Source organism: Trichosurus vulpecula, chromosome 7 (assembly GCF_011100635.1).
Source record: "Trichosurus vulpecula isolate mTriVul1 chromosome 7, mTriVul1.pri, whole genome shotgun sequence".
NCBI classification, from domain to species: Eukaryota; Metazoa; Chordata; class Mammalia; order Diprotodontia; family Phalangeridae; genus Trichosurus; species Trichosurus vulpecula.
Genome location: NC_050579.1, coordinates 83,400,415 through 83,472,503, shown reverse-complemented (window position 1 = coordinate 83,472,503; position 72,089 = coordinate 83,400,415). Strand labels below are relative to the sequence as shown.

General features: G+C 37.3%; 1 protein-coding gene across 1 annotated transcript; it reads right to left on the bottom strand.

Moving 5' to 3' along the window:
- Positions 1-22,817: 22,817 nt before the first annotated feature.
- THBS2 (thrombospondin 2) lies at positions 22,818-70,129 on the bottom strand. The gene is made up of 22 exons (XM_036767570.1): positions 69,936-70,129; positions 66,306-66,380; positions 65,050-65,606; positions 63,460-63,544; positions 53,653-53,822; positions 50,900-51,040; positions 49,500-49,596; positions 47,433-47,603; positions 46,822-46,998; positions 44,703-44,876; positions 44,321-44,448; positions 44,045-44,197; positions 42,766-42,984; positions 39,080-39,187; positions 36,992-37,151; positions 33,942-34,060; positions 33,154-33,388; positions 30,591-30,818; positions 28,728-28,999; positions 28,309-28,406; positions 25,920-26,059; positions 22,818-24,997 (listed from the first exon to the last, which is right to left on the bottom strand). Exons 2-22 carry the CDS (start codon positions 66,373-66,375, stop codon positions 24,990-24,992), a joined length of 3,510 nt encoding a protein of 1,169 aa, XP_036623465.1. The 5' UTR covers positions 66,376-66,380; positions 69,936-70,129; the 3' UTR covers positions 22,818-24,989.
- Positions 70,130-72,089: the final 1,960 nt, after the last annotated feature.

Here is a 72,089-nt window from a genome sequence, read left to right as displayed (position 1 = left end):
GCATACAGCTGAAAAAGCTAGAAAAAGAGCAAATTGAAAACCCCCAATTAAATACCAAATTAGAAATACTGAAAATCAAAGGAGAGGTTAATAAAATTGAAACCAAGAAAACTATTGAATTAATAAATAAAACAAAGAGCTGGTTTTATGAAAAAACCAATAAAATTGATAAACCTTTGGCCAATTTGATTAAAAAAAAGAAAGAAGAAAATCAAATTACTAGTATCAAAAATGAAAAGGGTGAGGTCACCTCTAATGAAGAGGAAATCAAAACAATAATTAGGAATTATTTTGCCCAACTGTATGCCCATAAATTTGACAACCTTAGAGATATGGATGAATATCTACAAAAACATAAACTGCCCAGGCTAACAGAAAAGGAAGTGAAATTTCTTAATGACCCCATATCAGAAAAAGAAATTGAGCAGGCCATCAATGAAATCCCTAGGAAAAAATCTCCAGGGCCAGATGGTTTTACATGTGAATTCTATCATTAAAGAAAAACTAATTCCAATACTTTGTAGACTATTTGGGAAAATAAGTGAAGAAGGAGTCCTACCAAATTCTTTTTATGACACAAATATGGTACTAATACCCAAACCAGGTAGAGTCAAAACAGAGAAAGAAAATTATAGACCAATTTCTCTAATGAATATTGATGCAAAAATTTTAAATAAAATATTAGCAAAAAGATTGCAGCAACTCATCATGAGAATAATACACTATGACCAGGTAGGATTTATTCCGGGAATGCAAGGCTGGTTCAATATTAGGAAAACTATTAGCATAATTGACCATATCAACAACAAAACTAGCAGAAACCATATGATCATCTCAATAGATGCAGAAAAAGCCTTTGACAAAGTACAACACCCATTCCTATTAAAAACACTAGAAAGCATAGGAATAAGTGGAACCTTCCTTAAAATTATAAATAGCATCTAACTAAAACCATCAACAAGCATTATTTGTAATGGGGATAAGCTAGATGCATTCCCAATAAGATCAGGGGTGAAACAAGGATGTCCATTATCACCCCTATTATTCAATTTGGTACTAGAAACATTAGCTGTAGCAATAAGAGAAGAAAAAGAAATTGAAGGAATTAGAATAGGAAAAGAAGAAACTAAATTATCACTTTTTGCAGATGATATGAGGATTTAGAGAATCCTAGAGAATCAAGTAAAAAACTACTTGAAATAATAAACAACTTTAGCAAAGTTGCAGGATATAAAATAAACCCACATAAATCCTCAGCATTCCTATACATTACTGACAAAGCCCAACAGCAAGAGATAGAAAGAGAAATTCCATTCAAAGTTACTGAAGGCACTATAAAATATTTGGGAGTCTATTTGCCAAGACAAACCCAGGGCCTATATGAACATAACTATGAAACACTTTTCACGCGAATAAAATCAGATCTAAATAAATGGAGAAATATCACTTGCTCATGGTTAGGCTGAGCTAATATAATAAAAATGACAATTATACCTAAATTAATCTATCTATTCAGTGCCATACCAATCGAACTACCAAAAAATTTTTTTACTGAGCTGGACAAAATAATAACAAAATTCATTTGGAAAAACAAGAGGTCTAGAGTATCTAGGGTATTAATGAAAAGACATGCTAGAGATGGTGGCTTAGCCACACCAGATATTAAACTGTACTACACAGCAGCAGTCATCAAAACTGCCTGGTACTGGTTAAGAAACAGGGGTGTGGATCAGTGGAATAGGATAGGTACACAAGTAGGTGAAATCAACAAGTTTAGCAATCTACTCTTTGATAAACCCAAAGAGGCCAGCTTCTGGGCTAATAATTCACTATTTCACAAAAACTGTTGGGAAAATTGGAAAATGGTAGGGCAGTAACTGGGCATAGACCAATATCTTATACCATATACCAAAATAAAGTCAAAATGGGTTCATGATTTAGGAGAAAAAGTTGATACTCTAAGTAATTTGGGAAAGCAAGGAATAGTTTACTTATCAGATTTGTGGAAAAGTAAAGAATTCATGACCCAACAAGAGATAGAGAACATCACAAAATGCAAAATGGATAATTTTGATTATGTCAAATTGAAATGTTTTTGTACAAAAAAAGCCAATGCAACAAGAATTAGGAGGGAAGCAGAAAATTGGGAGAAAATCTTTGCAACTAGTATCTCTGATAAAGGCCTCATCTCTAAAATATACAGGGAGCTGAGCCAAATATATAGGAATACAAGCCATTCCCCAATTGAGAAATGGTCAAAGGATATGAACAGGCAGTTTTCAGAGGAAGAAATTAAAGCTATCTACAGGCATATGAAAAAATGCTCTGGATCACTACTGATTAGAGAAATGCAAATCAAAACAACTCTTAGATACCACATCTCTCCTGTCAGATTGGCTAAAATAACAAAACAGGAAAATGATAAATGCTGGAAAGGATGTGGGGAAATTGGAACATTGTTGGATTGCTGGTGGAGTTGTTCACTGATCCAGCCATTTTGGAGAGCAGTTTGGAACTATGCCCAAAGGGCTATAGAAATGTTCATACCCTTTGACCCAGCAATACCACTTCTAGGGTTGTATCCCAAAGAAATCACACAAGAGCAAAAGGGACCCATATGTACAAAGATATTTATAGCAGCTCTTTTTGTGGTAGCTAAGAATTGGAAATCAAAGGGATGCCCATCAATTGGGGAATGGCTGAACAAGCTGTGGTATATGAAGGTGATGGAATACTATTGTGCCATAAGAAATGGGGATGATGCAGACTTCATAACAACCTGGAAAAACCTACACGGCATAATGCTGAGTGAGCGGAGCAGAGCCAGGAGAACGTTGTGCACAGCCACAGATATATGGATTCCATGAGGACCAACCCTGACATACTGTGCTTTTCTCAGCAACCTAAGGGGCAAGGACAACTCCAGGGGACTCACGATGGAAAATGCTATCTTCATCCAGAGAAAGAACTGCGAAGTTTGAATACAGATCGAGGCGCACTACATGCTCGCCTTTTTTGCTTCTTTTTTTGTTTTTGTTTTTGGGGTTTTTTTTTTGGTTCTGTTTCTTCTTTCTCATGATTCATTCCATTGGTCAAAATTCTCCACAACTTGACTAGTGCATAAATTAATTCAATGTGAAGTTATACATGACAGTTATACGAGATTCCATGCTGTCTTGGGGAGGGAGGGAGGAGGGAGGGGAGAAAAACTGGAACTCAAAACCATGTAGAACCGTGTGTGGTAAACTAAAAATAAATAAAGAAATTCAAAAAAAAATAATACTGGACCATTGAAAAGAAGTATGGCACAGTGGGTAGAGTGCTAAGCTTAAGAGTTGGGAATATGGGGGGTTCCAGTTCTTTCTCAGATACTTACCAGCAGTGACCCTGGGCAAGTGATTTTTATTTCTATAAGCCTCAGTTTTCTCATCTGTAAAATGGGGATAATAATAGCAATTATTAAGTACCTCCTCTGGCAAACTGCTCCAGTATGTTGCCAAGAAACCCACATGGACCATATTGGTGTGCTAGGGTCCACAGGGTGATGACAAGTCATGACTGAATGACTGAACAAAACACGCTAAATCAATGGGTTGCAAAAATAAAAATGAAATGATCCCTGCCCTTGAGGAACTCACACTGTGAAAACTTTAAAACTCTAGGTAAATATGAGCTACCATTATTATTGCTGAATTGTTCATGTAATCATGATCAAGCTGGTGAGTTCCCCAAGCAATCTGGGTCTACTTGGTTAACTCCTCTAGGTTTCTCAAGATGAAATCTTATTCTATGTTATATACTTCATGGTTGAAATATTTTGGTAAAATAGGATCTTCCGGATGAAGAAGCTTGGGTCTATAGGGTGTCCCTAAAGTCTGGACATAGGTAAAAATGAAATTTTCAACATTTTATTTAATTGAAACATTAACAGACCTTAAGCCCCCTTGACTTCTTTTTTGGGGGTATGCTAAAGGAGAAGGTGTACTCAATGAAAATCACAGACAGAGCACACTTGATTGAACCCATAAGGAGTGAATGTGCTAAAATTGATGGCAATGTGGAGTTATTGCATCAAGTTAACATGAATCTTGCAAAGTGCATCAATCTTTGCATCGCAAATGAAGGAAATCATATTGAAGATGTTATTTGTTAATATTCCAATTAAATAAAATGTCAAAAATTTCATTCATTTCATTTCTTGAAAATAGGCATTTTTGCCTATGTGTCCAGACATTAGGAACACCCTGTACTTTGGGGAATTGAATCTTCCCTTCATTCTGGGAGGGAGATTCCACCAAAATCCTTTGGTTTCTCTTTTCCCAGAGCCCTGCTTTCCCCTGGAGACTTGATTGCAATTCTAACAGGGAAAGACCTGGCCCAAGCTTTGATGCCTTGTCTGCACAGAATTAGCCAAACTTTTCACAGGGACCAACATACTGCCCCTTCTGTGTCCTAGATCCCATATGTGATGTTCCTAAATCCTGAGGGATTTTGCTGTCATAGTAACAGAGATCTGCAAAGATTTTAATTGTAGTTTTTTCACCATCAAGGATAGTAGTGCTAAGACACTTGGGCTCCAACATCACAACCCTGGAGTATTTGGAAAGAAGGAAGAAATGGCATTAAGGAGGACAAAGAAGGAAAAAAATAGTGAGATTATACCACGTGGATATACCTCTGTTGGAGGAAACATGATAACGAGGACATTTTGGATCAATTCATAGACTATCCAGAGAAGTGGAAGATACCAAAAACTAGAGTATCATATTTGGGATTTCCCTTTTCCAATGAAATTACAGGTATACTGCATATCCCTCTCCTAAGATCATAATAGTGAGATCCAAAGGCCTTCCTAAAACTAAGTGGACTATTTCATAAGGATATATTTAAAAGTAATTTCTGAAATAATTAAACAGAAGCTTCAACTTGTATATTTGGTGGGGAAAGGGAAGACAATAACTTGTGTATAGAAATAAGATTCAAAGGACTTTTCTTATATACATACATGTATCTCAAAAAAAAAATAGTTCCCTCTTCCCCAGGTGTTTTCCACAGTAATCAAAGTCCTAGCTAGCAATAGTCCATACATGCCTTTTAGCATGGAACTTAGTTGTTTGTTTCTTTGTTTGTTTGTTTGTTTTTAACCTTCTAGAAAGATTTTTTTTTGTCCAAACTTGTGATTACATTGGGTGGAAAAATCACTCCACTAGTGCAGATTGGCAACGCCTTTCATTTCAGAAAGTTTCCTGGGGCTCTAAGAAAGTAAGTCACTTGCCTATAGTCAAACAGCTAGCGCATCTATCTGATATAGCATTTGAACCTTGAACTTTCTGAGTTCTAGACTGGCACCGTAGACATAATGCTCTGCTCCCTTTTTCTCAGGAAAATGAATCTATTTCAAAACTTCCCAAAAAAAGACATTTTTTTTCTTTGGCATACTCGTAACTTAACTCCCATTTTATTGGACTGAGGAAGCCTTCCAAAGGTTCAGAGAAAAATGAACATGTATCTTTGTGTCAGAAAAGGCACCCTTAGAACCTATCCCAAATAGCAGATCAACAAGTCCTGAAGAAACAAAGAGAACAAAACAGCTTTAATGTAATTGTGTCATTAGTTGAATGTCTTTCACCAAGAGATTTCTAAGGGTTTGGCACACCTTGGCTAAAGCCCTTAGGAATATATGTCAATATCTGTTCCTTTGACATCTCCATTTTAAAGTGCCCTGGTAGAGAAAGAGAGACTTTATATGATTTGCCTTACAACAGCTTCCAAGTCAATGTTTCTGCCAGGCCTCACACCACACGCCTGTCGGTGTTTCTGTAATGAATAAGAGTTGTATTTTTGCTCAGTACTCAAAAAAGCTTATTATTTCCTCTTGCATGCCCAGTTTAAGGGTAAGCTGCTTTCCAAATAAGATTAAGTTGTTGGTCCATTGTCTAAACAAGTTATTTACTTTATTTTTGTATTTAGAATACTAGTGAGATTTTTCCACACAATAACCATTTCAGCTAGGTGACTCAGAGGATAGAGAACCAAGTCTGGAGTAAAGAAGACCTATGTTCAAATTTGGCCTCAGACACTTACTATCTGTGTGACCCTGAGCAACTTATTCACCCTGTTTGCCTCTGTTTCCTCATCTGTAAAATGAGTTGGAGAGGGAAGTGGCAAACCCTTCAAGTACTTTTGCCAAGAAAACCCTAAAATGGGGTTGTGGAGCATTGGACATGATGAAAGAAACACAAAAGTCCATTTTGAAGAAATGGAAATAGAGCAATATTAAATAATATTCTAAATGACACCACACAAAATATTGGAAATTGAGGGGATGTCCTTCAATTGGGGAATGGCTGAACAAGCTGCAGGATACGAATGTAATAGAATACTATTGTATAGTAAGACATGATGAACAGGCAGATTTCACAAAAACCTGGAAAAACTAGTACAAACTGATGCTAAGTGAAATGAGCAGAATGAAGAAAACCTTGTACACAGTATCAGCAACATTATGCGATGATCAACTATGAATGACTCAGCTCTTCTCAGCAACTCAGTGATCCAAGACAAGGACAAGGGACTCATGAAGAAAAATGCTTCCACATCCAGATAAAAAACTGATGGTCGCTGAATGCAGATGAAAGCGTACTTTTTTCACTTTATTCTTCTTCCTTTTTTTCTTTTGTTTCTTCTTGCACAACTGTGACTAATAGGGAAATATTTTTCCATGATAGTAGATGTATAACCTATATCAAATTGCCTACCATTTTTGGAAGAAGTGAGGGAGGGGAGGGAGAGAGGGAGAAAAATTTGGAACTTAAAATCTTGTAAAAATGAATGCTAAAAATTGTTTTGACATGTAATTGGGAAAAAATAAATTAAAAAAACAAAAGTAAATTTAAAAATGCCAAAAATTTAGCATAAGATTTAAAGGTATTACTATCTTTCTCAGTATCCTTATCTGTTATAAATTTTCACCTTCGCCCTCTTTTCCCTTTCCAGTTTCAAATATAGGAACACATTGCTTTTTTCTCACCTAATTGATTCAATATTTAATCTCTGAACTTGCTTATAGCTTAGTTTTGTGTTTCCACTCAGACTTAAAATCTATTTCTTTAGAAATGTGGTCCCAACTTATATAACAGTACCTTCCTCCTTCTCACAGAAGAAAATCTGCAGCAATGGAGAAACATATAACCTCTCTTCCCTTACACTTTTTTCAGATCTGCTCCCAGATTTGCTCCATATGGCAAAGAGAGAGGGGGTGATTATAGTTACATAGTGTATGGCTGTTCCAATAATGGGGCACAATATACCATAGTGGTAAAAATCACTTGGATTTATAGCCAGAAAACTGTAATCCACTACTGTTAACTACCTTTGTTGGCTTTTGGCAATTGACTTAACCTCAATTTCCCCAGCCATAAAACAAGGGAATTATGCTAGGAGATCGAAAAGTTCCCTTCTTAAGAACCTGTATGACTGTTTTCCCCAATTAGCAGTTTCTTTTTTATAGTTTCCATTTTAAACTATTAAAGCTATCTCTCCTCCCTTAATCTTTGGATTGGACTTACTTGGTGTGAAGCTGCTAGTTACATCTTGTGTCAACTGACAGTTGGCAGTCAGTAGTTCCCTTAGCAAGATCTCAAAAACAAGATAAAAAGTCATAGAATTTTAGAACTAGAAAAAGGCTTTAGAAGTCATATAGTAAGCTGGAAATGGTGGTCCTTTGCCACCAAGGAACTGAAGCTGGTGGATTTCTTGAGTTTGAGAGTTCTGAGCTGCAGTGTGCTGAACCAATCAAGCGTCTACACCATTGGGAACCTTAGAAGGCAAGGGCTACCACACTACTTAAGGAGGAGGGGAGGAAAGGGTAAGTGTGGAGAACTTGCCAAGACTGGAAAAGGATCAAAATTCAAAATTCTCCTTCCAATTAATTGGTAAGGGAATTGGATTGGGCTTGTGCATGTCTGCTGCACTTCTAGCCTTAGCAAGATAAGGAGATCTAGTCTAAAAAACAAATAAACAAAAAAGTCATGCAATGCTTCTTCCTTATTTTATGGATAAAGAAACTGAGCCCTAGAGAGGTCAGATGACTTGGACTAGAATTTACTGTCTGGTAAAAATTTACTTCTAATAACAAAGCTTGATGTTTTTGTTTTTGCTTTAAAAAAAAATCTAAGCTTATTCCAGAAATCTTTTTTTAAAGGATATTCATTGGAAAAGTCAAGACTGTATTCTCACTCATAGCTTATGCTAGAAACTCATTTCTATTGTGAAACAACACAATTTAAAACCTGGAAACAGAAAAACTCATATTATTTTAAAACAGATTTAAAGTGGTTTAATAACGGTCTCCAAATCTGCAATTAGTAATAAAACATTTTCTAAGCTTATTTTGTTATCAACAATGAAAAATAAAAGTGGCCAATCCAAAATGAAACAAAAAAAAATTTTAAATGCAGTGGAAGTATCTTATACGGTCTACCATATTGCATGTAGCCCACGGAATGTTCCTTCTTACTCCCTGAAACACACCTCATATTTCCTTCCAGATCTTGATCTAGAAAAGGGGTTCTTAACCTGAGGTCTATAAACTTTCTTTCTTCATATCTCAATAAATGTATTCCATTCTAATCTTCATAATCTTGTGCATTTTATTTTCTGCATTTTATTTTAAAACATCATTCTGAGAAGGGAATCTGTAAGCTTCACCAGACTGCAAAAGGGGTCCATGACACAAACAAAATAGATTAAAAACCCCTACTCTAGAGATAATGCTGCTGAGCTATTCTGGATAGTTAATTTTTAAATAGCTTTGTGGATCAGTTATTTCCACATAGCAATTTCTCTTTCCTTTGATGAACCGGTAGCCACTGGTTCATGACATAATAAATATTCCATTGCTGATATCAGTCAAGAATTACAACTATGATTTCCTTTTCAGAAGATTAGGGGAATAGGGGAGAGGGCAGGAATGTTTGTAGTCTCTTCTTCCTCACAACCAAAAAAAAAAAAACCAGCCGATGCTGTGATTGTAACCTGAGCCCTTATTTTTTTCAGAAATATCACTCTCTCTAGATATAATTAACTGATTTCCTTCTCCCCTGCTTTGTATTTATGTCTTCTTTAGGATCTTCCACTTCACTTAAGCACTGAATCCTATCCCTCTCTCTCATTCTTAGCTTTTTCTTGCATTTAACTGAGAAGATAGAAGCTATCAGGTTTGAATTCCTTCGTCTTCCTATGTTTAATTATGTCTCTCTAGGCCCATTCTCTCTTCCTCTCTATATCAAAGGGAAAGGTACCCTATCTCTTTTCCAAGACAAATCCTCCATTTGTGCCTTTAATCTCATTCTAGAATCTTTAATCAGCTAGGTGGCACAATGGCTAGACTGCTGGGCCTGGAGTCAGAAAATATGAGTTCAAATTATGCACCAGACACTGACTAGCTGTGCAACCCTGGGCAAGTCACTTAACCTTTTGCCTCAGTTTCTTTAATCATAAAATGTGGACAATAGCAGCACCTACCTGGAAGGATTTTTGTGAGGATCAGATGAGATAACATTTGTAAAACCCCATTACTAAATAGTAGATGTTATATAAATGTTTACTGCTTTTCCTCCTTCAGTCTCTCCCTTTCCATTGGTCCCTCCTAGGACATTTCTGAATACATACACAGATTTCTACTAATTTGAAAAAAAAAAGGTTCATTTGTTCTTTCTGCTCCTTCTTCTAGTTATCATCCTATTTTACTCCTTGTATAGCCAAACTTTTCTAATGACTAGAACTGCTTTTTCCACTTCTTAATGACTGTCATCTAAATGTAGCTTATATCTCCATTGCTCTATTGAAACTGCATTCTCAACACTAGACAGTGGTTCCCTAATCAAAAAATCTTATTAATCTTTTTTATCTTTTTGTCCACTCTGTCAGGTATTACTGACCATGCCCTCCCTGAGGCTCTCTTTTGTCTTGGAGTCTATGTAATTACACTATCCCTGGCTTACCTAACTCTGTCCTTTTTTGCATCCTTCCTTACCTCAATATTGGCGGTTTCCAAAGTCCTGTCTTTGGCCATGTCTCTATATAGAGTCTTCTCTTTGGAATCTTATTCATTCTCATAGCCTCAACTCTCTCCTCTATGAGGATGACTAATGTATATGTATATGCATATGCCTATCCAGCCTTGATCTTCTGACCAACCCACTGCCAAGTATCTGGCACAATTTCTAATTCTTTTTCTATTTCAGCTTTTCAATTCCATTTGGAAATCTCAGGTACCTCAGAAAAGTATAAATCCAAACTTCAATATTCTTTTCCCTTCCCTACTTCTCTCCCACATCAATTCTCCCAAAAGTCTCCTTGTCCTTATTTCCATATTTCTGGCAATGGTACCATCATTCTGTCAGTCACATGGCCTTTTAAATCATTGAGTCCTATTTGTCTCCTCCCTCTTTCTTGACCTTTTAATTAATCTGGTACTATTTCCTGTCTGTTCTTCTTTAAAAACATGTCATGCTCATCCTTTCCTTCCTATCTCACAGTCACTGACCTAGTTTCAGGACCTTATCATCTCTTCTGTTTATTTCTACTGGATTGGATCCAATGACCATATTTTACATAACTATAACTTCCAATACTGTAAATTTGAATACATGCATCATCTTCAGGGAAATTAATTATTCTCCTTAATCTAGACCTAGCCGAATATTATGGGGAAGCACAAACATTATTTCCTATTGTTAAGAGGGGCAGCTTGTCAAGATGGCAGCTTGAAAACAAGAATGTGCAGAAGCACTAGTTTTCAAGCAGAAATACATATTTGCATTATTCTCTGCATTGAATTTTTTCTGTAAATCAGTGATAGTGTCTGCCTGTTTCTACCTATGATAGAAAGAACCTACATAGGTTTAGGAACTTTTTGTTTTTTGTCTATTGTTAAGATTTATTCTTTGCTTCTTTTAAAGTGGCCTAGCCTAAAGAATAAGACAAGCCTATAAATTCCCCTTGCCCTGAAGCATAGTTTACCAGAAATTATTAAAGTAGATAAATACATTCCCAGCTAAGGATTGTACTAATGAATTTAATGCTTGCTATTCTCTTTGTTTATGTATAACATTTTACTCTATATATAATATCTATTAGTAATCAATTTGCATTAGAATAAGAAACCATATACCTCAATGGTCTTTTATCATTTAACCCCTTTTCCCTATTCACAAAATAGATAGAACATCCATCTAAAGAATCTTTTCTGCTATAGTGGGCCAGTAGTCAATTATCAATGTTTCCTCAAAAGACTAGGGCCAAAAGAAAACCAGGAAATAATTATTTTAAAGCTACATTTAAATTTAGCCTCTGATTACCGGGAGTTTCATGTAGTATTGGAAGAGAGGAAAACTGATGAAAAAAAATCATAGGCTAAGTAAAGAAATGACATTGCTTCTGTATGTAACAAAGGGCCAGAAGCTGTAATCCATGTGCTGTTGCTTTCTTTGTGGAGCTAACTCTAAGTTACTGGAACTTAAACCAGTAGGATCAGCAGTAGGACCAAAGCCAGAAACCCTGATCTAAATTGCTATAGCGCATACGGAAACAATATCTAGCCCTCAACAGCCATGTCTCTGTACTTTATCATGAGACAAAAAGCAAAATCCACACCCAAAATATCCTTCCAATAAATTTGGTTTCAGATACATAAGCTTTTGGAATGAACATGCGCACGTGTGCACGCGTACGTGCATGTGTGCGTGCGTGCGTGTGTGTGTGTGTGTGTGTGTGTGTGTGTGTGTCCTGGTGTTACTGCTAGTTTAACAGGTATCTATTTGGAAAGCATTTACTACTAAATAAAGGGAAAATTGGAGAGGAGAGACTGATGAGCTCCACAGTCACTTGAATTCCCTATTGCAACTACAAAATAAAGTTTAAACTCCATAGCCAGGATTTGAAATCTCCCATAATCCTGGCATTCATTTCTACTTTTATCTGTCACAATTCCCCTTTACAAACTCTGTGTTATACCTAGATTAATCTATTCATTATACCATCCATATCCATTATTCTTGTATTTATCCTTATTTTGGTTCACATAAATTCTTTTGTCCTTGCTTCAGCTTATATAAATTGGTTAGAATAAGTATTTTTGATTCAATTTAGTTTTTACTTCCTCTTCTCTCTAAATAAATATAAATGAATAGGAGAAATGAAAAGAGATGATACAAATTCTTCAGTTTTGTGAATCAGTATTTGTGGAAGAATCAGAAAATATTACTACATAAGTTTTGTTGATAATGTTTGGATTTCATTCACATTTCTCATTTCCTCTGAATAATATATCTTAAACTGTTTCTTTTCTGTTATATCAAGAAGCTACTATATGCAAAGGCCTCCACTGAAGCTCTCTTTGGCTACAATGCTGGTATATACAATTAAATCTGGCATTTCATAGGCTATGCCAGGAAAGTAAAAAGTTCTGTCAGATCCAGTCACACTGGGGAAATTTAGAGGATAGGACATATAAGGTATTACTATCTATCTATTGTCCAAGCACCAACTTTGCAAGTTCCTAGGGGCCCACCACCAGATTGGCAAAAAGATGATTTATTTTCCCTCACAGCAATGCTCAAAGGCTGATCACTACATCATAGAAGGCTCAGCATTCACACTGATAGAAGAAGTTATTGCACAGTATATCATAGATCGCTAAAGGATCAAATTAGCCTTTTGTTTGGATTGCTGCTCTTTTTATAGCTGAAGGACATTGTTTTCACTATAGTCATATGATTCTTCCCCAACCATTAACTTTGAAAATTAGAAGGAATAAATACAAATATACTTAAAATGCTACCATCCAGAATATCTTTACATGTCTTGGTCACTTGTTGTTGAACAATATTTTCTTACCGCAGGGAACAGCAAAGCAGTCTTAGCCTCCTTTATGGAAGCCAAAGAGACTACAATTCCCTCTCCTACCTTTCTAGTATTTTTGTACCCTTACTCCCCAACAAATATGCTTTGATCCAGTGACACTGACCTCTTGGCTTTTCCATGAGCAACACTCCATCTCTTGGCTCCAGGCACTCTCTCTCTGGCTGTTCCCCATTCCTGGAACACTTTCCCTCCTCTGTCCTGACTACTGACCTCCCTACCTTCAGTTAAGTCCCAGCTAAAATCTTCCCCTCTATAGGAAGCCTTCCCCAACTCCTCTTAGTTCCAGTGCTTTTCCTCTGTTAAGTATCTTTTATTTATCCTGTACATAGCTTTATTTGTAAAAATATGTTTTCACATTGTCTCTTCCATTAAATTGTAAGTTCCTCAATATAGCAAAACATGTTCTTCAGGCTTCTCTGATGAGGCATATTTGCTGCCTTACAACTCAGTTGGTCAAAAGTCTTTCTTATCAGTGGCAAACAGGGATAAGGTCCTACACTCCAACTTCTGTGAACTTATGAAGACCTACCTGCTTTACATGGTCACCATCCATTCTGTAATGTATTCCCCTAAGTTGGACAGAGCCATTGTCTATACCAGAATAGTTTGATTTTCCAAAGATAAATGGTAATAATATTTATTTAGCCTCTTATACTTAAAAGGGTCTTGTATACAAGTTACACATAATCATGTCATAAGAGAAATGCAACAAGATCTCAGTAATGAGCTGACCATCCATGAAGACAACTAGAGGCCATTTTCCTATAAAATGTGTAATAATTTACAAAAACCACAATCACATGTCTGCTTACATCAAAACAAGGCCTTCGGTGGAAAACAGTGTGACCTTTATTTTTCTCTTCAAGGAAAATAGATAGTTTGACTATTGTGGAGCTTTATTCTTATTGTTAGGAAAACATTTCATGTAGGATATAAAATGTTTTTAAAATAATTTTTCAACTGTAAGAACACTATTCCCATGTGTGCCTCAATTTTTTTTTCTTACACTTGTATTTTAAAACAGTACTGGCATACATGATATTCCTGAACCTTGAGGTGGTTATTGAGCAGATTAAAGGAAAATTACAACGTTATTTGGGAATTGTCAACACATTCCATGTATAGCTGTTTTTGTAATTATGTATGTGTTGATTAGTTTTGTTACTGATTTAATTCAAAATGCAATGTCAGCAAACCGAAATACTAATTTTCAATAGCAATACTTGTACACCACTGTTCTGTCACTGTAAACATGTCAGTCATTGGGTCTAAGGATTATGTCTAAAATAACTCAAATTATTTTGTGATACTACTGTACACTGGGTAGTTTTTTTGTTCTTTTGTTTTTAATCCAATGTATAGGTTTAGAGATAGTATAAACATTATATAAAATGCAAAGAAACTCAGCCCTTGGGACATGTCAAACTGTTATCCCTATAAGTGTGCCTTTTGGAATTGGTGGAGGTTTGACTAGTAAAATTTTACTAAGAATAAGACTCAACTATAAATAAAACAAAGCTGAATTTGATTCCTGTAAAAAAAATTGTAAGTTCCTTGAGGGCAAGGACATCTTTTGCTTCATTTTGTATCCCCAGAACTTAGCATAGTGCCTGGAAGATTTAATAAATGTTTCTTGATTGGTTGTATCTATAATTAAAAGCAGGTAAGTTACATGAAAACAATTTTTATTATAAAATAATTATTGACTTTACAAAGTAATTTCCTGCAGGACTCTTTTTTTACAGTTGGCAAGGGATACTCAGGGAATCAGCTTTCATTTTCCATTGGTATCTCTAAAATGTCAAAAAAAAGGTAGATGAAAGGACCCAGAATGTTGGGTGAACCCCTGTGGAAGATTTATGGCAGGATATGGACAGGAGTTATACAAAGTGAGAATGCATGGATTGGCTGCTTTGACATCACTGTAGGTAGTACCTACATCAGTGAGCACTCAGATACACTGAAGTATTGGGGTATTAAAATATGGGATTAACCTTTTTAAAAGGGATCCACTTCACTTCTGATATAATACAGTTGAATTTCTCTCTAACTATAGCCACTTGTTTTGCCATTTGGTCATGTAGTATTTTATATTGTCATTGACTCTTACATGTGCAGATGTTTTAATTGGTCCCGCAAATATCCTAATCAGTATAACATTTTCACCCAGTGGCAGTTGTAGCAATTGTTTTGATAATTCCTTGGAGAAATCGATGACACTCTAAAATAAGTTATGCAATAAAAAGCAATAAAAAAGCTCATTAAGTGACAGAATGCCAATTAGATTGAAAACTCCCCCAAAATGGCAATGTTTTATACTTCTGCGTAGTACATAGTATTTGTTGAATTGAATTTTTCAAGAACTAATTCATTGCATGAAGTAAGGTGTACTTGTCCATAAATAGCCCAGAATTACAGGTTTAAGAAAAAGTATATTCTTCCTAGGTGTCAGGTTAAAGATGGGCATATATTGTGCTCCTGTGAAATAATGATCCTGGGAGAATGAAAAAAAATACAATGAAGACAGATGGTTAAACCATCAAACAGTTAGCTTTTACAGAGTCCAGAAACTTTAATCCAGCAATGCTATAAATCCCAAAGGCAAATTTGAAAGTTATCATCCCCTCCTCTCCCATCAAGGAAAGGCATGATTATTTTGGCAGGAGTTAGTTGCTTCCCACAAGTCCAAACTGGCAGAAATCTTGAATTCTTTATAAGGAATTTTCAGATGACCCTCCTGCTCTCTTGCCATTATTTTCTCTATCTCTCTATTTTTCTCTATCTGTCTCTGTCTCTCTGTTACTCTCTATCTCTTTATCTCTCTCTCTGTTTCCATCTCTCCCTCTCTGTTTCCCTTTCTATCTGTCTCTGTGTCTGCCTCTTTATTTCTGTCTTTCTCTCTGTCTTTTTTGTTGTTAACATGACTCTCCTCTAAAGTGATGACTTAAAGCTGTAACTCAGACTCATATCCAACTACAAGCTGATGCAAAATATTTTTTGTGCCCAGAATATCGTGGCCCTCCCCCCACATCTTCTCTCTTTGTTATGGGGAATTCTGTCAAATGGTTTGCTAGATAAAGATTGTTTCTGTCTATGGTATCTTTCCAATCTACCAATGGTAGACTATCAAACTATCAAAACCTATCACTAACCTATTAAAAAAAGAAATCAGATTAAATGATAAAGGGCCTGTGCTTAGGGAACCCATATTGACCCTGGGATTGCTAAATTATTTTTCCTAAGAAGTTTATGTCACCCTTCTTCCTTCTTTATACAAATGTTTATTGAGCCCCTACTGTGTGCAGAGTACTGTGATAAACATTGGGAAAAATAAAGAAAATGCATCCCCTCATGGAGCTTACAATTTAGTAAGATGAAAAGATGCAGATAAATATACTCACATTGTTGTATATTGACTATACTAGAGAGTTGCAAAACAAAACTGGTGCATGAATCCTAGTTCATTCTGTACAAAATGGTTAAGAGGAGGAAGGGTCAAAAAAGTCTTCATGGAGGAGGTGGAATTTTAACTGGGCCGTAAAGGTTGGGTAGAATTTAACAGGTAAAGAAGAGAACTAAAACTACAAGACGTAAGATACAGCATAAGCAAACTCACAGAAGTAGAAAAGCCCAAGACTGCAAGGTTAATGGGGAATAAGATCTTCCCTCCCATCCATAGGCCTCACGTGGAGCCCATTAAGGGAAGCTTGCTTGCTTGTAGGAAGGCTTACACACCTTTTGTTAATTTCTAATTAGGCACTGAGTCAGGAGCCATTGTGATGACTTCTGGCTGTGAGTCTATTAGCTGAAAGAGTATATATTGTGAGAGGTGAACTTTTGCTTTGGGGGCTGGCTTATGAAAAAGATGTTGTGATTCCCTGGTTGAGACTCTTAGTGGCAGTATGTTCAGAGCTCTCTGACTCCTCAGAGGTAAAGGTTCTCTCAATTCAGTGATGGATGTAAAGCTTTGATTCAGGCAGTAGAGCCCTGTCTGTCTTTATTTCTCTTCTCCATATTTTTTCTGTTTAATTAAAGAAAATTATTGACCCCTTTTAAGTTGCTTTCCTAGTAAAGCAGATAAAAGAACCTGCACTAGCAGACATCCTGGGTGTGCTGGTATAGTTGCCATTACAAAGACATATTTAGGGTACAGGCTAGGCCAGTTTGGCTGGAATAGACTTTGCATGGAGGGAAGCATATGAGATAATACTGGGAAAGTAGGGTGATACAAGATTGTGGGGGCCCTTAATTCCAGGCAAAGAAGTCCAAATTTTACTTGATGGGAAATAGAGTACCACTGAAGATTTTTGGTAGAAAAGTGATACGGCCCTATCTGTACATATGGATGATTATTCCAGCGGTAGTATAAAGAATAGAGGAGAGAATAGGAAGTTTGAGAAGACCCATTAGGAAATAAATGCAATAATCTAGGCAGATGCTTAAAAGCCCCATCTTATCATAATGGTAGTTAGAAAGGACAGGAAGTGATAAATGAGAAATGTATATCAGAATTTTACAATTCATTCCATGTAAGAAATGAGAAAGATGGAAGAGTAACAGATAACACCAAGGATCTGAAATGACGAACAAGGAGAATGGTTGTTCCACAGTCAAAAACCTTGAAGTTAGAAGGAGGAACAGGCATGGGAAATAAGGATTAAAAAAAAGGAAGAAAGGAAACAAGCATGTATTCAGCACCTACTATGTGTTGGGCATTGTAATAAGTGTTTTACAAATATTTCATTTAATCCTTCCATGAGAGGTATGTATTATTCCCACTTCATTTCAGGAAATTGAGGCAGAGAGAGGTTAAATGACTTGCCTAGGGTCACACAGCTAGTATATGTCTGAAGCTGGATTTTAACTCATGTGTTGCTGACTCTAGGCTTAGAGCTCTATCCACTGTGCCAACTATTTGCTTCAATGAACCCAATATTTTGAATACTGAGTTTGAGGATCCATGCTGCAGCCATTCTACAGACAAAACTGTGGATACAGAATTCAGAATAGAAATCATGGCTGAAGGTATATGTCCAAAAGTTAACCACATAGAGAAATGATAAACATGAATTACATCGCCAAGACAAAGAGTATGATAATGATAATGTAGGTAACACCTACATTAAGAATGTTGGAAAGAGGGTGGAGGGAGAGCAGAAGAAACAGAGGATAACCTGTTGCAATTTTTGGCACTGTTGACTACATCTCCTTGCAGACATGCCCTCTTCCCTTGGCTCCCATGACACTTTTGCTTGGTTCTGTAGCTAGCTGTTTATTTACTCTATCTTCTCGCTGCATATAGAAGGAAGTACACTAAAGAACAAAAAAAGGGCCAGGAACACTAATTTAGGTCAAAGGATCACAGGTCATGATAATGGTGAAGATGAGGTTCAGTGGGGTTTAGAAAATGGAAGATAGGCAGTCAGAAGGAGAGTGGAATTTCAAAGTTACAAACCTTAGAGATGATGCAAGTCCAAGACAAGGTGTGGTAAAAGACACGACCTACTATTGTGTGACTGGAGTGAAGTAGAGAAAGAGCCCTTTTATAGTGGTAAAAATGAAGAACTATGTTCAGATAGAAGGGTAACCTCTGGTTCAGTCCAAATCTATTTTCTTACCTTTGTTCACTTATAACAGAAATCCACCCCAAAGAGCTGACCTTACTAATTTCTCCTCTGAATCTACTCTATAATAATACCTATTTAGTTGCATTTTCATTCAACTCTAGAGAAGAATAGTCAAAGACTTGAAATCTTGGGACAACTTGACATACTCCCTTCTGATGTTCCTCCTCTCCTTCCATCCTGGAATAGTGCCCTCTGGACTAAAGGACATGCCTCCTTCTCTGGGTGAGTTAATATCTTCAGATTGAAGCTCTTTCTTAGGGCTGAGTTTGATTAGACCATGAGGAGATGCAAATTCACCTATATTGACTATATCTGGTTAGCCCTAGACTGTGCTTCATATCCATCCACCCTGGATGATTTGATATATCTGCCATTTGCCTCACTGTTGCATTTGCCTCTTTCTCCCCCAACTCAACCATACACACACACACACACACACACACACACACACACACACACACACACACCTAGAACAGTGCCATCTGAACCAAATCCTTGACTAGTCTCAGACTAGGCTTCACATCCATCTGCCTTAGACACCTTAGGACATCCTGCCATCGTCAATGCTGGACCACATACCCTCATTCCTAGAGTCACCCCTCACTGTTTCCTTTTGCTTTGGAAGTAGTAATAAATTAATATTACCACTGCTTCTGGAGATATGACAATCAACTGCCATATGGCTATATTTGCCATGCATAACTCCCCAAAAGAAAACCAAAAAAACAAAAACAACTCTTTTCTCCGACCATCAACACCACTACCACCATCATATGTTCTCTCCCAAATAGAATGTAAGATCCTTGAAGGCAGGCACTATCTCGTTTTGTCTTGGTATCTTCAATGGTTAGTAGCACCTAGTAAGTGCTAGATAAATACATTTTCATTTATTCGATTAAAAAAGAAACCACCTATAAAATTCCACTGAATTTACCTACTGAAGAAATAGATTTCAGTCATATCAATTAGTTTCAACAGTAGCAAGTCACTGGCAGGATTCCAGAGGCAAAATATGCCATTTGAATGCTCCTCAGGGAATTTCACAGGCAGTCAGAGCAAAAGTCACTAGGCCATTTGGTGCATCCTGTGGTCCATATCCCTAGACTGAAAGTCAGTCTAGGGTGTCCTCAAGTGACCTGACACAATCTGGAGCTGGTCCGGGGTTCTCCAGAACTGAATAGAACCTTCCCAACCAGACCCACAGCAGGAACTACCTTATTTTCCCAGTGGCTGGCTGCCTACAGTTTTAACCAGCAACAGCTGCCTGAGGGACCGCTGATGGACATCTCCAAACATTGAATCTTTTGAGAATTTGTTTAATCTCTTATATCCCTTGGGAGGTAGCCTTCTAATTTTATTTTGGCTCACAAACCTAATTGAAATCATTAGCATTTTTGTTTATAAAAAAGCCTTGTATATCTATGAATGTGTTCTTTCTGCCCCTTCTATAAATAACAGAGCATATTTGATGAGCCTCAAGCAAGAACAGTATTATTTCTCGAAACAGTTGTCTGCCAGTGACTTTCACTCAAAGTTTCCCTGAGGAGAAATTGTTTATAGTTATGACTGGGAAAGCCCCAATGAAACCATAACTCACCCTTGACATTTGAGAGAGAGAGAGAGAGAGAGAGAGAGAGAGAGAGAGAGAGAGAGAGAGAGATTTGGAGCCATTATGTTTAGACCTCGCCACCTACATCCTTCATGTATAGCTAAATGATTTCCCTAAAACTACTGTTTATTTTAGTACATTTGTGTTAAGTACCATCCAAACTCCTCCTGGCAGGGCCCCATGAGCCTTGTAGAGTCATATCAAAGGATCACTGAGATCAATCCTGCCTCAGCAAATGTCTTTTGAAAATTTTCTAATATGCTATAGGCTTCTCATACTCATCATATCCAAGAACAGAACTCATCATCTTTTCCCCAAAACCCACACCTATTCTGAATTTCTTTATCTCTATGAAGGAGATCACTGACCTTCTAATCACTCAGATTTGCAAACTCTGAGTCATCCTGAATTCCTGTTTCCCCACCACATATCTAATTTGCTGCCCAATTTTGTCAATTCTACCTCCATAACATCCCTCACTATCTGTTTGTTTAGCTATGCTCACTTGGCCATCACCCTAGTTCGGGATGCTTCACTTCTCACTTAGACTATTACAATCACCTCCTAACTGCTCTCTCTGCTTGCAGTTTCTCTCCTTTCCAATCCATCACAGCTCAAGTGATACTCCTAAAACACAGGCCTAAGTATGCCATTGCCCTATTCAAAAAGCTTCAGGAGCTTTTATTGCCCCCCTAACCACCTCCTCCCCCAGATCAAAAACAAACACTTCTGTTTGACAAAACCTTTTACAAAGTGGTTCCAACCTACTTTCTTGGCTTGTTAATATATTCATCCTCTTCATGAATTTGGTGGTCCCACTGAACTAGCTTTTTTGCTGATCCGTAGACATGACACTCCTCCCATCTCCACGCATTCACACAGGTTGCTCTGCATGCCTGTAATGTGCCCCTTTCTCATTTCTTCAAATCCCTAGCTTCCCACAAAGTTCAGTCCTATCACCATTACCCACATGAGACCTTTACAAATACTCCCATCACACTCTAAAAAAATCGACATATGTATTTGTGTGTGGTGTATATATACAGACATATGCCTGTCTCCTCAATTTGTATGTAAATTCTTTGAGGATAAGAACAGGTTCATTAACTCTCCTTTGTGTCCTCAGCATCTAGCACAGTGTGAATATATAGTATGTTCTTAATAGATGTTCATTGGTTGAATGACTGATTGAATGAATGAATAGGAGAATTTCAGATCTGGAAGGGGCCTCAGAGGCCTTCTGTTCTATCCTATATCTGACAAAGAGTCCTCTCCACAATATCCTGGATAAGTTTCTTAGATTAGAATCAAATGCTAAACTAGTATATTTTAAGAGTCCCTTTCACCTTTAAGTCTATGATAATATGATCCTCACCATAGGACCTAGACATTTTTACTCATAATTTGGACAATAAAACCTATGCATTTTGTAACTACTGCCATCACAAGGGCTTAGATTCAGCCCTTGTCATCAAGAATGACAATATTTCGTCTTCATGTTTCGTTGTTGGATTGAGCGCTCATCTAGCTAAGTTTTCAACTAAATGTGTTTTTTTAAATTATTTCTGTCCCATTTGCTTCCTCTTTTAATTCCACTTTTCTCACTTTCACCTCTCTTTCCTTTTTTCTTGCTCTCATCTATCTCTCCCTTCATGCTGTCTTCTCTCCCTAACCTCTCTAGTACTCCTTCCTTCCTTCTTTCTTCTACCTCTCTGTTCCCACTCTCCCTTTGTTCTGTCTCCTCTCCCCTTCCCATTCTCCCCCCTCTTCCTCTTTGCCTTTGTTTTCGCTTCTCTTCTTCCCTCTCCTCCACTTCCTTCCCTTCTCTCTTGTCTGTCTTTCTCTGTCCTCTCTCTGTCTCTCTGTCTGTCTCTGTGTCTGTCTGTCTGCTCTCTCTCTCTCTCTCTCTCTCTCTCTCTCTCTCTCTCTCTCTCTCTCTTTCTCTCCTCCTCCCTCTCTCTTCCATATTTCTGTCCTTCCTCCATCTCCCAACCTGATATTTTACTTCTAATTCATCATAGTCTGTCCAAAAAAAAATGATGAGGAGTCTTTGGGGACTACTACACTAAGTTACCATGTTGTTATTTTCTTAAAATACTTGGGTGTTGTTGGTTTTGGTTTTGTTGTTGTTGTTGTTTTTGGTTGCACAATAAGATTTTAGCTTTCTTTGCCTAGAAAATGTGATCTTCTTTTCCTTTCCTTAGTGTCCGATTGGGTCAAGACAAGTACAGCTTGTATTAGTGAGGGGTGTCCCTTGTGTTGTTGCAATTTGTCTGAATCACTCTCCTTATGCTTGCCAATATCCACTGTGAAAAATCTGCTCCCTACTTTGTTTGACAATGAAAAGAAGCAGCAGGGGTAAATTTTTAACTGACTGGATCATAAACAGTGTTGGGAGGTTCTGTGGGATATTCTGAGACCTGTGTAGAAGTAGAGTGTCTCCATAAGGGACCAGAAAACCTATAGTTTGCTCTCTAAGGAGTATATTTGAAGCAACCTGTAACCAAGCAACAGGCTTGTTTAGGTAACACAACTAAAAAAGTTCTTTCCTGTTTGATTTTTTTTTCCTCTTTCTACCCTCCTGAAAAAGGAGTCCCTTCAATTTATAAAAAAGATAAAGAGAGAAGCTTTTATATAAAACCTTTTTACAATTTATTTCTTATTATTAATCTTTAAAGTATAAAAATGAGTCTCTAGCTAAATGAAGGACTTCAATGGTAAAATTTTGTCCATGTAAACAAATAAATAATTATTTACAGTCTTTGGCAAAACAAAGCAGTTTCATCAATCTGGACGAGAAGGATTTTTTTTTAAAGAAAAACATCATAAATAATTTACAAAGGAAAGTATGGTACAGTCTAAATATTAACATCATTGTCTCACGCTGATGTACCGTTTCAATCAAACAGCTCCAAATAACCAAAATCCTACATGGCCGTGACAACTGTGACATTTAATGAAGTCTCCCCCACCCTTACTTAGAATTGGGAATACAGTTCCAAAAACCAGAAGCATGAACTGAGAAAGACTGAAAACATTACAAAACCAAAACAACAATAAAAGTAATCACCAGAAGCATTTTTAAGTTGCTAATACGAAAATGCAATAAAATGTGCAACATTGTCAAGAGCTGTGAATTATTTCTTATTGTTATAGGAATAAAATTTCCATTGGAAAGAAGAGGGGACAGAAAGAAGTTGCCCAGGGCTAGGCAATAGAGAATGTTTCCTTAGTAAAGTCCATATGTGAAGTTTGATTAGCAAGTATTTCCTGTGCAGAAACTACATGCAATTTAATGCAAAGGAAAAAAAAAAGGTATTGAACATTTTTCTATTAGAGAATAACTGATTAACTGGTGGACCTGGTTAGACTAAATGCTGGTTCTTCTTCAATATTCAATCAAGAAAACATCCTATGTACAGCAGGCAGATAATAATATGAAATAATGAATTAAAATTGGGGGTAACTATATATATTAAGGTTCCATTTATAAACTCTTTATTATGATTTATTTCGTCCTATGATAATCTATAGCATTCTATATGACAAATTAGTACTATCAAGCCATGTATTTTGACGGGCACATACATTGTTTTAGCAGTATGTACATGTTGCTATATGTTCATTATACTCATATTTCTCAAAAATGTACTAAAGAGGCAGTGTATGATATGCTTAAAATAAGTTATTAGAGAACATAGCTGCATCTGATAATCATCTAATAAATATTAACAAACATTTATAACTGGAACCTTAATGTAATATGTTACCAAACTAGGTAACAGTAACATTGCCATCATTTGCAAAGCCCAGATCAGGATTTACATGTCAAAGTGCATTTGTTTTTGTTTTTGGTTTTTTTTTATCTTTTGTTTTTAATTTTTCAGCAGCAGAGATTGGGAAAATGGATCAGAGGAGAAAAACAACAGCAACCCACAAGAAATCAGGGAACGGCTAACCATAGAAAAAGAAGGATTTATCATAGTGCAAGGTTCGAGCTGGGGTACTCCGCTTTGTTATCTCATATACCAATTTTGTTTTGGCTGGTCAGGCTCTTCTTCCAACCCATAGAACCTAGCCTTTCACACTGTCACAAATGAGGCCTTATTGCTAGGTCTCCTCTGCAAAATATTTCCTGGTACCGATGTGAAAAGATGCCTTTTGAATGTGTGGGTTGTTTTGGTTATTCTCTGTGGGTTTTTCTCCCCAAGAACACCCCAATCAGTTAGAGGATCCATTACACTGGCTTCTGTGACCCTTATACCACCCCACCCCACCCCCAACTCTTTCTTTACTATTACAGTACTACAACCTTGATTTAATTCCTATTCACCTTTGACTGATGTATTCATGTAGGCCAGTCCTGCACTGAAATTGGTTTAGCACTCATTTTCCTGCTTAATTTAAGACATGGCTTATACTCAGCATCCTCTTCAGCTACATATACATAAATATATTAAGTAATTACACTTTACATGTAAACGTCATCCTTTTAAAACAAACAAACAAAAACAGTAAAATACATAGTCGTGCTCAATTTTTTCACTCTGCTGAAGGTGTCTAACTATCATATTTTGCTTCTATGGCACATTGGCCACTTGTGTTAGGGTCCTTTTGATATTACTTCTCAGAAGGCACTTGGGCATAGAATTGGCTGAGCAACTCCTGGGAATGGAGAAATGAAAGGCTGCTCAGAGGAAAGGGCCAAGGAACTGGAGAAGGAAGAGAAGGCACAGAGAGAGAAGCTGGAAGTACTGCATTGAATTGAGGTGTCTCAGTTACACACAGCACACACAGTACTTTGCTGGAAAGGCAGCATCCCTTGCTCAGGCATCTGCAGGGAGAAAAGAGAGATAAAATGAATAGTGGGACTGTGACATGAGCTACCTTTGGGCAATTGACTTTGCCCCACTGGGCCTCATTGCCTTCTCTGTAAGAGAGGAATTATTGGCTATAAGAACATAAGGTCATAGATTAAGATCTGGAAGGACTTTCAGAGGGCATCTAGTCCAACTGGTTCATTTTATAAGCCCAAGGGAAGTTAAATAACTTACAATCTCATAAATCCAAATCCTATGAAAGGTTATTCTGCAGCAGCACAATGGCTTGCACAGAGTAGACACACACATGCTTATGGGAAAAATGCCTGAAGCTATTTTGAGAGACAACATGATGTAAAGGAAAGAGAGAGGGCACAAGGAGAGACAGAAGTCAAGGATTCTAGGTCTTCTCCCTCCGCCTCTGGCTAACAATGACCTTAATCAAGCCTCTTCAATTCTCTGACCCTCAGGTGTCTCATCTCATCTCTAAAAATTTCTTATGTGTTTGAAAGCAGGGACCTGGACTCTTGAAGTCCATTCCAGGTATAACATTTTGATGTCATAATTCAGTGTGACTGGTTGCTGAATAGCCATCACATTCCGTCCACAAGATTCTTCTCTCCAAGGTTTTAATTCACAATATACACATTACGGAAAGAGTCAATCTTTTTTTAATTAATCACAGATTTGTAGATGGTCTGGAGGTCACATAGTGACTTAGTCACTATTCGTTATATAGCATAGATCCCCAGATGTTCATTAGACAACATGGAGATCTTTATGTATATTCATTTTTTTACTTCATCTGTGATTTCATTAGCTTGGGAATTTCAAGGAGGAAACTATCTACCAATGCAAATTGGCACTGCTTTGCAATCTGAAGTTGTTCCCCTGGGACAGCCAACTGCTTCTAAAGGAAGATTCACCAAAACTTACCTCGGCATTCATATTTGAGGTCTGAGAAAAAGACCATTTCTTGAGAAAAGACGAAAAGACCTAACCGTCCCCCAGCGTAGGTTTGATCATAGATTGGTCCTGAATCTGCCATAACCTGCTTCCCTTCATGTACTAAAACTCTGTTGGAAAAGAAACAATAGAAGTGCAATTAACTTTCTAGAGAATGCGCACAAATACTCTAATACAGTAGCTAGTGTTTGTGCAGTACATTTCTAGAGTCCTTAGAGGTATATATACAAAGCACTTTGCACATACTATTTCAATTGATCTCAGGGGTCAGCTTATGATGATTGTAATTGATATTCACCTCACTCTTTAGATTAAACAAAGCATTTTATGAACATTTTCATTTTGTCCTCAACAACTTAGTCACTTAACCCCCGTAAGTCATGCTTTATTTTTTGACAGTAACTATGATTTCATTGCTATTGGAAATACTTGGTGAAGAAGCTCCCTTTACCAATTCAGATCAGCACCAGCTCAGCAAATGATATGATCTTACAAAGCTGCCTGGGACACCAAAAGGCTAAGTGACCAGGGTTGTATAGTGTATATCAGAACTAGGACATAAGTGTTGGACCAGCTTCCTATCTACTATGGTATACGGCCTCTCTATGGCTATTATTATCTCAATTTTACAGATGAGGAAATAGAGGCTCAGGGAAGTAATGGGACTTGTTCTTGGGTCACACATCTAGTATGTGTCAGAATGAAATCTAAACCCTGGTATCTGAATCTAGCGTCCTTTGTGTTACACTGTGTCACCTCTTTAATAACTCTAAATATGTGATAAATCTACTTCGTCCTTAGTCTAGGGTCCAGCAATGCTGAACCAGTACCTCTGAGAGCTATCACACCATCTGATCTAGAACTGGGCCTTCATGCCACTTCCCAGACATCTTCATATCATACTGCCTGCAGTCTGACCACCTTCCCTATCCCCTTCTCACTGGAACTTTGGGCTTTTCCCTTATAAGGCTAGGCTCTGACAGTTCATATTTTGCTTTATCTTGCCTTGGAACCAAACCTCCACATTACTTCCCTGCCATTTACAAACCATCCCTCTAAGATAATCTGCCCAATCCCTAGTCTTTTAGTTCCTGTGTTAGAATATAAGAACACTGAGTTCTAGGATGCCCTTGCTTGCTTTTATTGGTAGCCCCAGCACTTGGGACAGTGCCTATTATAGTAAATGCTTAATAAATGCTTCAGCTGTATACCTATTCTAACCTGTGTTGTATGTCCCTAACCTATTCCCCATTCCTGCTTGGCCAATAGTCATATGCTATTGATTAGATACACAGATATAGCTCTGTGAAGCATTTGGCTGTCACAAAAAACATTACTGGATTCCAATGAGTCACCAAAGAAATTTCCCATCATCTTTTTTGAAAATTTATTTTACCATAACCAAGTATATTAGAGTAATATCTGTGTTCCAAGAAACCTGGCTGTAGTGTTCTCTCTGGTATTTCAATGCAAAGATATTAATTGAGTTTTTATTTTTTTCCAATTAAGAAAAATCTTTTCTGTTTCTTGAATTTAACCTATCTAGGAGAAACATGCGTATTTGTTGGTTATATTTAATGAGTTTTGAATTATTAAGATAAAATATTCTAAATCCCATTTGAATATATAATCTAAATTCTAGATAGTAACTTAGTAAAATGTACTAAATAATTTATAATTCCAATCTTGAAACACTGTACAAACACTAATGATGGTTATTGTTATTCCTAGATAATTATTGACTGATGACTGACTATGCTATTCATTTTTCCCTTTTACCTTCTTTGGCCTCCATCCCAATTTTTAGTGGAAATGGATTTCAAAAACTTTTTTTAATGTAAACATTTTGTTAGAAAGAAAATTATCTTCTTTCAAAGAAGCAAACCTTCATACTTTATAGGTAAAGTTGGTGTTATCTTTGGGCTTCCTTTTCAATATTAACTATAAATATGTATTACTCACAAATTGGATCAGTTTGAACTATTTGAATAGGTGCATTATGGGTGGTTTACATGGCATACTTTCTTTTTTTCCATTTCAGTTACTGTTAATTCTATCATTCTACCCCCCCCAATCCAATGTACACACACACACACACACACACACACACACACACACACCTTATCCAATTTTCAGAGACATTTCTTTAAACTAAACTAGGCACCACAGAGAGGTGGAGAATTAAAAGAAAGAATATTTTGAATCTAAGATTCCAGAGAAGAATCGGTAGATAGGCTTAATTAGTGGATTTATCCATTAATCTTTAAATTTGCCATTTTTTGAGAAAGAGAAAACTATGAAAAGGTAAGTTATACCTAGGAAATAGAAAAGAAACTATAAGAACTGAGGCCCTCCTTACCTTATATAACCTGTCTTGGGTCTGTGAGTCAGATGCCACCTGTAGGCAGTATAATCTTTCCAGCCTATATTCTTGGGGTCATGCCATAAGGTCCGTACCTAGAAGTTAAAAAAATTGCCATTGAATAGAGTTGAAAGTGAATGTAACAGTTATTATTTAGCATTTTCTATGAGAAATAGTACTTCTGGAAAGAAACAGGAAGTCATACAAAGTCATTCTTATTACTTAGTCTTTTTAAAGTACTACACAGTTTCTGAAAGACCTGTAGCTTAACATCTGGAAGGTTAGTGGGATAGAGTTGCCACAAGAAGAAAACAGGAGCTTCTAAAAGAAATGAGAACTCCAAGAAGCTGAAGGAGAAAGCAGGTAATCAGCTCCCCCTACTAATGCTTACACCTCATAGACCTCAATTTCCTTACTTGTCCTTCTGTGTTTCCTGTGTGCCATAGAGCATTCCTGAGATGTTCTCCAGTCCCAGTGGTAGAATTCACCACTTTGAGTGATACACCTGAGTAGCCATAAGCCCTGGTGGGCTGGTTTTCCCAATAAGTCTGGGTGACCTGCTTCCACATCACAACATAAAACCGACTGCTTGATTGGTAGCCAAACACAAACCCGGCATAATCATCATCACGGTCGGTGTTGACATAAAATGTGCCACTAAAGTCAACAGAGCCAAACTCATCAAAACCTGGATTCAAATGAGAAACATGTCAGGGAGCAATAATTTCAGATGAAGATGAATATTCCCTTAATTTCATTGATTAGTCCAACAATTACCAAACCATTAGGGACTATAGTCCTTTGGCCTTCTGGAAGATAGGTGCTATTATTATCCACATTACCACTAGGCATTTAATAAATGGTTGTTGGAGGATTGATGCTGTTAGGTGCTATGAAAGGATTCGATAATTAACAAGGTATGGCCTCAGACCTCAAATAGTTAATAGAACACTGGGGAGATGAGATAAGAATGCAAGTAACTACACACATGATAAGACCTCTGATAGAGACACAAATAATGTACTATGGAATTGGAAAACTAAGGAAGATTCCTTCCAAGTCAAGAGAATTCAGGGAAGGCTACATATGCCCTTGATTTTAACTCTGGTCTTTGGCTTCCTGGTGTTTTTCTTTGTTTGTTTTTATCTCTGTTTTTGTTGAACATCATGAGGCTGAGAAGGGATAAAAAAAACATACAAAGGTCAATTTTGTCCATGACAACAACTCGCATTAAAAAGTGCTCCAGAAGTCACAAGGCACTTTTCTCATAAAAACTATGTAAGGTAAGCAATGTGTTATGAGTCTTCTTTTATAGAGAGAGAAACTGAGGGTCAGAGAGGTTAAGTAAGTTGCTGATGATTGCCCAGGAAATAAATATGAAAGCTGGGATCTACACCCAGGTCCCCTGATCATATGGACAACACTCTTCCCACTATACCACAATGGTTCTTATACCCATGTCTAAGGACAAAGTGACATCTAAGCCATTGTAGAGAGATCAGCCTCTCTGTGTTTTTAAGGGATGTCTTCAGGAAATGAGATTCCACATTGTCTTCTGCTGTGTCCTCCAGGATCCTTCAATTGTTAGTAGTATGCACTGTCTGAAAGCTTATTTTATCTAAACAAAGTCCTTCTTTTTATGATTTGATCTTGGCTTCCCCTGCACTGGTTACCAGTTTTTGAGGGATAACCAATTTTCAAAGAAAAACTTTAACTTGACCGTTTAGGTTTTTTGCTCCTCTTAAGGGGGTTAGAATGACCCAGAAACATATAAAACACTATGATACATCATAGATATACAAATCATCCTATATGACTTTCATTTCTATAAAAATGTCGAACTTCTACTGTAAGTCTAGGGAAACTTTGATACATTTAACATTCCAATGAATCTCAAAGGAAAGAATAGCCATCATCGTCCCTATTTTCTTCCTCATTTACTCTTAGAAAAAAGAAAAAGGCTGTACCTATTCTTCTATTAAGAATGTTATTAAATACCCTGTTTTTCTTGTAAGCCCTCCCCTTTGCACTACACTATGCCGGATTATTCCAACGACCATGCTTCAGAATATAAAATGGCATGCTTTATATTAAACAACAACTGCTCATTTCCTGGTGTAGTGATGTTCTGATGAGCAAATTTTAAATGGCACCTAGTCAATGAGAATACTCAAAACATCACACCAAACACTACTCACATAATTCGCAATATCTGTATATCCTATGGTCCCCATCCACTCAAGGACTATAATGGTGTCATATTTTGTTTGGAAACTCACCTACAGCTATACCAGGATCAGAATTGGCTGTCTGCACCAGCTCCTTGCCTTGGTGACGAATTACCCAGTTGGGATCTATCTGGGTTGTTCCTTTAGGGTCTAAATGCACCATTTGGAACTTTCTGAAATCAGTTTCACTGATAGCATTATTTTCTGGACACACATCATCAATATCAGGGACATTGTCATTGTCAAAGTCATCTTTACAAATATCACCCCTTCCATCACCTGTATTAAAAAAGGAAAGGAACCTAGATTAGTAAAAAGATAGTGATGATCAGTCAATATCTAATCAAAGTAAATTAACATGTCCTGAAAATTGAAGTCAAGTTTCTATAGAGTCTTTAAGTCTATATTCCTTTATCAGTCCCTGTCCTAGGACTCCCACACCAATTAGCCTGACTATGTTAATCATCATAACATCCCTACCTCCTCTCCACTTCATTCATCTTTTCACACACACCTTCACCTCAAAAATGGTAATGTGCCAAACAAAGCAGCAGAAATTAATGGCATACATCAGGGTGGGGAACCCCAAACCTCTACTGAATTTCTACTTTGGAATAAATTGAAACAATGGTTTGTGTGACAGGAGTTTTTACATTCTACTCTTTACTCTGTTGTGAATCTCCTAAGTGATGATAATTTTTTTCCATTTGTAAAATATTTCTTCCCTAATCTGTTCCTTCCCACTTCAGGCAGGATTATTAAGCTATTGAATTGGGTTTATTTATGATTTACTTACCGGAAAATTTTTAGCAAGTTTATCAGGAACAGTTTACGTAAAGGAATATAATTGGAGAGAATGAGATGAGCAACCTGAGCTCCATAGAACTTGTACCATAATGCTATCAATATGACATTCCTGGACACAAGTAAGTAGCATTTTGGTGGTCAAGCCCATTTTACCTGGAGTTCTGTGTCTGTAAGGAGATTATGCCAAATGAATTGGAAAATCAGAGCACCATGGAGTTAAATGGGACCCCAGAGGCCTATGCCTGAATAAACATCCCATCTACAACATATCCCAGAAGAGGTCTTTCAGCCTTTGCCTGAAGATTTCAAGTGAGAAGGAACTCATTACCTTGCAAAGAAGCCCATTCTACATGTTTAGATGAATTTTTTGTTTTATTTTTCCTGAAATTTGCAAACCATCACAGTGCCACGGGTCATATTCCATAAATTTGAGAATGTAGAGGGGATTTTTTAGAAAATGAAATGTTTCTACTTGATTTAGAAAAAGAGTTCTAGACAAGGAATCAGAGGAACAGAGTTTGAAGCCCAGCACTAATATTTATTACCTATGTGACTCTGAGAAAGTAATTTAACTTATCTGGTCCTTAGTTCCCTAATATATAAAAAAGAGGTGGTTAGATAAGATGAACTCTAAGTTCCCTTACAGCTCTAAATCTATAACTCTATGATCCTAGGACCTTTAAATGTTATGCAAGGAGGTAATCCAGCTGCTGGGAAAAGAAGACCAGATTCTCCAGTGTTGTGTTCAAGTTTCCAAGACCATTTTACTTGGTAATATCCCAAGACAAACTCCAAATCTTGGACAGCTGTGTGCTCCTGAACTTGTTTCCTTAACACTTATGATAATACCAGGGTCTCCAACTCCAAATTCCTTTGTGCTGGTCATAGAGAGAGTCCTTGTGTCCAAAGTTAGGATTTGAGCAAATCCATCTACCTACAAGGTACGTCTTTTCCCAGGGATATTGGCTGGCAATAACAAGGATTCCTAACTATAAGCTCTTGAAAGAATGTGTCTTCTCAGTGGTATGTGATTTAAAGAAGGGGCCCTTGATTTAATATGGTCCATAAATAAGAGCATTTGTGTATTTCTTTATCTAGATACTATATAATTAGAGCCATGGCCAGGAGCTTTCTACATGTGCCATTGAGACAACTTTCCCAATCTCCTTGTTTCTAAGAGATCCCATAATTTGGTAATGCAAATTAATTTTTCCCCTAAAATCATAATTTTCCTCAAGAGAGATTAGAATTTTGTACTATTTTTATAATTTATAATCTCTGACCATTAAGGAAAAGAAAGAAATTGAGCCATTCCCATTATCTCTGTCTCAGAGAAAAAAAAAGTATCATTCCTTGGTCAATATTTCATCTCTTTTTCTATTTCTAATGGGGAGATTTGTTCCTCAAAGATCACCAGACCCTTTATAAATCATGAAAACCCTGACATTACCTATCCCCACTGCCAAATCCATACACATTTGATGTTTAGCATCTGTTGAAGAATGCAAACACAGCAACATGTCAGCAATGTATCAGACAGGTCATGCAGAAGCAAGCAGCATTTTATGTGTCCAGTTCCATATGATATCTAAGACAACTGTGTTTTTCCACTATAATTTTTAGGATGATTTCATCACACTAATATCTATCTGCCTTTGGAGAGCTTTTCACGAACACTTCTAGACAGAGTTCTTGGCTTGTAAGTGAACAATCACACATACACACACACACACACACACACACACACACACACACACACACCAAAAAATAAAACAAACAGAATTGTGCTTATTTGAAGAGCACTTACCATCTGAGTCCTCCTGATCAGGATTGAAAACAAGCCGGCAATTGTCCCTGTCATCTGGAATGCCATCGTTGTCATCGTCAGAGTCACAAGCATCCCCCTTGCCATCATTATCATGGTCAGCCTGATTAGCATTGGAGATGTAGGGACAATTGTCTTGGTTGTTCTGGTGGCCGTCTTCGTCTATGTCTTCGTTATTATCACACTGGTCGCCAACAAGGTCGTTATCCACATCAGTCTAACAAGACCAAGTGACAAGTTATTAATCCCATTTCAGTGGAAGAATAAAAAAACTTCAAAAGAGTAGTTCATAATATTGGCCTTAACAAAGATCCATTGTGGAGAGCTGTTTGTTTTTCACTATGAGAATATAAATACCATGAGTTTAAGGTCCCTTATTATTTTCATCTGTGAGAATAATCATTTACATTCTCGAATGCTTTATGGAAAGGCATCATCTGGAACCTGAGTCCAGTGTTGGAATTTAGTGAGTACTTGCATGTCACAGCATGAAGGACTAGGAAATCCACTATATTTTGTCTGTGACAATCAGAGCCCTGCAATAGGACTTTGCTGCAAGCATACAAAGCTTCAGCCAAGAACAGCACTGCAAAAGACTGATTGTACCACACTTTATGAAATGAACATATTTGTACATAATCTATGTTATATAATGGATATATAGCAAAAATAATTATTAATTTCAGTCTGCTTGTTCATTTACCAAATATTTATTAGGTTAAGCTATATCTCACTCTTCCTCTATTCATTCATATAATCTGATTATTTACCTGGTCAGGATTGTGCATCAAGGGGCAATTGTCACAGTGATCTCCAACCCCATCACCATCAGTGTCCCTTTGATCAGTATTGTAGACATAGGGACAATTGTCCCTTTCATTAAAAACATCTGCAGATGACCAAAGAAAGATGTGGAAGCATATTGAATTTAGGGAAAAGCTGTATTTTATTTCTTATCTCTTAAATCACTTTCATTATTTCTTTTTGTTTTCAATAAGAAAATCACCTATATTATGATCATATGTGTAAGTATTTGGATTTATCAAATAGCATGAATTATATTTCTCTGTGGAAACTGCTACAATTTTCATATTTTAAAAAATAGAGCCCACTCTTGGGGATTTCTGAATAATAAATCATAATGAGTAGTCTTTGAGTAAGTGTCTTTACAATGCACACCTTTGGGGATTCCAACCTGTATGACCAATTGATTATCTCCATTGAAACTCCAGGAGTTCTGCAGGATATTATATTATTTTAGCATTTGCTAGTGGGAAAATACCAATGGCAAAGCTTTGCCAGATTTTCTTTCTAGTCTTTTGTTTCAGGAAATTAAATAAATGATGTTACATTCCTGGAAAAGCTGTATTGTGTAGAAATAAGTAATATGAATTGGCAATTGACTGAAATAGCCAAAAGACAGCAAGGCATCCAAGATAACACTGGCTTTTTTCATACAAAAACCATCATAATATTGCCAACAGTGGGGAGGACCATGGGAAAAGGATTTAAGGGGGAAGATGAAGAATTCTGTCATAACCATACTGAATTTGAGATGGTGTTGATACAACCAGTTGGAAGTATCCTGGGGAAATGTGGAACTGAGTGGTTGAAGAGAGATTGGAACTAGTTTCAGAACTTGGACAACTTTTGAAATCACAGAAGTAGAAAAAATCTTTCTAAGCTGCCATAAGCATTTTGTAGTGGAAATAGTATTAGGATAGTACCCAGAAAACCTAAGTTCAAGTGCTATCTTGGACAATTCCTAGCTCTATGACTGTACAGATAGCTTTCTTCCTCTGGGACTATTTCTTTATATGCTTAAAGGGAGTAATAATACTTCTTCAACCTACTGATAGACTGAAGAGGTAGCAGCTGTGGGCCTGAGTGGAAAAGGCCTCAAGGGTGTACGTGGCGATTGATTACCCCTGGGCTAGAAAAGATCACCAGAATGCTCTCCTGGTGCTTATAATCAAGACAGTAAGCATGTTATAAAGCTGAACCCTGGATTTCTGGGTGGAGTGCATTGAAAAAAGAGACTGAATTTACAAAAAGTGGAAAATTACTGTTCGGACTGAGTGATTTAGTCGATGGTCATGAGGATGGTTTTGTTGAGAGTATGAGATAAAGTAGTATGTTCTGTGGTTGAAATATGTTTTGTGGAGATCTCTCAACAAATAGAGATTGTCTTCCAGGTTACTATCCTCAGATGTTTATAAGTATATCAATGTACAGATTCCTCAGTGTCTCCCAGAAATTAAAAAAATTTGAAAGGCAACATGACATAGCATACAGTATAGTAGACTAGAATGAGAAAAACCTGTGTTCAAATCCTATATCTGATACTTTCTAGCTGTGCAATTCTGGGCAAGTCATTTAACCTTTATGTGCCTCAGTTTCTTCATCTGTAAAATGAGGGGATTGAACTCTATGATTTCCAAGAGCCTTTATAGCTCTAAATCTATGAGTCTGAGATCCTGTGAATGTATATAGTGCAAATTTTTCCACCTCTGGTTATACCACAGTATTTTGCATGCATTAACTTTACATCCAACTGTTTTTAAGTGGAATCACTTGATTAAGCAAAGGAATACTAGGAATAACATGGATAGGAGTAGAGAGAAGCCCACTATCTGCAACTGGTAGATGCCTTTAACTCACATGCCATCTCAGAAACTATCCATGAAATTCAAGGTATGAGAGATATCCTGTTCAGGACTATGGAGCCAATGGTCTTTCTATATCCTGTCTGATATAAATTAGGATATTTAGTTCAGAGCCCCACATTTTGGGAAGGCCACTGCTATGTAGAAGAGTGTCTTGAGGAGGGTCACCAAGAAGGTGAAGGGCCTTGAGATCATGCTATTATAGATGAGTTTTGGCTAAAGAAATTTGCCTGTGCAAGAGAAGACCCTGGGGTTTGGTGGGGAGGGGACGTTATGGGTATCCCCAAGTATCTGAAGGGCTGTCATATGGAAGAAGTGTAAGTTAGCTAGCTAGCTAGCTAGCTAGTTAGTTTTGGTCCCCTAGGACAGAATTAGGAGCAAGAAGCAGAAATTGCAAAGAGGCAAATTCAGCCTTGACGTCAGGAAAAATGGTCCTAGTAGTTAAGGCTTCCCCAAAGCAGAATTGGGCTACTTCCAGGAGTAATGCATTCCTCATCACTAGACTGGCAAATATGAAATAGACATCGTATGATCATATACAGGGTAGATGGTAAAGGGGATGTAAGATTGGAAACAAAGTGGATGAAGCAGTGCTGTGAGGGTGTGGAATATATTGCATGAATGGATATGGCCCTAAACAAGTCCATTAGTATTTATTGATAGTGAAGCCTTTATAGTAACTGGTAGACAGATCAGGCAGCTACTTCTGTGGCATAATTTCAAGGCCGCTGACTAAAGAAGAAAAGCTGTCCTATTTGCTTGGTAATGGCTGAAATGCTTTTACAAGGTAGGTACACCATAATTATGTAAGAAATGCGTATATTTTTGGACAGATATAAACTACAAACTATAAGTCACTGTTATCAAATCTTTTCCTTGCCAAAGCAAGATTTGGTCGGGGCAAGAGGGTATTGTTCCCATAGAAACTATGAAAGGGATAAAAGGTGAAAACTTTGAAAATAAAGGGTGCAAATTTCATCAACGTCGTATTTCAATTTCAGTAGAGTTGAAGATATTCGCTACAGGAGGAAGGAAGCAGACAAGAACCAGGGAGAATACACATGGAGAGTGTTTCTATAAGGTTAATAAGATTGAACATTTTATTATAATATGTTTAAATACATGAAATGCAATGAGAAAGAAAAAGAACTTACCATCTCCATCAATATCTACAGAACAGGCGTCACCTTCTCCATTATTGTCCGTGTCAATCTGAGCCAGGTTATGCACATAAGGACAGTTATCACAGCGATCTCCAACCTCATCCTTGTCATAATCAGATTGACGAGGATTAAAGAGAAGAGGGCAATTGTCCTAGAAAACCGGAAAGCATGTCAAAGTTGGAAATGCTTGTTTGATTGGAAAGGGAAGAGAAGAAAAGGAAATTAGCATTTATATAATGCCTACTATGTGCCAGACACTGCGCTAAGTGATTTACAAGTATTATCTCATTTGATATTTTGCTCAGTTGACCATTAAAGTCTTTATCTTATTTATCTATTATAATATATTTGTTGTCAGGTGGAAAATATTCAGAAATGAAAATAATGAAACCAGGATTGCCTAGTCAAAGACTTGGTAGAGATAAGGCTTAAGAAATCTCATTGTTCTTCTAGTTGCGAAGTCTAATAATGGGTAGATGAAGTCAAACTTAGGGACACAATTCTTAACTTTATTATATCATGTTATATAACTTATCTTTGCCAAAATTGACTCAATTATGGTATCATATAAAATGAAGTTTACATTTAGACAGATAGGAACTGGACTTGTGATGCCATTGACAAAGGGCCATCCCAGATGAGGACACTCCCTCTACCAATACAGATTAGGACATTGTCTGCAATTTATATCATTAGGTTGGTAAGTAGGGAACTGAGAATCTAAGTGTTTTCCTCAGGATCGCCCAGCCAGGATGTGTCAGAGGCCAATCTTGAACCCAAATTTGGCTGATGCTGAGACTGGCTCTCTAACTACTATGTCACACTGCCTCTCAGCATGGAGGGTTCTAATAGGAAGAATTTAAATGGAAAAATGTGAAGCATTGGCATGATTTCTATAGTAGTTGTTTTCTCCTAGGTATTTATATAGCTTGTTATCATGAGGGTTGCAATGGCTGAAGAATTTGCCACCTTGTGATTAGATCACTCTTTGCAGTTAGCTAAACTGATTAGTCCCTAAATGGCTTCTGCTGGGACCTGACTTGAAGCTTTTCTTGCATGGTAAAGCCTGACAGAGATTGTGTTATTTCATAGCTTTTGAAAATCCAGGTTTATCTCCATGTCCCCATGAAGTAGAAGAGCAGGACTATGCAGAGGTGACCCCATTTGGCTTATTTCCATAAAAAGTTGTACAAGGAAGGCCATTTAAGGGGAAAGGAGATGGGATGCAGCAAGCATAAGGGATAACAGATTGAAAACACATGCACTAGTACACACAAAATACAAAAAGACCCAGCACCCACTATGTGCTAGGCACTGTGCTAAGTATAAAAAAAGGAAAAAAAAAGAAAAAAAAGCCAGTCCCCACCCTCAAGGAGCTTACAATCTAAATTTAAAAGATTGTGTTAAATTAAGACAAGATTAAACAGTACATTAGAAAGGTTTATCAACAGGGAATGCAGGGTGGAACAGAGAGAAAAAAGAAGGGAAGCAGAAGATCCTAACTAACTTAGACAATGAGATTCAAGAATCTGCCATGCCAATGGAGGCTGCAAAGAGAAGACAGCTATGGCAGGTATCGTAGAGACAAACTAATTAGTATTGGACAACTAAATAGATGTGAGGCATGAGGTCTAGGAAATAGTCCAAGACAATGTCATGGTTAAGAACCTGGATGATTGGTAGAAAGATAATGTCACCAACACAACTACAGAAGTTACCAGGGAAGGTGAGACAAAATGAGTTCAGTTTTGGGTCTGCTGATTTGAAATGTCAGTGGGGTATCCATGTGGTGTAATTAGCAGACAGTTGGACACATGGGATCAGAATTCTGTTGAGAATCTGAGAGTAGAAAAATAGAAATGTGGGAATTATCCCTACCAAGAAAACAATGGTGGGACGGGAGAGGACACATGAAGTCACAAGAGTAGGTGGGATTTCCAAGGGTGAGCATGTAGAGCTATTTGGAAAGGTTTTTTTTTTAATTAGGTCAGAAGGTAGAATGATTAAAGTAATTAAAGTATAAGTTTTTAAATATTTGCTATATCATGGCACATGGTTAGAAGTGCAACAAAAACTTACCTTCTCATCATCCACGCCATCATTGTCATCATCAGTATCACAAGCATCACCAATGCCATCTTTGTCAAAATCTTCCTGGCCGGAATTCGGTAGGTGGGGGCAGTTATCCTGAAAATTTATTTATAAAAATGTTGAGTCAATTTTGCAGACATGTTTGAAGTCAGAATACCTGTGTTTAAATCTTGCTTCTGTCAGGTAATACCTGTAGGACCTTCAGCAAGTCATTTAATACTTTCAGACCTTCATTTCCTATATAAAATGAAGGAGTTACACTCAATGGCTTCTAAATTCCCTTCCAAACTTTAGCCCACGATTGTCATCATTTTCAGAACATTTCCAAAGTTCAATAAAATGAATTCAATAAAGCAACCCTTGTAAGTAAGAGGAGGGGATGCCAGATAGGCCTCCTCAATAGGAAACTTTTATGTAGGAAGAACATCAGTTATTTGCCAACCTTTAAAGTCATAAGTGTATTTCTTTTCAAGTTCTGCCCCTAAAATTATGTGGCTTATAATGGTGAGTGGAGACAAAGGGTGATCTTATTTCTAAGCTGTGAATCTCCTTGTGTTTGCCAAACACCACTAAACAAGAAAATAAAGAACTTTCCCTTTGTAAAAACTTCAAAGCATTCACAAGTACTCAATCTTCCCTTTTCCTCTCAAAACCTTAGATTACAAAATTAGATACTAAAGAACAAGAAATTGGCAACCTTATTGGACTTCAATTTTCCACAAAAGATAGTTTGGATAGAGGGGCATATTCAGATTGGAGCTTAGAATTATTATCCAAAAAAGTTATTTTCTGCCTTTCTATGTTATTCCTATTAGTGAGTGATATATAAATAAAAGAGACTAAGATCATATTACCAAATCAAAATGAACTCCAGATAAGAACCACCCAAGAATACTTGCTATTATCAAAATGTGACCATCAAAAACACATTTGTTTCTATTAAGTCAACAGAGGCGTTAGCAAACCCTCAGAGAGCGAGTGCTTACAAATGTGTTCAACATGTATCATTTTTCTGATCAGAAGCAGTTCTTCCTGGTGCTTCATCTTCAGCCAGTATGTTTCAGGATGTCGTGATAACAGTGTCAGAGGAGTGTATATTAATATTAAGGCTGACACAGATTCCAAGAACCAGAGAACCAGGAAGTAGAAAAGGTATCAGTGGAACCCCAGGTTACCCAGTGGATCTCTTTAGTCACAGTGATCTGGTGTTACCATACTTAGCCTGTGGTCAGTATCCAAACGTGCTACTTAAGTATATGGTCATCACACTTTGTTGCTTTTGAAATCATTGATTTTGTCTTTCTTTCAGGTGAAGTCCTATAGCCATTCCTGATTCCCCTTAATTATAACACCTTCCATTGGTTGGTTATTTCAAATTTATTCCGCATATATGTTTACTTTTAGCATGTTGTCTCCCCTATTCAACTGTGAGTTCCCCTGGGAAGAGAGTCGTCTTTTGTCTTTGTGTTTCCAGCACTTAATACAGTATCTATTACATAGTAGATTTTAATAAATGTTCACTGATTAACTGACTACAGACACAAGGAAAAAAAATAAAAGATATCCTCAGGGGCCAAATGAGCAAAGCTCTACTTGGAAAAATAAGTTTTACTTGCTGGTCTACTTTGTGCCTCAGGCACTGATCATAACCATTAAGATGATAACTAAAGATTTCATGTGAACTGTCAGATAATCAACAAACATTTTTCAAACATTTACCATGTGCCACAACTGTGCAAAAGTCACTCACCTACCCACCTTTGGAAAAGGACAATGCTTTTTCCAGGTGAATAATCAAGAATATTAATTCAAGTATGCATTGGTCATTGGAATGCTGAGGAAGAGTTAGATGAATTGGAACAAAAATGGTGTTTGTAAAATTTGTGCCCTCATTTTTAAAGTGGTTCTAAGGCCCTAAAGATCCCACTCTGCTTGCAACTTGGTGAAGAAAGAACACAGGATGTGGAATCTAATGCTTCCAATTTCCAGAACTTCTAGTTACTAGCTATGTGGCTTGGGCCAAATCACTTCTCTATTATGAACCTCAGTTTAATGATCTGTAAGATGAAAATAACAGTCTATCTCACAAGAATCTTGTGAGGAGAGTAACTTGTAAACATTATAATAATATCTAATATTTATGTAGTACCTTAAGAAAGTTTTAAGTATATTCTTTCATTTGATCCTCGCAACAACCCTTATTGTTATTATTATCCCAATGAGACAAGAAAGACAGAGATGAAAGATTGGGTGCCTAGCAGAGAGTCACTTAGGAAGCTAGTGTCTGAGGTGGCGTTTGACTTCAGGTCTCTCTAAATTCAAATATAACATTCTCTCTACTTTGCCAGGCTACCTCTTCTATCCTAGGTTTGTAGATTTAGCACCAGAAACAAAGCTCTTTCGTTGCCTCACTCAAAGTGAGAACCTGAAAAGACCTGAGCCTGAAAGGGCTAGGGTCTCCTAATGCATCCTGGCCCATCTCCAGCCTTCCTGCTGAATATCCGGCCACTGGACCCAGATGGCTCTGGAGGAGAAAGTGAGGCTGGTGACCTTGCACAGCCCTCCCTCACTCAAATCAGTCAGCTACAAGTCATGTCATCAATACCCTGATGTCATGGTCCTCTTCGAGAACGAAGCATAAACACAACAACCTGTTGCAGTGGTGGTGGTGGTGGTGGTGGTGGTGATGGTGGTGGTGGTTGTCAGCCATCAGTTGCAACCCCTTTGTTTTACTTATTAAGGACTTGAAATTTTATAGATCAATTAGATCAACACTGGCAAGCAAAGCCCAGTGAGCATGGGGTCTGTGAAGTTAATGGATGATCTCAGGGGCATCAATTTCCCTGTTAATTTTCTCTATGCCTTTTTCTCTCTTTCTCAGTGTGCATGAGTTTTTGTGTCTTTGCAAATATGTAGAGATACATATACATATAGGCATACAGCCTCATGAGTTGTGCAGGCTGGACAGGGTTGCAATCTGCATCATTGGAGGGAACATCAAAAGGAATAAGATCCATTTAAATGTGTGAGGATGTATGCATGCATATGTAATATACATGATATATTTGTAAGCATTTATTATCTATGTACATCTGTACACAAACCTTATATGTAGAATAAAGGGATAAGTTGTTCAAAGTCTGTTTGGGCTATAAGAGTGGAAAGATGAATATTTATACCTACTACATATTTTTATAGATAGATGAATTTTATTCCCCAGAAGCATCATGACACCCTTGACCTTAGAAAGAGATGCTATGAGAATGCTAACTTAAATAGCTAGGTGGCTCAGTTAATACATTATTTGACCTGGAATCAAGAAGACCTGAGTTCAAATCCAGCTTCAGATATTTTCCAGCTGTGGGACTTTGAACAAGTCTCTGCCTAAATTTCCTCAAATGTTAATGCAACCCTAATAGCACCTATCTTCCAGGGTTATCGTGAGGATCAAATGAGATAATATTTGTAAAACATCTAGCACGGTGTCTGGCACATAGGTGGTACTTAATAAATTCTTGTTCCCTCCCTCTTTATATTACAATGATGCAATATGATAGTAGAGCAGCAAAATTGGCATATCTCTCTCTCTCACACACACACACACACACACACACACACACGCACACGCACACAATTTCATTTCTTAACCACAACTCATATACCTTCCCACTTACCTTGATGCAATGATATGTAGCATTTGTTGCACAGACAAGGTTTTTATTGGGCCAGCCATCCAGATCAGAGTCTTCTCCACAGATAAGCCCATCACCAGCATAGCCAGTCTTGCATTCACACTTGTACATTGGGTCACTGAAATGGCCCAGGTAGATGCATTCTGAATGCTTATGGCAGTTGTGAGTCTTGTCTTTGCATGGGTTTTCAGGTTCACAAACCTGCAATACAAGACATCTGAATGTCAGTCTCCAACAGCCACGGAGTGCCTATGTGGATGAGGCACTATGGGGGAGATACATGAGATATATAAAGCATTGGCTTTAAAGAAATATGAGTAAGGCTATGACTGACTACACAAAGCCAGCAGAATCCATGTAACCAGAAGTCTTTATTCATCTGGTTTGCTGTAGCTAATTTGCACTTTCTTTAAGTGGCAAGCAGCCTAGATGTACAAATCAATTTTATTTTTTTGCCTTTATGTCCCACTTCAGAACCCTCTCTACTTCCCCCCTCCATGTACACATTACTAGGCAGGAGTATTCTAAGTCTACATCAGTGATGTCAAACTCAAATAGAAATGGGGACTGCTAACAGTTAGATAAGTATTCCTATGTGCTATAAATTGATAGTTTTAAAATGAAATGTTATCTATATTTTATTGTATTATTATTTATTTTAATATTTCTAAATTAGATTTTAATCTGGTCTGGGCTACACTTGGGAATATTGCTGGCTGCATCCATATTTGACACCTCCAGTCTACATAAATTGCAGAAATCTGCACCACCCACCACCAATAATTTAATTAATACTTTAATTTATTATCGCTATATAAAGCTGAGAGACTGTAGTGTAGTAGATAAATGGCTAGACTAGTAGCTCAAAAGATCAGATCAAGCCTTGCCTCTGATGTTTCTAGGTATTTTATGTTACCAAGATTGTAAAATGGCATTATTAGGGTTACATTATACTTCCCCAACTAAGTCTCACTCCCCAACTGTGATATTTTCTTGATATGTTCTTTTTTTTGTCCAAGAGTATGAAAGACCAAACTCCCAGAAATAATTTTACAGTAAGAGCTATCCTAAGTGAAGAATGCAACCTGTGCCAACCAGCCCACAAGCGGAAGGTGCATTTCCTTCCCAACTGATCTGAGACTAGATACTCCCCCACTCTCCTTTCCTTGTGGCTCTTGGCTGAGTTGCCATTAGAAAGTGTTCCACCCTAAGTTTACACAGCTGATCTCTTGCCCACTGACCTCACATCCACATTACTTACTTGCTTTTCTGTTCTGGCTGCCTCCAGCCCCACAGCAAAAGGCTGAGTTCCTTTGTAGCGTGGGGGACATGGCAGGCAGTGAAAGCCTGGATTGGTGTTGACACAGCGGTGAACCTTATTGGACATGAAGCAGACATCTGTGACAACTGCGCACTGTAGGGAAACAAGCAAAACAACTGGTTTGTTGAGTTCTCTGATCTTCAAATGATGCCTGGACTTTATCCTGAGAGAGAAAAAAAATATCTTGGGATATGATAGCACAGGAAGGGTACCTACTTCATCAAGGTCTTCACAATGAGTGCCATTCCCCAGGTAGCCAATTGGGCAAGAGCCACATGACCAAGAGCCATCAGGGAAACTATTACATTCTGCTCCAGGAAAGCAAGGATTGGATAAACATCCATCTGTGAAGACAGGAGGCAAAGTAAATTATTTTAATATTCCAAATGCTAATCATATTAAAGTAAATATAAGACAAAGTCATATTGACTCTTTTCAGAAGCTTCATTTCATGTGATGGACTACCATATGGCTATAGTTCAAACAACACTGGGTGTAATTCCTACTTCAGAGTATCTAGATCAGGGCCAGCCAAAGGCAGAGTCAAAGTTCACATGTTGCCAAATCAGAACAGAAGCATTGATTACTTCATACATACCAATGGGACAGCTCCGTTTGTTGCACATCTGGTGTTCTTTGACATCTCCCACGCAATCCTTTCCTCCATACTGTGGCTCAGGATTATTACAGACCCGGGATCTCTCACGAATTCCTCCTGCACATGTGACAGAGCAAGCAGACCAGGGAGACCATGGACTCCATCGACCATTAACTGTAATTGAAAGAAGAGTTAAAGATTAGTGATGTAAAGAGTACTTATAGGCAAACAAACAAAAAAACATAAATGTATTAAATGCTTTCTATGTGGTACTAAGTGCTTATGCTAGGCTGGATTATTAGAAATATAAATAGAAAATGTAAAAAACGTATCGAAATCTGAGGGTCTTATCGTCTATTGAGGCAGACAGCATTTATGCACATATATTTATATATGCATATATGAAAGTATGCATAAATAAATGGAGGAAATTTAAGGGGAAAGTATTTCTGTATTATTTTGTGTGATGATAAATTTTTTTACTTAACCTTTTGAGACTATTTCCTTATCTGTAAAATGGTTATAGTACTACTTATATAACCTGCCTTTCAGAATTGTTATCAGGAAAGTTCTTTGTGAACCTGAAAGTATTGCATAAATGTGTTATTAATTTTCTGGGGAATATGGATTTAATTCCATTTTTAGTTTGATGCTAATTAGCAAAACATGGATATGATAGCTATATTGAAGTGCTTGAAGGCTTTTCCTATGAAAGACATATTAGATTCTCTAGAACAAGAAGAAATGGAAAGAAGGAAAGGAGAGGATGATTTGACTCTAGTTAAGAAAAAACTTCCCAAATATCTAAATGAGAAGGCAGGTCTCTTTGGAAAAGAACTTGATGATGAGAAGGGTCGAAGGTAAAAGGAAAAGGGGACAGCAGAGGGTCTTCAATGACATGAACTTGGGCAGACTCGAGAGATAGTGTAGGACAGAAGGGCCTGGCATGCTATAGTCTATGGGGTCATGAAGAGTCAGATACAACTGAAATAACAACAAAAAAGCTATAATGCGATGCCCAGGAGGTTGTAGATTTCCTTTCCTGAGATCTTCAAGCCTGGAAGATCACTAGTCAGTTATATGTTAGAATGGCTCGTTAGAGTCCTTATCAGCTGAAATATTCTATGATTTTGAGATTAAATATATAAAATTTTAAAATGGCAATATTTCAGATAATTACTTTTAATTTTATAGAAAAAAATTTCAAATTTTGTGGAGGGCTATTGTATTACCAATTTCACTCATTTCATATATGCTCAAAGGACCACAGATACAAAACTAGAAGGTACCTAAGAGGTCAAGCAGTCCATTCTACATCTAACCCATTTTATAGACAAGAAAACTGAGTCCCCACAAATATGAGATGACTTGGCCAACGTCAAACATATAGTAAGAAAAGTAGTATTTGAACTTAGGTCTTCTGATTCTAGTTCCAGTGATTCATTCTCCATACAACATAGCTTCATGTTTCTGAAAAGTCACATATGAATCCAACTACTAAAGGAGCTCGTCATTTAAAGAAAGACTGCAATTTGGGCATTTTGCAAAGGAAATAATTCCTCTAAAAAGAAGATAACAATGCCCTATTTTCTTGATTATATTTCATTTTTTATCAAACAGATTTTCTTGAAGTTGGGCAAAGCTTCCTTTTATGAACCCCTATCCTTTACTATATAATTGAGAAGGAAGAGAGAGAGGAAAATAGTTTTTGGTTTTTTATGTTACATAACTTTAAGCCATTTCTTAGTTCAGAATTCACCACTGTAATTGCCTTTACAATTTAAGGGGTTTTTGTTTTGTTTTAACTTTATACTGAAGTCTTTGCAAAAGACCAGTGAAGTCAGAGCTAAGCCATACAAAGTCAATGTTGAGCCCAGGCAATCAGCATCAATCTGGAAGGCCAAGTTCCAAAAGTAAACCATGCCAAGATGGCTCTACAGCATTTGCTATTTCAATGAAAATATTTCTGGTACTTATTTTATTCAAGCTGGACTAGTTTTGAAAATAGACTCTGGCATGAATATCTTCTTTCTATGAGCTCGTGTCCATAGCAGTCCTTCAGCTGGCAATACCACATACAAGGAAACTCAGTAGGGTGCTGCTTTTTGTACAGACTTACTTGGACAAGGAGATTTCTCACATTCTTTTGTCTCACGTCCGCTTCCTTTACAATTCTTTCCTCCCAGCTGTGGGACAGGGGAATTGCAGAGACGGATACGAGTGATGTTCCCCAGCCCACAGGTTACAGAGCAGGAAGACCAAGGGGACCAATGACTCCAGCCACCATCTTGCCGTCCTGACAGATGCAGAAACATAGCAGAAGGAGATTAATATCCTATGTTGTTTAAATAAGGAAGGAAATAACTAAAGTTCACCCAGAGGACCTAACCCCCAATCCAGATGCTTGACTTGTTAACTGAGTGATATTTCAAAGTTGGAACCCAGGAAGGAAGTGAAACATTACCTAAAATGAGAATAAGGAATAACTTAACCTTCTAAATTCTAACATTCTAGGGGTTAAACTGAAAAAAAGATTTCTCATTGGTAGAGAAGGTCACTACAATAAGCAATTAGAAACTAAGCAATCAGAAAGCATGTCATTTCTATGACAAAAAGAGTTACAAACACACCAGCAAGCTAAAAAATGAATGGTCTGAACTTGTTGACATGCCAGGTAACAGCAATAAAGGAAACAGGGACTTTCCAAGAACAGAACCCTCTGCCACTTACTTCGGTTGTCACATTTGCCAAGGCTGCACATTCTTGTCTGGATAGAGGGTCCTAGACATGTGTTGCTGGTGACATCACATGAGCGTCCTCTCTGTTGTGTTCCTGAACCACATGTGACAGAGCATTCTGTCCATTCAGCCCATGGGGACCAGCCTTCTTCATTGTCATTGACTGGGTGATCAGAGAAAATAAAATATCCTAAAGTCTAGGCCTCACTTTCATGAATACTTGTGTCATTTGAGCACAGAAATGATGCAGTGTCTTACATTTAAGATACTTTTTAAAAATAACTAGAATTAAACTGAACAACAGTGATAAAAAATGTGTTTCAATTCAGGATCAGGGGTGAGCCAGAGCCAGCTCACAGGAGACATCTGTTAAATTTTCAATGTGGGCATTAACTCCTTGGAAATTGACAAATGTTAAAAATCAGGGCTCAATTTAATGTTTTGTTAGTTGTCTAGAATTTTAAGAAATGGTGGAGAAAATGTTAATAACACAGATTAAACTTTAAAATGTGTCATGTATACATTTTCTTTCAGAGACCTAGTTGTTAAACATTTACCAGCATGTTCCCAATTAGATCTCATTGTCGTGGATGAAGCTAAATATATTATTTTCTATCTGATGAAGCAAAACATTTCTCCCTCTTTCTAGTCAGTATATGGTCCTATGCAGAAACCATCCTCGGAATAATAAAAGCCCAATATCATAGGTGGCAGCCTACAGTGGAAAAAAACATTGACACTGAAATCAGAATCCAGGTTCAAATCCGTGTCACTGATAGCTGGTCACAATGCCAAAATCCCACACAAGCTTTGCACACTGAACCACCAATCAAAGATAAATCTCATGGCCTGGGATACTCCAGTAATGGAGATAGAAAAGGCAATGAGAAGTAGCACAACAAAGGAGACTTGGGGAGAGAGGTTCAAAAATAGATCCTCAATCTGGCCATGACACAGGAAAACTTAGTCTCGGTCTTGTTCCTTATTCCTTTAATTGTGAATTAAAGGAAATGTTAAAAACAAATAAGCAGTGAAAAATTGGAACACTGAACATAGAAAATACCACTTCAAATTTATTGTGTTCTCATAGAAACATATAGCGAGAGGAGACCAGGGTTTGAATCTCGGATCCCCTACTTATTGGCCATGGGATCTTGGCCAAGGCACTCTTCCCTCTTAAGCGTCAATTGCTCCCTCAACTGAAGGGGAAAAGAGGAATAATAATATTTATCCCATCCACCTCAGGGGGATATTATGAGGATAGCATATCGCAATAGCTGGTGATGGCTATATAAATGTGAGCTAATATTATTAGCAGTATTATTCTATTTATGTGGACACTAACTTTGGAGGATTTCAAGGCATCTCGATGAAAAATATTACTTTATTTCTTAAAAAGAAAAAGAACTGTAGTCCCTGCAGACTGAATTTTGTTTGGCCATTTTTTGCTCACTTCTTTGCTCATTTTCTTTGTTCATTTCTTTGCATTCACCATCTTCATCCTCCCTTCCATACCAATTTCTTACCCTCGATTACATATATATCCTAGTAGTAGTAGTAGTAGTAGTAGTAGTAGTAGTAGTAGTAGTAGTGGTAGTGGTAGTGGTAGTAGTAGTAGCTAGCATTTATATAGTGTTTTAAGGTTTTAAAGCACTTTACAAATATTTACAAATAAATATTTACTGATTTTATCTGCACAATCACCCCAAAAGATAGTGGTTTCCCCAACTGTAAAATGGTGATAATAATAGCCACTATCACAGAGTTGTTATAAGAATCAAATAAGATAAAATTTTAAAGTGTTCAGCTGAGTTCCTGGCACATTTTTGTGGTTGTTCAGTCATTCAGTCATGTCTGACTCTTCACTCATTCTATTCCATTTTACAGATGTGGAAACTAAGGTAGAAGTTAACTGATTTGCCAAGGGTACATGGCTAATAAGCATCTCAGATCGAAACCGAAGTCAGGTCTTCTTGACTCCAGGTCAGGCATCTGTCCACTGTGCTACCTCTAATTTGCATAAAACTGGTTCTTCCCATTTGAAGTAGTAGATACTTACATGGGGAGCAGGAAGGACAACATTCACCTTCAACAAAGGAGGGATTGGCACAAGTCACTGCTGGGCAGGTGATTTGGTTGCAAACTGTTTTAAATTTCTACAAAGGAAGTAATTTCATTAGTTTCTGCTGTCAAGTCTTTTTATAAACACAGTACAATCTTTGCAGAATATCAACCATGAAGGGAGGGGGAGAAGGAGGAAGGAAGGAACAAAGGGAGGAAAGGAGGAAGAGACAGAGGAAGGAAGGGAGGAAAAAAGGAAGAAAGAAAGGAAGGAAGGAAGGAAGGAAGGAAGGAAGGAAGGAGGAAAGGAAGGAAGAAAAGAAGGAAGGAAGGAAGGGAGGGAGGGAGGAGGAAGGGAGGGAGGGAGGAAAGAAGGGAGGGAGGGAGGAGGAAGGAAGGGAGGGAGGAAGGAAGGAAGGAAGGAAAGATACAAAAGTACATTCTTCCCTGCCTTTCTGACTCTAAAATTGACAGGCAGCAAGAAGTAGGATGATTTTCTCCAGTTCATTTTATCCTCTAACCTTCCCTATTGGTCCAGAAAAAAGAGCAAGTGTCAAGAATTAGGAAAGGGGAAAAGAAAAAAAAATAAAAATTGGCTTTTAAAAAGTGGCATGAATATCCAAAACAGCGACAAACAGGAAAAATTGGGAGAGGATACTAGGGGCTAAATCACTTATATGAACTCTTAAGTAATCTGGGTCTTCTTGCCTTTTCCCCAAAAGTATACTAAGCTTAAATTTCCTCATGGAAGATAATTTGTAAACAAGGATGTGCAAAGTAAGGATTCAGAAGAACTAGGTTTAAGCCTATTCACTAGCTTTGTGACTTTGAAAAGGTCACTTAACCCCTCTATGTCTCAAGTTCCTGCAAAATGAGGGGGTTAGATTCTTGTCAGCTCTCATACTCCTATGTTATTGGAAAACTTAATTCCTATTTCAATACGGAATGATCTGTTAGTCACAGGGTATTTTCCTACACAATAACTACATTTTGATTTTACAAGGAATGAACATGTATCTTATAGGTTATAAAAGGATGGAAAGATAGTTACGTTTTCATTTCTCTCCTTTCCTTACTCGTTCTCTCTTCCTCACCTCTCCTTATCTCTTTTCCCCTGACTTCTCTCATTATTTTCCTCCACCTCTCTTCTTCTCTTCTCTCTCTCTCTCTGTCTCTCACTCACTCTCTGTCTCCCTCTCCTCTCTCTCTCTCTCCCCTCACTCTCTCTCTCCTCCTCCTCCTCCTCCTCTCCTTCTCCCCCTCTGTCTTCTCAGCTGTGTATATCCTCTCTGTCTCTCTCTCCTCTCTCTTTCTCTCTGTCTCTCTCTCTTTCTCTCTTTGTCTGTCTTCTCTCCCCACACCCCATCTCATAGAGGAAAAGTGATTCCAAATTCTTACCTTGCAAGTACATTTAGTACAGCTGTCCACTACCCAGGTCTCATTATCTTGAAAGAAACGGCCATCCTGCCAACATGCCGTCTGGTTCCTCACCTTTAGAGGGACACCAACTAGTTCCCAGAGAACTTGATTATCATTTGTCTAGAAAAGTAAAGACACCCTCAGGCAAAAGACACAGGTGAAGTCCAGGGTTCAGTCCCAAGTCAGTATTAAGGCATCTTAATGATAACATTCTGGTTTCTGGTTTACTGTTTCTTCCTTCAAATAGGCACAAATGAGATAGCAATTTATAGAAATTAAACTTTTAAAAAACTTAAAGCACTATGTTAGCTACTGTTACTGTTATTATTAAGAACCACTTTGTGATAGATGACTCTAGGCTAGTAAAGATAGAAAGTAATCAAAGTTGAAGAAACACAAAGAACTATATAAATATTTACTACTATTACTACTACTACTGGAGGTATATCTCTTCATTCTTTCTACTACTTCTACTACTAGTAGTACAACATACTACTTCCACTACTTAATGCTACTACTATTCTACTACTACTACAACTATTTCTACTACTATTCCTATGACTGTTACTACTACTTTATTCCTAGTAGTAGTAGTGCTAGTACTACTATCACTTCTACTACTTAATAATACGACTACTATTTTACTATTACTACACCTATTTCTACTGCTGCTACTACTACTTCACTACTACTACTACTTACTATTACTTTTACTATTTAATACTACTAGTACTATTCTACTACCACTACAACTACTACTACTACTACATCTACTACTGCTATCTATTACTTCTACTACTTAATACTACTAGTACTGTTCTATTACTATTACTATTACTACAATAAAATCAGCCCTAAGTATTTTCCTAATCTCAAACCAAAGCTACATAGGTAATTTTCCACTTTTACCCACTTTACATCTTGATGTTGTGCTAATTTGAAAACACCCATTTAGAAGATAAATTTTGTTTTCCCTCTTCTACTCAATGATTTTGGCTGATGAGCCAAACAAATGAAGGGAACACCCCTTAGCTGTGGCCACTGGGCTGAGATTCTGGAAGGTGGTGGGAGAAGATAGACAGAAGTGGCTGTAATGGCTTACGCTAACAACAAAAGAAAAGAAAAAAACAACTTACTCCCAAGGCCAATATCATCAAGGCAAAAGAGTGTGAATGTCCTCTATCATAGATCCATCTGCCTGGCTAGCCTGCTTTAAATGCATGTCCCCTTAAAGATAGCTCTTGATACGGGAATGCACTGGAGGGGAGGCCATATTGTGCTTTGTTGATTTGTCTCAGCCCTGAATACATCAGCAGACACTGTCAAACTTTTGCTCTGCTTTGGTACAGGATTATCCATGCTTTCTACTCTAATGAGAAGTGTTCCTACTTTTAGCTATTCATGACAGATTCAGAGAGGTCCAAAAGCCATCCACTAGTAATGGAAGCAAATGATCATAGGAATGGAATTAATATAGTCTCTGTTTCCTTAGGCCAGGTCCAGCTTTCAAATGAGAATGAATTTCCCAAATGGAAAATTTAAAGACTCTCTAAATAATTGGGGCAAGAGATGGGTGCAGGACTTGTCCTTGAAGCACTTGGTGCTGCAAGAAAGCCAGATTAATTTCTCAACCCCCAAATAGCCCTAGCACTGTTTTTTTTTACATGACCTCACACTTTATCTCTATATTGCATCCTCTAGAAGGCCAGGATCACAGAATAATGAAAAGACTCTGAGCACTCATGGCACTAACTGATTGCACAGCAAGTAGTGAGGATTATCTCAGAGTTAGAAATTTGAACACAGGACATCTCTTAAGCCACAGTACATTCTTCTCCCAGCCATATAATCCTCACAGATGTTTCTCTTCTTTTGTTTTTCCCCATATGTCACTGAATAACCAGACCCAGATGTCCCTTCTCTACTTTTGTTCACCCTTATTATACTCCCATTAATATTGTGGTCTGTATTACTGTGTGGAAGTAAACTCACTACAGGCATTCTTTATGTTTAAATTTCAGTCTAGATCCTGATGCCTTTTATCTCTTGTAAAGAGCTATAATTCTTATTCATTAGCATATTTTTCTCACTTTCCTTCTTTAGTCCCACTCAGGTCCCAGACAATCAGCCACTAAGCCAAAGAATGTTGCCACGTCTCCTACAAATGTTATATATTCTTTAACACAGAGCCTCCATCTGGACATAAGACAGCTGGAATTTTAGAGAATTTGCAAACCTTTTCACTTTCCATTCTCTCATCAATGGACTTGTACACCAAATGGCACTCAAACAAATAAACAGAACTCTGCACAACTATCTGTCAAATACTCAATTTGGAATTTCTAGTTAAACTATTTCAAGTTGGACATAAGTGTTACCTCATAACCAGATTTCCCCGTCCAACAAAAAGAATCAAGAGATATAACTCCAGCCACACACACTGTCACCATTCAGCTAAGCTTAAGGAAATACTCTTCTACTACCAAACCATCAGAGGTTTGGAGATTTAAAAAAAGCCTCCTCATATGTCATTTAAATTCAAATTCTCTCATTTTGTAGATATGAAAACTGAGACCCAAGATTACAAGTGACTTGCTCAAGATCGCACAGTGAGTAAACAAAAGAGGGAAGATTTGACTCAGATCCTCTGACTTTAGAACCAATGATCTTTTCCACTAAACCAAATTGTTCCATGCTTATCTGTTCTCCAGCTTAATCTTAGTGGAACTTACCACTTTATTTAGATTTTCTCTGAGGCTGTTGACCAGGCTGTGTAGCCCTGTTATTTCATTGATCATGCTGCCCAGCTCTTCACAGGAGCGCTCACAAACTTCCGCCTTTTTCTCTATGTTTGGGCTAAGGCGGAGTATCTCCGTGCTCTCATTGATGGTGTTCATTTCAGCTGCAGAAGGGAACAAAGCAAAGAACAGTTGCACGGGCAACATTGGACCTCTGATTATAGTTTGTTTGGGGAATTATATGCTAGTCCCAGAGGTGGAGTTGAGTGGCATCTGTTTTTGGAGTGGTCCGATGCTAAATTATACACACGGCAATGGAGAGGAGTTGAAAATCGGCTGTTTCTAAATACAACTTTTCTTTTTTTCACAAGGGAGTCCAGTTCCACTCCACAAAACTCGACCTACCACATAAATACAGTTCGCTGACAAAAGAAAGCTTTCATTTATGAAGAGAGCATATTCGATATCCTAAGAACCTTTACATTTGCAACTTTACACAGATGTATTCAAGTTTTACATCAAGTGTAATGTTCACCCTGACACTGACATGGCTTCCTCCTGTTCTTTTCCTGATTTTGAGTGTCTCTTTTTTCTTGCCAACTACAACTCTAAAATATCACTGCATACCCTCTTGTCCTGCTGATCGTTCATCATCTCACTTCCCTCACATTCCTATAGCCAAACATCCTTCCTTATGACTCATTCATCTAGTACATTTCTGGTTTCTCTCATGTTCATGAAACCTTTACTATAATCCACCCTCCTTCCTTTTTTTGCTAATATCTCATATTTCTCAGTGAAGTTTTTCCTAATCCTTGTCCCCCCTATCCTGCTTCTATCAATATAATTTGTATTTACTTGTTACAGACATATACACATATACATACACATGCACACATTCTGCATTCTCTCACAGAACATATGCCCTTGAGGACAGGAACTATTTAATAGTGTCTTTGTATCCTTATTGGCTAATGCAGGTCAATTCCTGGAACATAATAGGAATTTAATAAATGCTTATTGGTTAATAGTTTTAGGTTTGATTTCTTGAAACAAAGCATACGCACTGCCACCTCCTCCATTTTTAAAAAAGACTTTCTCCCCTAACTCTCTATGTGAATTACTTATTCTTAATAATATCAAGTAATTATTTATAGCAGCTTATTTTGTGGTGGCTAAGAACTGGAAATCTAAGGGATGCCCATCAATTGGGGAACGGCTAAACAAGCTGTGGTATATGATTGGGATGGAATATTACTGTGCTATCAGAAATGACAAGCAGGACAATTTCAGAAGAATCTGGAAAAACTTATATGAACTGATGAAAAGTGAAGTGAGCCGAACCAGAAGAATGTTGTACAAAGTAACAGCAACATCGTATGAAGAAATAACAGCTATTCTCAGCAATACAATGATCCAAGAAAATCTGAAAGGACTAATGATGAAGCATACTATCTGCCTCTAGAGAGAGAACTGATATTGTCTAAACACATGCTATTTTTGTCTGATATTTGTTTGATATTGTCCGATGCATGCTAGTTTTCACTTTCCTTTTTTTATTCAAGTCTTCTGGTGCAAAATAACTAACATAGTAATGTTTTACATGATTGTACATATATAACCTATGTCTGATTTCTTACCATCTCAGGGAAGGGGAAAGGAAGAAGGGACAGAATTTGAAATTTAAAAAAAAAGTTAAACATTGTTTTAGCATGTAATTGGGGAAAAAATAAAATATCATATGTGAAAAAAATAATATCCACTTACAATGCTTATTCTGATCAACTTTTTCCCACAGATAAGACTGTACTCTTTGGGGCTTAGTTCTAGAAGCAAACATGGATATGTGATATACAAAAACATGAAGGGCCTCAGGACCTATGGAACAGCTCTGGCCTGGAATTTGATGAGTCAGCTTGTGGAATCTGTCAGTCTCTAGATGAAGGGCCCAGGTTGGGTTCACATATTAATTTTAATGTCCCCTTCCCAGGAGGAGCAGTGCCTTATTCGTAGTTCAAACAGTAGATGCACACCTACCTTTGAACACTACATTTTTGCTTCACTGGGATGATTACATCACATTTCCTTTGGTCCAAATCACCTGTGACTTCATCCTGACAAGGAGTTCCCAGGGTCAAAGATTTCCTCCACCATCTCTCTCTCTCGTTCTTGCTCTCCCTCTTATTTTTAATCCAATTGTATGTTGTTTCAAGTATCCTTTGAGTCTATTTCCTCAACTGCAAATTGGGGATAATAAAATCTGCCCTGCTTTCTCCACATCATACTGGACAATAAATATATGGTGTGCCATAACCATAAAGCACCAGATAGAGATTAGCTATGATTAACATGCTATAGCCACATATGGTCAAAACTTCCTTGGTATAGATTGGTGCTTAGCAACTAGAGCATCTATTTCCAGACAGAATAAGTATAGAAAGGTCAATGGTCCCAAATGGATCAATAAGCAATAATCCCCAAATTCAGAAATATTCTCAGATTTGAGGTAAATCACTCACTTGCATAAGCATTCTTGGATAGAGTCTAGAACCCTTTAGTAATGAGTAAGCATGCCCTATTTAAAGTAAGTTCATAAGAGAGACAGGAAAAAATATTTGCTCTTTACATGGGCATAAAAATAAAATCATATAGGAATATAAAGATCCAAATAAAATATAATTGGCATTCATATCATTTATATACATATTTCATTTTGGCCTCACAGTAAATTAGATACTATGTATACTATAGGTTGGTACTATAAGTATTTTTATCCCTATTTGACAAATGAGGAAACTGATGCTTAGCAAGGTTGAATAACTTGCTGATAGTAAGGCAGATAGTAAGTGTCAGAATCAGTATTTCAACTCAGGTCTCTAATTACTCCAATTCCAGTGCTCTTCCCACCAAAACATTGATCTCTACATTTAGCAATGCTTTCTCTTTAGGCTTGTTAGTAAGTTTCCATTCTAATATTGCCTCTTATCACAATTCTCCCTTTTCCATTTTATAACACATTCCATAAATGCCAGGCTGATTTTGCCAGACCACTTAGGCTGATAATGTTTCTTTTTGATTCAAATATTAGGAAAATGTTCTTTCTAAGCAGAGTAACATACCTATTCCTCCCTTTCTGATGTGTTTTGATGGGTAGGTAATTGCACTAGGTGGGGGGGGGGAGCAGTGATGTCCTTGCCTTAACCCCTCCCCACTCCATTACAGTCCAGGGGTAGCACGCATAATCAGGCAAATACATGTGTCTGAATATAGGGTCTGGGAGTTGGCTCGTCATACAGGCACCCCTCAGTGAATCAAATATTAAAAGCTATTTGAATCCACTGTGGTTTGCCAGTAGGGTTTGAGGATAAGTATTTTGTTTCTTGAAACATGGCACCTGCTGACAAAGTCAACTAGAAACCGGATTGTTGGCTTGGGATAAAGCAATGTGCTTTCCATCTGTTTATGGACAGAACTGTAGCAGCTCATTCCTTCAAACTCTCCTTCATTGTAATGGCATGGACAAAGTGCCAAAGAAAGTGAAATTCTTTCTGGGATTAAAAAAAATCTATAGGACAAGGGCTTCTTTTGGCAAAGCTAAGAACTAAGTAAAGTTTGTCTTTCCACCAACCACCCTACCCATGGGACTAAGTGGTCTTATGCTGCCTCTAGCTACCCAGAACATCATATGCCCAGGCCATGTCCTATTTCAAAATAATTTCTCCTTGTTCTTCCATTACCTGGAACCCTCCTATTCCCTCTGGGTTCTGCTCTTCCATCTACTTTTCAGTTGCAGAGGAATGTAGTTCTTATAAAATGACTCACAATAAAAGATTTATGATTAATATAAGTTTGCATTGCTCCTCCCAGTTAAATTTGCATTTGAAATTAGCACACCAGTAGAAAGCAATGTCTTCACTGGAAGGAATGAATTGCCAGCTTCAGATAGTCTGAAAATATTTGGAGGAAGATGAACCTTTCCAGTACCCCTGAAATCATAACAGGGAAAGAAGAACTTAAACTTCCTAAACATCAAGCCAGCTCCACATAGGATACCCACATCTGAGCAAGGACTAGGAACTCTGGACTTTAATGTGTTCAACTGGCTTATTTATATTTAAAAAAACAGATTTCTTAATTTTAAATTATAATATTTAGCAATGAAACTGGCTACACCTTATTAAATAAGACAATTTTCCAGTTATTTTTTTCAGTGTTATTTTTATTATTGTTATTATGAGACATCTAGATGGAGCAGTGGATAGAATACTGGGCCTGGAATCAGGAAGACCTGAGTTCAAATCCAGCTTCAGACACAATAACTGTGTGATCTGAGCAAGTCACTTAAAAGGTACTTCAATTTCCCTAACTATAAAATAGGAATGACAGTACCTACCTCTCAGGGTTGTTGTGGGGATCAAATTAGATAACATCCATAAAATGCTTAGCACAGTGTCTGGCACATAGTAGGTGCTTAATACGTGCTTTTTTTCCTTCTTAAAAATAATAATAATGATAATAATATTGGATTATCAATCCAGATTCCATAGTGGTATTCTTTGCTCCAATGCATCTGATTTGGCAATCAATGATGACCAAATAAACTAAATCTTGACAAATTTCCTCAATGCTTTTTCCTCTTGGCATGATGGAGATAATGATCTTAAAAGTACGCTATTCTCTTTGTGTTCTACCAACTATGTTAAAGCTGCTACAGTTTCCTCGACATGTGGAAACATTCACCTTTAGCATGCCTTTGCACAAAGCACAATGCAGATGGTTAATTTCATATTTCTGCTTTTAAAAGCAAATTTAAGATCTATTATCACAACAGGGAGTGCCTGACTCCCCTATGTAATGATCATTTAATCCACACACTCCCCACCCCAACCATTTCCATAGAGGGTCAATAAGATACAGTCCTTTAAAAGCTCATATAGAAAAAAGTGATCTTATTTTCATAGGCATGAATGTTTTAGGCTCTCACGAATACCCTTCACAAGGAAGAGAGAAGGCATAGATTTTTTAACTAAATATCATCCTTAAAAATTCAAAAATTCATTATTTCTTTTCAAATCTACAGAAACTAGATCAGTACTGAATTCAGAGCTCCCAGGGTTGTTTCAGTTGTTGGATATAGGCAGCAGTGTGCTAGTAAAAGTTTTAGCAACTGGCTCTCTCCAAAAATAAAAAAGTATGCACCACAAGCTTTTAAGTTAAATTTGCGTTATTGACATTTTCTGCTTCATTTTCTTAAGTCTAGACAGTAAACAGAACAATAAATCAAGATCTGATTTGCAGCATCTGCCAATTTCCAAGGTATAAATGCTCACACTGAAAATTTAACAATTGGCTCTCCCAAGCCATTTGAGTGGGATATAGGCACACAAAGCTGGCTTGACACACAGAAAGAGTAGGGGCTTGCCTGGATGGTATCCTCTGAGGGCAATAAATTCACAATTGACCTTGACTTTCTCCAAGCTTCTGCAAAGATATCTGCTACCTTTCATAGGAAGAGAACCAACTCTGAGCTCCAGCCAACAGGTGAGTCACTGAAGCTTGAGATCATGTCAGATAAGAGGTGAAGAGCTTCAATTACTTATCCAAGGATACAGTTTTGATATATATGACTCATAATCCAATGTTTTAGAAACAGGTATGATCTAGTCAATGCATATCCTTCTGAGTATGTATTTAAATGTCAGTATTTTTATCAATTATCAGTGCCCTGTTCTGAAACTCAAATAGCTATAACTAGGTCATTGCTGGGGATAGCAAAGAAGGCTGTGAGGTGTGGGTGTGGTGGGGGAAGAGGATGTATATTACCCAGGAAGCAAATATTCTCTCAGTAGTGCTTTAAACACAGTCTTGGTTGTCTGCACTAGATAAAAGCTCTCATGACCACACCCTAGTTACAGCTCTGTTACTTTATACCAAACAAGACATTTCCTTAGCATCCCCCCACAAAGAGCAGTAGTAATAGTTACTCTCCTGATGTTAAATTGTATGTATGTGTATATGTGTGTGTGTGTATATACATGTATATATTTACACATACACACATATATATAAATTATATATTGCATTAATAGAATATATATTGCATTAATAGAATATATATTACAGGCATATATCCACATATAACATATACATATATTATGTGGGGAAAGAAGGTAAAATCAGAACTAAAGTGACATTACAGATTACTTAATCTAACCCATTATTTTGTAGATGAGGAAACTGTCATAGAAGTGAAGTTATTTATCCAATGTAATGTAGTCAATGAGTATCGAAACCTTGATTGACATCCATATTTTCTAACTCTAAGACCATTACTTTTCCCACTACCTTTCAGGGAATCAAACCATCATATATTAGCATGTCAGAGGAAAGGATTCTAGGGTTTTACAAATTTTGGCATATTTTGGGAGAAGTAGTAGTGCAGTGTACTAGATAAAGAAAAGCCTTGGAGTCAGAAAGACTGGAGTTCAAGTCTTCTTTCTGGGATATAATGACTATCTGACCCTGAACAAGACACTTAAATCCTCAGTATCCCAGGTAATTCAGACTGTAAGATGCACATCAGGTGCTGATTTACATTATTAAAGACCGTTCTCTCAGGCTGGGAATTCATGACACTAATTAAATCACAGGTCTGGTTCTACATACCCACCTATATACACAAATATATAAGTATATACATATAGAGACAAAGTGAGAGACAGAAACAGAGCAATGGATAGATATACGTATATAGAATACATGTATACGTACTTAAGCCATGTATATGTGTATATACAAATGTGCAATGTGTGTGTATACATACACCCATAACATGTTCAAGTCTTGTTTAAGACAATATGTCTTCAAGTCAACATTGTGATGTCTGTTGTTGTTGTTTAGTCATTTCAATCATGACGCCATTTGAGGTTTTCTTGGCAAATATACTATAGTGGTTCATCATTTCCTTCTCCAACTCATTTTACAGATGATGAAACTGAGGCAAACAGAGTTAAGTGCTTTGCCCAAAGTCACACAGCTCATAAGTCTCTGAGACCTAATTTGAACTCAGGTCTTCCTGATTCTAGGCCTAGTATTCTATCAACTGAGCCATCTAGCTGTCATCATGATGTGTGTATATACACACATATATGTATATACATATACATTATATACATGTATATATACACATATATGTATGTGTGTGTGTATACATATATATATATATATATATATACATATACACACATACACACAATTTTCACAGGACTAGAAACAGTCACACATGAGAACTTAGGAAGAAGCTTTCCAAAAAAACTTCAAGGCCTAAAAAAATGATAAGATTGACATGAACCCTAGAACATTTATCATTGTGTACCCCATCCCACATCCATCCACCTTCCATAATCCATCCCAGCTCATAGGATCATAGATTTAGAACTGGAACTGGAAGGTACCTTAGAGGTACATTTTACAAATAAGGAAACTGAGACTCAGAAAACTCAAGTGATTTTTTTCCACTCATACAGGTAGTGAGTGGCAGAGCCAGGAAGCTCAGACCTCTGGCTCCGAATTCAATATTGGATTTTTCCATTGCGTCATTCTACACTTCTAACCTTTCTACTCTGTTCCTTCACTCCTCATACTACAAGGATTTACCTAAATCAAGTCTATGCAATGTTTATCCATTAACCCCATAGGATCTTCCTGGTTACCTTTATTCTTGCTATGAGTTCTTAGAGGTTTAGAACTCATTAGCCACATAGACCATGCTTACTTTGCACAAATCTTATAAAACTACTTTTGGTAACAATTTAATAGTATTACACTGGGGACTCATAATTCTAGCATAGGTCAGAATAAATGGTCTTGAAGGTACCTTCCAAAACTAGGATTCCATAGTTCCATTATTTTATGTTACTTACTGCAGGCATGATTTATGAAGGCTAACTAAAAATAATGCAATGATAGAACCAGAAAGGAAGTGATGTGGTCAGTTCACCTGGCTCCAAGTAGAATTGCCTTTCAACTAACCCAGAGAGTTTATCCTTTTGAAAAACCACCTTGTCACAGTCATTAACCCAGCTTAGGGCTGATCAACCATAATCAAGATGATCTTTAATATAGCTAACCTTAATTCCCTGTACTTCAACATGAGCTAGGTCCTCTTTTGCTAGTTTCAATAAAGATGGAAAATCTGTAGGTGTTCATATTTTCACAATTTAGAAATGTCCAGTTTTAATTCTAAGGATCAGGGGAAATAAATTTGGTGTTGGGATTCATTATGGGAAGATCGGCTGAAGTAGAGCAAGTATATACAAGACCAGGAACCATGATGGAAGCAATACAATTTTGAGATAATTGAATGACTGATTTTCAATATAATAGAAAAAAGGAAGATGCCAAATGACTGGGAAGAAAAAAATCAGAGGTTATCAATAGTTACCTTATTATCACTCAAAAATTGTTATGGAAAACCCACACATATATCAAGAATTTACTTGATGAAAATACAAGAAAGAAACAGCCAGGCTTTTACAAATGATTTTCTACCATGGGCCATAGCTTCAGTTATACAATTAACTCAAAGGTACAAAGAAAATAACATTATTTTGTACACTTTTTATTAATTATAGGGAATGAGGAGAATAATTCCCACAGTAAAGTAAAAAGCAGCCTGAAAGACTGGTTCTAATATAAGATAGATAGAGAGAGAGATAGATAGGAAGGAAGGGAGGAAGGAAGGAAGGAAGGAAAGAAAGAAACAAAGAAACAAAGAAATAAACAAGGAAACAAAGAAAGAAACAAAGACATAAATTTAAGCAGTGTCTTCACATACCCAGGAAGTCAAGTAGTTCCATCATGATCCCTAAAGTCAGACATACTACAACAAACATTCATTTAACCTCTTTTCTTAGGAGTCATATCACCTTCATCCCTATATTTTACAATATCTGTCTTGAGTTTGAGCTCCTACCCCTACAATACCTCAAGCAATCCTATATTGATCTCTGTTCCTTCTATTCATTAATGAGTATGAATTTGGAGATAATCCAGTAGGGATGAGTATCCAAGGCCTTTCACATTGAACCATCATGGGGTATGAAGCCTAACGTCTTGCTGTATAGAATAAGTACTCAATGAATTTTTATTGAATGAATTGAATGAATTTCATCTTGAATATACTGGTAGATGATGACCTATTGGTGACCATCATTTTGCAGCATAAGAAAACTCAATTTGTATATTCCCATGATTTGGTTCTATGACATATTGATTTAAATTTTTCTTCATTTGGAAATTATAGGGATATGATGTCTTGATCAAGATAATCCTGTTTTTAAATTTTGATTTGGTGATCTATGCTATCCCTTTCCCCAGGTGACATGAGTCATCATGATTTGGTTATATTACCACTAGCTAGGAATGATAAAGGAAAAATTTTAAATCAGGAATGAAAGCAATCCCTACAAGCTTCTGTGTACAGATTATATTCTTTAACTTTTTCACAGGACCAGATTATACAAGAAGCATATACTCAAAACTACTTTAAAAGACCAGCGATATTCAGCTTGAGAAAATTTAAGGTGGAAAAGATCTTCTGGACCATTCAAAACCCATCCAAAGTTAGTACCTCTGCCAATTAATCATTTCCAACTGTCAACATCTGCAGTCAATGAGTATTTTATCCAAAAGGTATAAAGCATAGTTAATGAAAAATTCTCATTTTAACTAACTAAAATTTAACTAAAAATTCTGTCAAATGTGAACTGTGGAATGCAACTTTAGGCAAAGCATCTCTACCTGACTGGCCTCGCTCACATCCTCTCTTCATAAGAACATCTTCCACCGAAGTTTCGAAAACTAAGCGGACATCTTGAAGGAAACCCTGTAAGAAAGAAAAATAAAACAAAAGGGGGAAAATTTTGAAATGATCAAGGACGAGTAAGGATGATTTTCTTTCCTGATTTATCACTAGTGAACTTGATCATCAGATAAATAATTATCCTCAGGGTGTATCCTCATGAAATCACATTATTTGTCATTCCTTTGGAAATCTGTAAAGGTCGGGGTAACCAGGGCTTTGCCACAGGCACCTGCATGAATGGCACTTTCACTTGAGGGAAGGGCTGCTTCTTCCACAAAGCAATCCACACTTCCCCATGCTATCATGCTCCCTGCACCCTATTGGACTTAGGGAGAATATAGGCTCAAGAAGTGGAATAAAAGAGTAGGCTCAAAGCCCAATAGAGGAGAACAGGGTGTGCATGAGACTCTCTCCTGTCCACAGTTGGACCAGTATCCTTTGTGTCCCCGCTATAACACCCCAAACTGAACTTGAGGCCACCCTGACCTCACCATCAAATGTTTTTAATTATAAGCATCTGACAACAAGAGCTTCACATGAAAGTATTTCTAAATGAGAAGAGGAAGGCCATCCACACAAAAACCTGGAATGATACTAATATAAAAATGGGAAAAAAATTTGAAAGAATGACATTCAAGGGGAAAAAACCCACTATTTTTTGCTTTTAAAATTCTTTAGTGTATAGGTTCCTCTATGTTACACTAAAGGGCCCAGAGATAACCATTGGTAGAAACAGTGTTCACATTAGTCCCTGCAACATGGTGGCTGCATCTTAGTGGGGCAAAATATTCACCTGCAGCAGCATAATAAACCAGAATTGAGTCATCCATCATACTCTATGTCTGACTAATCAAGTGTAGCTAAGTTATTTTTTTTAAAAAATAATATAACACCAATATAGTTAGCATTGAACTTTTAAAATCATTAACTAGTTTTAACTTTTAAAATCATTAACTAGTTTTAACATTTCCAAGTGCAAAACCATTGGAAGAAAAAGATGACATTAAAATTCCACTGTAAGTCATGAGTGGTTATGCTTTGAAAGATACTCACCCCAAATTAAGTGAATAATCATCTGCACTGAAACAAATTCTCACAAGTTAGTCTTTAGCTTGACATGGATAGCTAATGGTTTACTCTCCTTAGATCTTCAAAAACAGCAAAAACAAAAACAACAAACCAAGTATTCAAATGTGACTTCAGAAAATAGTGAAAATAACTTTGCAGGATCAGAACCCCCAAATCATAATTCATATGTGGGATTGATAGCAATTTGATCTCTTGAAATGATTATTATTGGTTTTGTAGGGACTATACACATGCAGTTGAAGGAGGTAATAATAATTGGGATGTGGGAGTGTATATTGTCAGATTCTGCACCCTCCTGATTGAGGAATACATCCTCTCTCACCTTGACAGCAGGCTAAAGATGTCACATTGATGACATCAAACATAATGGATGTTTTAAAAGACACACCACTTTCCTATCCAAGTTGCTTTCTCACCCTAAGAAAGTGTACACATACCCTGAAGTGATTTTCTCGGATGGAGCCTTTGGCCACATACATTCTGCTATCCTCAGCCTTCAGCTGCTCATAGAAAGGCTCCTCCAGAATGAAGCTGTCAATGAGGTCACAGCCCACATAGAGGCTGTAGGTCTCCCCTGTCAGCTGCACAGTGATGTTTTTCCAATGGGAGTCAGCCAGATCCACATCCTCCAAAGAAATCACACTCTGGCCCTTATCCCCATAGTAAATCAGGTCCAAGGTGTTAGCCCGGCCATTGGATATAATCTCAAACTGCCTCTGAGAGTTCCCAGGGCCCTCCAAAGCCAGGAGGGTACCCCGTGAATGTTTATCCTGCTTTAGAGCGGCAGTGAGGAAGAAGCCCTCATTTTGCCTCATCATCTTCAGCATCTTCTTGAGAATCTCAGCTTTCACTGGTGGAATGTGATCAAATCTGATAAAGCGATAAGCTGGGCTATTAGGGTCAGGCCCTCGGAATTGCTTGGCACCAAGTGTCCTTCGGTTTATGTTACTGATTTCAAAGAGGTCAAAGGAAGTATCATCTTCTCCATCACCATCTGCAAAAGTTAATGGCAAATAACAAAAGCTTTAACCAATGAAAAAAATAGCATGTAGGAAAAATTATATATAGGGTTTCATTATTAGCATATCAGTTATGATGACTTTATATCCATTTAATGAAATCACTCTCATACAAAAAGCTGAGTTCTAACTTCTCTATTCTATTCTGTTTCTTTCCATCTCAGATATAGACCTATATTATATATAACTACTCTGCTCTAAAACTGACCTACCTAGAAAGAAGAAGGGGGGGTAAATTTATATCCCTTCCTTAATTTGGACTGAATTTAAAAACAATTAGCTCTTTTAGTTATCTTTTATTTACTTGAACCATTTGATTTATCAAAGACCCATCTTTTTTTCTTGATTGTAGCCCATGGTAAGGGTGGTAAGGAGTTTGGGGGCAATAGTTGAACTTTGGTTTATACACAATGGAGATAAACATTTTAGTCTTTTTCTTTTAATGAATACCCTAAAACTATTGTCTAAGTTTACTGGCAAGAAAAGTTAATGTTGTTAATCCATAAGAAGTTAATCCATAGTATCTAAACCTAATAGAAAAATTATTAATACTACCATTTTAGCTATACATTTATGTTGGGCCAGGTATTCTGGAAAATAATTTTTCTTTGGGCCAGCTCTCAATTTTTATTTGGGTTACATCTTAAGATTTCATGTGTTTGGTGAATACATACCTTGAGCATTGGAGAAAGCCCAGAGAGCTAAGAGGACCAGCCGCCAGAGCATCCTGCCTCTCTGCAGCATCACACCTATGGATAAACCAAGAGAAAAAAAAAACTGACTTTCAGCATGCAGGGCGATCTTTAGTCACTTGACCATTTAAAAATACTTATATGTAAGTGAAATCAGATGTACATTGCCATGTGGGAAGCTGAGGGATAGGCGCTATGGTAACCTTGAATTTAAGTTGATAGCTGTTTTTAAAAATAATCATAGAGTTTTCATTTATAAAGGTCTTTTTCCAAGTGCTTCCTTTGCAATTCCCAAGCCTCATAGGCTAGGAAACACAAGCAGTTATTTCCGTTGTATAGATTTGGAAATTAAGGCTCAGAAGGATTAAATGACTAGCCCAAGGTCATGGAGTTATTAAGTATCAGGAAAGAAATCTAGGTTCTTCAGACTCCAAAGCCAAAGTCCTCCCACTGTGCTATATTTCGAACAAAGGAACAGTGATTAGGATAAAGTGATCTAAAGAGAAATGTCAATGAGTCTATGTAAAGAGACTTCCCTAGGGCTAAATAGTTATGGCAAATAATTTAAAGATAAGATTACAGACAAATTTTGTTCAGCTTGATTGAATAGAAGACATTGGCTCTGCATAAAAGTTGAAGAAATGACATCATTTGCTATTTATGCGGGATTCATTTTTAAAATTTGGAAACACTTTACTTAGATCATTCTTCTTCTAATTTTATATTTTCCCTTTGTGAGTTTTATTCTTTGGAATATTGAGTTGGTGTAGTGGAAAGAGTGTAAATGACTCAGATCATTGGATCACAGATCTTGAGAGGGAAGGGACCTTAGGGGCCACCTAGGCCAACCCCCTCATTTTATAGATGAGGAAATTGAGGCCCAGAGGTGGTGACTTGCCCACAGTCAGAAAATTATCACAAAAGTAGCGAATTATCACCAAAGTTATATATGACCAAATAAGGAAGTAGATATGCCATATAGTGAGAGCAACAGATAATGTATATGTAGCCCAATGGTGGTGTTGATATCCATGAGATATTAAAAACCACAGGGAAAGGGGACTGAGTAGTTCCTCTACACAGAACTAAAGCAGAGGCCACAGGTTCTCCAATCCTGGGCAAGAGGATGTGCAAGAATTACACACAATGAGAAGACATATGAGCAATGACTTGGACCAGTAAAAAGAGTTCTCACATTGATGGGATCTATCTAACAACTACAGTTTTGAAGAGAAAGTGTACTCACTGTCACCACCACCACCACCACCACTACTACTACTACTGCTACTGCTACTACTACTACTACTACTACTAATAATAATAATAATAATAATAAATGACATTTACATAATGTCTACCATGTGCCAAGCACTGTGCTAAGTGCTTTACAAACATTATCTTGTTTGACTCTTACAACAACAACCCTGGGAGATGATACTTTTATTATTGCCATTTTACAGTTGGGGAAACTGAGTCAAAGAGAAGTTAAATGTCTTACCCAAGGTTACATCTCTAGTAAGTGTCTGAGTCTGGATTTGAATTCAGGTCTTTCTGAATCCAGGCCTAGTGCTTTATTCGCTACACCACCTAGCTGCTAACTATTGCCTTGATTAGGGGTGTCAGGAGATAACTCCAGTTCAGTCACTAATGCACATGACCTTGGATAAATCCCTTGACATCTCTAAATGTCATTCCATTCTAAATGAAATTAGACCATGAAATCCAGTCTATCACAACCTTAATAATACTAAGGAGGCTTAGCGTTAATACTTTGAGATATTTGAGGAAGTTCATTCTCCAGAGATATAAACAAAAAGGTAGATAATTTCTTTTGAATCATGATTTAATTGAAATCCTATAAGAATGTGAAGGAATGGACTTTATGACCTCATAGCTGTATCTATACAACGTTATAAACACAGAAGAAGATAATAAAATTCATTCACGTGGCCAATTCTTTTTGAATGCTGATTAGGTGGCACTGTATAGACCAAACATCTGGAATGTCTTTACTGCATTTTTCATTGTTCAGCCAGATGTTTGCTGTCATTTATATGCTGTCCCAAAGTCCTTCAATTTATCCCTTATTTAACACCACAACCTCCAATTCAGGGTAGCAAGATTCCTGATTCTGGCAAAGGTCTGGTGGCTTCAGAATAGTACCATGATACGTTGGTGACCTGATCTTGGGATCATTGTTCCAGAGATGAAAGGGACCTCAGAGGCCCAGTCTCATGAAACCTATTCCTTTTCCATATGAGGAAACTGAGGCCTTGGCAATTAAGTAGTTTCCCCAAAGTCTCACATCAGACATGGGATAGGAACCCAGCTCCCGTCACTCCAGAGCTAGTGCTTTTCCCCCTGTGCCATGGGAGCCAAGCACTGAACAAGAGGAAAAAGAATCCAATGGCTACAAGGTCAAAAATCCCAGCTCTTCCACTAACTCAGGGCAGTACCTTTACACAATGGAATTAAAATTATTTGATTGTAATTGTATAATCTGTAAAATGGAATTAACAATGGAATTATACCACATGGGAGCAGGAAGCAAGATATGGGGGTGAGGATGAAGGAGATTTGTAAATTAAAAAGACCATAAGACATTTAGTAAAGATATTAGAGTTATTGAATTGTGAAGCATTTATTTCCATTAGTCTTAGAATAAGCTAGTTCTTTCAATTCTAAAGTAATTCATATTGTTAGTCTATGTTTATATTTTGCAAATCAAATCCCAAAGTGTTCTGTGGCATAATGTTAAACAATGATAAAAAAAATTCCTAAAGTAAGAGGAAAATTCCCCCCACCCCCATTTTAAAAGCACTTCAATAGTTAATGCAGGCAAAATAACTTGGCTAAGATGCCTTTATTTACCCCTACATAAAGTCATTTGAAGATACCTAAAAAAAGTTTCATGTCTGCTAGCAGCCAAATTGAACTTTCCATTTGTTGTAGTTCATGCACACACTAACATTTCCCCTAGTTTTTTGGGGGGGAATGACTACCTCTATATGCCAAGTAATTCTAAGAGAGTAATAGTACATTTTCATGGAATTTTAATGAGATTGCTCATTTGGGAGCATATATATTGAAAGCTTTTTTTCATCAATTAAGCATGTTCCAAGTTAACAGAAATGTGATCTCGCCCAGGTTTTGCAAAAGTTGAGATTTGAGATTATCAAGATGCAGCAAATATTTCCTAACTGCATTTTAATAGTCTCTCTCCTCTTTAAACAAACTTCAGCAACTAAGATTTATTTGTCATAAATGTTAACTTTTGCATCTTCAAAGAATGCACACAGTTCACAGGCAGGTATAAGAAAACAAAGAAGGAAGGAAGAAAACCATTCAAAAGACTCTTAAGTAACGTGCTAGCTCATAAAAGCAGCCTTACAAATAAAACTTAAAAATAAATATTTAATTACTCTGGCTCTTGTGATATGGTAGAAAAGTATTTTTTTTAAATGCAGAGAAATAGCAATTGCTTACATAGGGCCAAATATACACAGCAAAGACTACCTGCTTACACAATATTATTTTCTTTTCTTTTAAATGTAATAATTTTCAGCAAAATGAAAAAAACAAAGAAATTGTAGATTAAATTTTTTCACTTACCTGGTCTTTTTAAAAACTCTCTAATGGGAAATGATGCTCCAATTCAAACCCAGAAAGAATGGGAGAGCTCAACTCCTTTTGAAAAGCCAACTCAAAGCCTTCTTAAGTGTTCAGAACGTACTCTGCTGTGGATGGAGTTTCTCTTACTGACTTTTAGGCAGCAGCTCCCTCCTTTATATACCCTCTTTTCTGTCAATCAGTCACACGAGGAAGCACTTTTTAATTCATTCCTTTGAAAGAATGACATAATTTCTCCTTCTGATCTGACAATTTGCTCTGGGGTACCTGGAAGGAGATTCCAAATCCAGCCCCTTCAGGGCTCTGTACCAGCCCCCCTCCTCCTTTTTCCACCAAAGGCAATCCCAGATTGCTGACGGAGGAGGAGCCAGACAAAAGAAAGGGAAAGTCAGTGACTTAGTTTTCCTGTCTTCTCTCAGGAAACAAAATGCTATAAATAAAACTACTAGGACTGCCGGATTGTCTGGAAGTCTCCTCTTTTACTTAGGAATGCAATGCTTAAAGCAATAGGCATTTAGGCTAAGATCTGTGAACATTTTCAACTTAAAAGGTGAGAGAGTATTTCAAAACTCTAGTTGGTGAAGGTTAAATGAGATTTCATTGAATATATGTATTTAAATATTGACAATTATATAATATTTGGAATATTGATATTTTCCTAAACAATACATATATATACATATATATATATATATATGCATGTATGTGTGTATGCATGCATGTACATATGTATGTACCTTGAAGGGAGGAGGTGCTGCAGGATGGTTTTTATTCCAGAAAGATAAGCGACTGAAGAAACACTGTAGCTTTAAGGGATGATTGTTCTTCATCTAAAAATCTTCTTTATTCACTTAGTCTCAGCTTCACCAAATGCATCCTCCTTCCCTATAGAAGCTCAGATTCTGAGTCAATGTCCATTTCGAACAGGTTTGCATAATTGTAGGCGGCAACTGAAAGAATTAGATTTCATACGTTTTTGTTAAAGTGACAACTAAAAAATGTCTGTTCTCCATAGAGTGGATTTAAGGAAAGGGGCAAATGTGATACTCACCAGACCCTTCCACCCCATTAGCACAAATCTTGGGCCCTCCATCCCATGGCTGTGATACATCCTGCTGGCCCTTGGTAGCCAAGCTTTCTTCGTGTGGGCTGAGGCACAGGTGTTTATCTGGACAGAAGAGGAGTTAGTGGAAGGCTGCTCTTTTTGAAGAACTGCACACAGTGCCTTTACGTGCGTTGCTGAGAAGGGACAAATGATCTCCTGAACACACTTCTTCAAACCCCATTGTTTCTTTGGCAGTGGGACCAAAGTGAATAAACCTGGCACTGATTAGTGGGGTCTACAGAGAGCTAGAAGCCAGACAGGAGCAGCAGTGGTAGCCTCTGCTGCCACAACCTATCCAATTTCCATGTCTCCAGCAGGAGATGGAAAGGGTGGAGGCTGAGAGAGTGCGGAATGCCCTGCTCCAGGGGGAGGTCTGTGTATTTAAGGAAGCCAAAGAGGAAGAAATAGGGAGAGAAAGAATGAAGGAAATGAAAGATAAAATCATGATTAACTATAAGATTGGTGATGATTTTATTCTCTACAGATGTCTCACCCTCATTTTAATTAGTTATTTGTTACCTTTTTACAAAATCACTAGTTCTACTGAACATATGAGGAAAGCAGCAGAAAGAGGTAATAAAAATGGCTGATCATGAACATTTACACAGTTCTTCAAGGTTTGCAAAACACTTTTTAAACGTCTTATTTCATTCATCTTCACAACAGCTCTAGGAAGTAGGTGCTATTATTATCTCATTTTGCAAATAAAGAAACTGAGTCAGACAAGCCTGGAAGAAAGACTCAAGTCACTCACTTGGTAATTGTCTGTGGCTGAATTTGCATTCAGGTCTTTGTGACTCCAGGCCTAGCCCTCTATCCATTGTACCATTCAGCTGCCCAGGTTAAACGGCATACTTAGAAAAGGCAGCAGAATATTGTAAAAGTCAAAAGACCTGAATTCAACTACCCTTGTGACTACCGCATGCGAGCCTTTGAACAAGTCACCTAACCTCTTTGAGATCCTCCCTCTTAAGCAAAGATAATCATATTTTTGCTACCTACCTCAAGGGGCAGCACTGCATAGGGGACAG

Coding starts and splice junctions, on each gene's coding strand:
- THBS2 (XM_036767570.1), bottom strand. CDS start 66,375: ATGCTGCAGAGAGGCAGGATGCTCTGGCGGCTGGTCCTCTTAGCTCTC. Junction 33,389..33,941: donor TGATGCACAATCCTGACCAG/GTAAATAATCAG, acceptor TGGTCTTGTTAG/ACTGATGTGGATAACGACCT. Junction 26,060..28,308: donor CCCAAGACAGGTTATATAAG/GTAAGGAGGGCC, acceptor CTTTTCCAACAG/AGTTTTAGTACATGAAGGGA.